Genomic DNA, 60948 nt, shown 5'->3' with positions numbered 1-60948 from the left:
ATTTGACTTGTCTTAAGTTAGAAAAACTAACTAAGCTGGAAGTTTTGCTTCTCAGGGCAGAAGGATGAAAGATGTGTTTTGAAAATGCCACGTCGGACTTGGGGAGAGCAGGAAAAAGCATAAGGGAAACACGAGTGCGTGTCTCCCCGCCCCCCAAGCGAGGGCCGTGGCCACTGAGTTCGTGAGGGGATCGAACTGGCGGTGCCCTGTACCAGGGGCTTCCGCCACATGTCATAGGCCAAACGGCCGGCCGAGAGAAGGCTTGAAAAAAAGGCCATTTATCTTTTCTTCTTCAGCCAGCTTTTTTTCTCATCGTTTTTACAAAGTACACATTAAGCTTCTCAGTCCGCATGTTCACGGTGCCAGCATTTGTTATGGAATATGTTGAGCAAACCTGGAGAAGCGTCAGCTCAAGATATTATTGTCATTGCTGTGGATCTTTACCTGATACACTGACTTGGTGAGTAAATGTTTACTCTTATTCAAACTGATTTTGTGGCTTCTCTTAGTTTAGCACCGGGATTATAATCTTGCTAGCTAGTTAGTGTTAGCCTAGCGTTGCTGCTGCCGCTGGGCTCATGTTACTTCAAAATTAACACCACAGCCTTAAAAACCTTACATAAAACTATGTCTGTGAAATTTTCTGTTGATTGTTTGAAATAAAAAAGTGAGATAAGAGCCCAGACAAAATTCTTCGGGAGGTGAAGGAGACGTCCATTTGTTGTTCATGCTTTGTGGCAGCTTTTGAACATCTGTGGCATCTATTAATGTCAAATCTAGCCTTTATTTAACAACACAAGCAATCTCTATGTTACAATGATTGCACAGCCATTAAGGATCAAATCAGTTTCTGAAAACTGTTCTGCTTTTTCTCCCTCTGCTTGCTTCTTACTGTCTTTGAGGCTCGGGACCAGCACTCCTGTTGTTGGACAGAAAGACATCAGTAAGTATTTTGCTTTTCCAATATATTAGCAACTGTCAGTGACATTTATATTAATGAGGCTGAACTTTAATCATACTTTAGAACAGCCTGTTTTACTTATTGTTTTATTTGTGCTTTGGTTTGGGGAAGTTGTTTGGAGAAGTAGTGGATGCCCTCCTCCTCTGGCACAATGATAACTCACAAAAGCTCCTTGGAGTAAGGAGATCAGGCTCAGAAGTGGTTCTTTCTAAGAACGTATATCTGTATTCATAAATGACATACTAAGGATGAGTAATGCTTAAATAATGAGGAAAGTAAGCAGTGACCAATGACACATTTAACAATGTGTCATTTGTATCCACTATTCTATGTTTGTTTATGAGTACAAGATCCTTTTTTCTATCAAATAACCTAAAAATGACTGACTTCACCTTTAAAAATACTAACTTAAATAAACCAAGATAACCCAGCAGTCCATAGGAAATAATGTGTGCACTATGTCACTAAAGTTATTGTCACTGCAAATGTAAAAGTAAACATAAATGAACCACAGAGGAAGTGACGTGACTTTGAGGACAGATGTGATCAGGTGGAAAGTGCAGAAAGCTGACTGATGTCCATCTGTGGCTGCATTAACTGTTGGCCTGTCCTGTATTAGGCATTCAGGGTTTTCTTTGATGGCCATTTAGCTGTTATGGCATGAACGTGCTCGGTGCATTATTATTGGCTTTTCTACAGCCTGATATTTGTTTAATAATTGATTGATACAGTGTATTAAATAAGTTGATAAATAAGATGTTAAAAACGTCATCATCATATCAAACATGATCGATTTGGGGGGAGTTTGTTTGGCACATGCTGACTGCATTCTAATTGTAACTGTAATTGTAATATTATTGACTATAACATATAGTCAATAATATTAAAAAGCTGCTGTTACTGAGTGAAACAAAGATTTCAGGTGTGGATTTAGCCCCAGCGTTTTAAGATCCCAGCAGCGCTCGTATTTATGGCCACATTTTTCAAAGAGATGAGCTTTCTGGGTGCTGACTCAGAGGCACCACTTTAGTTCACTGAAGCTTTAATGCCAGTTTAAGACAATAAACTGGACACGTTTGAATCAAATTGATAATAACAGAGCGATGCTGGACATAAGCAGCTGTGTTAGTGTGACGCCCTGCATATTTGAAGGAATAAACTTCTGTTCTTACTGAATCTGTAACATTGCCTTGATCTGCCTGCATCATTTTTTTAATAGTTTATGTTGTTAAATGAGTTTTGTGTCACTGTGCACAGAGAAAAACTCACCTGATGTAGTGGTAAAGCAATGTTCACCACTAGATGGAGCCAACCTGGCACAGGTATTTTCTCTACACGCTAAATTTCACACTGAAAAGCCTTGGTGGAAATTTTTGTTTACATAGAAGGTAAAGGAAAAATGTCTTGAGGTCTTTCCAGTGTTTTCAAAATTGTGCTTTTCAGATATTATTAAATTCCGTTCTTTTGAATTTCTTTGGCGACAGAGAAAGACTGGACTCAGAGTGGTCAAGCTCAAAAAATGATCTTTATTTTTGCAAAATGGAGACCCGCCACACGAACACACAAGCTCAGGGCTGAATTCTTTGCCAGCTAAATCCGTATATATATTTCTGCACTGCGTCACAGCGACACACAGTTTACTTAGTTCTGCTTTTTGTCTGGTTTCCTGTATTTTATTAATACGCCTGTGCAGCTCTGCACTAAAACTTCCTGTTCTCTGCAAAAGCAGTTTCCTGTCAGTACTCTGTGACATTGTGCTCAAACTGGCGTTCTCCTAGTCTGGCCTCTATAAAACAAAAATTAAGAATATATATTTATTTCATAACAATACACATCGAAACTTCACACAGACAAACACACACACAAAACAACAAAACATGTCAAATTACATCACGTCTCATTCGTTTTTGGAGAATTTCACCACTTTTAGTTTTCATGGAAAATAACTTGTGTTATTCATGACATGATATCATTTAAAATAACTTTGTCAGGCCAGTGAATAGCTGCCACATAAGTCTAAATCTAAATCATACATGTGGGTAGGGGTGCATAGTCAGTAAGTCGCCAAGACTCTGCAGAGCTCCAAACCTCCTCTGCCACAGACAGAAGCATCAAAAATGTGCGCTGGGAGCTTCATGGCAGGATTTCTACAGCCAAGTATATCTATATGTATGTGGCCAAGAACCTTGTAGGGCATCTTAGCACAGTTTACTTGTGTCAGCTAGGTCAGCTAGTGGGAGGGCAGAGAGGGCAGCCTTTACATTATTTGATTGTAGAGTGACAGGAAGTGCCTATGAGCTTCTGATCAGGCAGAAATATTGACAGAAAAATACACTGATGAAAATCAAAGAAGAGAAAATGTATGTGATGTTCCATTTTCCTGAGAGCTGATTGGCTGTGATGACTCCTTCAAGTACTACATGCTACTTTGTCCTGTTAAGCCTGCTGTCTGTTCTCAGGCCTCCTCCTGTTTCACTGCCATAAATCCATCACCAGAGGGCTCCACTGACCTGCCTGCTGACATCAGACCACACCCCTGTGTCATGTGACCTGGCAAAGCTGGACTCAGACCTGGCCCAGGCAAGTTCAAAGGCAGAGAGCAGAGTATAGTAGAGCACTGGAAGGATGAGGTGGAAACAGGAAGCGTGTAGATTCAGTGGATTTGGATCCTCCATCTGTCTCCATGCTCTCTTTACTGGCCTTCTAAAAATCACTTCTAAAAACTGTAGCTGTGATTTTTTTGTTGAAATGTTTAGGATTTAGAATTCCACTTTACTGTCATGCATGTCTAAATACAGGGTAACAAAATACAGTTTGCATCTTATCAGTAAGTGCAATAAGAGCAAATATACAGATGCACTGATATATACAGATAAGGGTAGTATAAATGGTGAAATAGTTATGAACAGAGAGACCAAACATACAGCTGAACTACAGACAAATGTACAGCATACAGATGTTCAATATTGCTGTACAGGTGGGCAGATATACAGGTGTACTGTGAACAAATATACAGATGTGCTACATATATACAGATGTAGCGGTGTGAGGTAAACAGATCTACAGAGTGCTATGAATATATCTACAGCAGTGGAAGCGTAGCTCTCTGAACAGACTATAATAGTCACTATAACAGAGACTCTGTCAGTGTCCTAAAACTACAGCAGTAACCGATGTGAGCATGTGGTGAATGTTGAGAATGATCATGGTCACTGGGAGGAGGAGTGTAGAAGGGTTCAGTGAGTGTGGATGGAAAGGCTCAGCGGGGGCTGAGTTCAGTAGGGTGACAGCTGTGGGGGAGGAGCTCTTCCTAAACCTGCTGGCTTTAGTCTGAAGGCTCCTGTAGCACCTTCTGGAGGAGACAAGAGTTTATTGGCAGGATGAGAGGAGTCCCCGGGAATGATGCGTGCTCGGCATAGACATCTCTTCCTGTGGACATCCTCAATGGCAGGAAGCGGAGTCCCCGTGATGCGTTGGGCGGCTTTCACCACCCGCTGCTGTGCCTTGCGGTCAGCAGCAGAGCAGTTCCCACACCAGACTGTGACACAGTTGGTCAGGATGCTCTCTATCACATAGTGGTAGAAGTTAACCAGTATGTCAGCAGACAGGTGGTTCTTCTTCAGGGTCCTAAAGAAAAAGAGGCGCTGATGGGCCTTCTTGACCAGGCTGGAGGTGTTAGTTGACCAGGACAGATTCTCAGAGATGTGGGTCCCCAAGAACTTGAAGTTGGAGACCCGTTCAACAGCTGTGCCATTTATGTAGATGGGGACATGGGGGTCTCTGTTCTCCCTCCTGAAGTCCACATTGAGCTCTTTGGTTTTGCTGGCACTCAGGAGCAGGTTATTGTCAGACCACACAGCTAGGTGCTTTACCTGTAGCAGACTCATCGTTGTCTCTGATGAGACGGTCACCGTGGTGTCATCTGCAGACTGGATGATGGAGTTGGATCCATACCCAGGTCTGCAGTCATAGAGGAACTCAGCACACAGCCTGTGGAGTGCAGTGTTGAGTGTGATGGTGGTAGAGCAGTTATGGCCTGACCTAACATGCTGGGGTCTGTTGGTCAGAAAGTCCATGATCCAGATGGAGTTGCTGAGTCTAAGAGCCACAAGTTTGGTGATCAGCTTGGAGGGAATGACTGTACTGAATGCTGAGCTGAAGTCAACAAACAGCATTCTTACATAAGTATTGCAGAAATATCTGAGTACACGTTGCAAGAAACTACATTCCCAGATCACATCCAGTGTGTGCTGGAAAATTTGCAACGATTCTACAAAAATGTTCCACGTGGTTGTTTTTTCTTCTTCCTACTGGTGATGATCCAGTGGGGCTCCAGTCACTACAGGCTCCCTTTTGGTGCCACAAAACAAACAAACTCGTGCGTCCATGACTGATCCTGCTGCTTCTAGGGCTGGGCCATATCATACCGTTCACGGTAATACCGGTATAATGTTGGGCAACGATAAGAAAATGAGATATGGTGATAGAATATGGGTAAAACGTGCATGCGCAGTGCCTTTGTTTTCATACGCACACGGCGGAAAAAGCATGGCAGCGACGGAGAATGAGAAGAGCGAAAGCAGATCGTTGAATGAAACAGATGAACCGGAACTGGTTTGTAAAAATGCTGCAGCTTCACTGGTGTGGAACTGGTTTGGCTTTCGTCCGTCAGATACACAACAAAGCACTATTTTTGGTAGAGCATGCTAGCGGGCCGTCGTTATTACCGTGTTGTTTGGAAAATACGGCACACTTAAAATCAATCCTTTGATTTTTCTGAAAGTCGACAGAGCCCCTTATAATCCCGTGTGCCTTATGTATGAACTCTGGTTGTGTTTACTGACCTCGAGACGATTTTATGTGCACGGCGCTCGAAAATCTGTCAAATGTTTCAGGACGACTTTGCTAAGCTACGAAGCCGCACCGCTTGATGGATTGTTGGAGCATTACGGCGATCGTAGGCGGAGCCTCGCGGAGTGATACGTACTGTGCTTCAACATAATATTACCGTATTGTGTGTGTTTAACCTCTTTTTAAGTTTTGTGGATATTATACATGGTTATGCTGAGGATATGTGGGCCAGTTTCCACTGGAAATGCCTTTTGGTTAAACTGTCAGCGAGGAATTTGCACTGTTACATGATTATGTAACTTTAATGCAGATAAAAACAGCTGCTTGTTGAAGTGAAAATACATTGATGGTTTTTTACACTAATAAAGTTGTGGAGTTGTAAAGTATTTTGTCTCATGTCAGTTATATCGTTATCACAAATTTTCAAATGTATATCATGATAAATACTTTTGGTCACCCTGCTCTAGCTGCTTCCACTGCACTTCACTTCTGTATGAATTGATCTTTTCATGACTGTTCACTTTGGACAAGCAGGAAACAGAGGTGACGCTGACTTGTGGCTTCGCAGGATGATTCCCTTTAACAACAGGAGCACACAGTTTGTTTAGGCCACCATGAACAGCTCACATTGTAAATGACAAAGAGCCAGTATCTGATACTGCAGCTTCCACTCACTGTGACAGGATGGCTCGTAGGAGGTGATCACACTCTGCTTCATTGGGTTCCAGTTCAGATTAAGGGACAACACATGGAAAGACAGAAACTGGGAACAAATGTTTGACAAATATTTACTGTTAGAAAACATTCAGTGAAAACATCGATTTTTCTGTTTGGCTTCAAATCTGAGTCTCCAAAAGCCAGTCAGACAGTAGAGTTGGTATAAACAGAGAGAGGAGATGAAGCTTCTTTTAGACAGAGGAAGGGAAAGATTTAGATTCACTTAAAAGGATAATTCTCTATTTTTAGCACTTTCCACTTTTGCTTTCTTGCCATTAAGCTCTAATTAGCTTTAATTTCACTTCAAATACACGAACACAGAAAAGTAAGAGTGCGATTCTGCCAAAGGTAAAAACTAAAATGCAGCATTGTGAAAGGTCCCTGCTCACTCACCCCTCTGTCTCTTCACTGCTGTATATGTGCTGGATTATTTGGACTACATTGCATTGTACAGTTAGACTATGATTGTATCTGTGGGGCTTAAAACAATGACATGTGTTCACTCACAGTGGATTCATTTTCACGTCTTTAGGGCTGGTCTGGAGACATTAACTGGCTCTAGGTGACAGAAAGCGCTGCAAGGACTGAGAAAAAACAGGATTAATCCCTTTTTGGTGCACATTATGACAGCTGGGATTTGTGTATATTATGTGTTGAGGTTTTCTCTTTGTGACTGAGGTCCTTCCTGGCGGTGAGATTTGTATTGAGCGTGCAGTGCAGAGTGATCAGACACATATGTGCTGTTCCACAAACAGGATGTTTTTATTGTAGTCACTGCAGCAAGTGAGATCAGTGAGAATAAACCAGAGAGGTGGAAGGAAAAGATCAAACAACAGATCTTAAGTCCATGATACAATCTGAATGAGGAGAAAAGGCTCACTGTGTGGAAGGCTGAGATACTCTTCTGCAGACGAGCAGCAGAGACAGTTCAACAGGCCACAGAGTATTTTCCCAAAAGTCTCGGGGATCATGGAGATGCTTTCTGGCAGAACTGAGAGCAGCCTTTGTTCCTTTTGCTCAGCAGGGTTTCCATCTTACAGTGTGATTTAGCAGGTGGGGGAAGCTAAAATCAGCTGTAGTGGCTCTTTGTAGAAACTGAAATCAACAAGATGATAATCAGCAGGTATTTCATGAGCTGTCCTGGCTGATTTCCAGCCTCTACACTGACAGGACGCTGTTTACACCGTCTTTTTTCTACATTTAAGCTGAAATTCATATTCATCTCTGTTACTCTTGATGTAACAGACCACGAGCACCACAGCCATTGTGCGTCAGTCGCACACAGTTCTTTACTGTAAACTAACCTGATAATCCTGCACTAACCTGCAGAGGACTTTCATGTGCTCTTTAAGTAACACAGTTTGCTTTGCAGCGTGTTTCACAATATGAGAACATGAGGACTTCCATGGAAGCTTTCAGTTTCTATCAAATGCCACTGAGCAGTCCTTACCTTTAAATATAAGCTCTCCTCTTCCTGTCCTGTATTCTTTCTCCATCTCTGAGTGAAGTTATCTCAAACTCGTTTCTGTCCCTGTGAAATACAACAGCTGGACCTTTAGCTGCAACACACTGTGAGACAAACTGCACAACAACAGCTTGTGTGTTTGCTGTTGTTTGTTGGGCTGATAGAAACGTTGCAGTTGAAATTACCTGCAACAACATGTTACTCCCTTTATGCTCGATCGTCTTCTGTAGGGCTCATTAGATGCTGAAGTACCGCGGCCACAACTTATGGACACCTGCAGTCGTTCCAGAGCTGTGCCAAAGAAACCAAACCACACAGCGGCCCACTTGGACCTGTTACTGTGGCACACGTCATCTCTTTGTATGTGACGTCCCCTGGTGATTATTTCAAAGAGGGCTGTACGCTCAGAGTGACAGAAACAATAACTCTCTGCAAATTTGTTGAACCAAAAGTAACAAGAAAATGTAAGAAGTCCAAAGTACAGTTATTTGTTTAAAATGTAATGAGGAAAAGTAAAAAGTACTCCAGTAAAGCACAGATACCTGAAAGTTCTACTTTAGTATAGTAGAGTACAAAGTATTTGTACTTTGTTACTTCCCCTTTGTGATGAACCTTAACTGAGGCGAGTGAGTCGTGCAGCTCTTTGTTCTGGGCTGTTTGCTGACCTCTTGGATGCGTCGTGGCTGGATGCCTGGCCGCTCCGAGGAAGGTTCACCTCTGTTCCATGTTTTCCATTTGTGGATAATGACTCTCTCTGTGGTTTGGTGGAGTCCCATAGCTTTAGACATGGCTTTATAACCCTGTCCACACTGACAGATCTCAATTCATTCGTTTCTGAATCTCTTACGGTGTGTTCACACCGAACGCGATGGACGCGAATAGAGCGTCAGGTTTACATGTAAAGTCAATGGAAAAGCGCGATGACGCGCGATTGCGGGTCCCGCGAAAATTCGGAAGCAGATTTGCGTCGCGAAAACGCCAAAACGCGTGAAACGCGCGTCAGTGTAGCGCGTCTGGCGCGTTTGACTCGCGAATAAAACCACGCGCGTGAGTTTTTGTGTTGCATTTTGTGCATACGCGCGTTTCGCGTCTACCGCTCGAGTTGGAAAAATCTGAACTCCAGCGTCAAATCGCGCCGCGACAACCAATCAGGAGCCTGGTGACGTGGCTCTGACCTAGGTCAAAGGGGCAGATCCAGCCAAAGCCCTTCATTCTTCATTCAGTATGGAGGAAAAGCTAATCAGTGCCGTGGCTAATCACCCGGAGCTATACGATGCTAGCTACTACTTTTACCGAGACAGGAATAAAAAGGACCTAGCTTGGAGACACATAAGTGAGGAGATCGGGCAACCTGGTAAGTTCATTCCTTCTTCTTTTTAATTTTCAGACTGACCCGATGAACCCGCGCAAAAGCTAGCAAGCCCGCCTACTGTCCCGCTATTTTCCCACTGATGTACAAATACCTTTCCGCTAACAAGATAATGCGTTTATTCAGAGGACATCTGCAGGAGAAAGTGGAAGAGCCTCAGGGACACTTATAATAAGGAGAAGAAGGCAGAGAAGGAGAAGAGGAGTGGGTCTGCAGCAGGATCGGGGAGAAGATGGAAGTTCTTCGCGGTCATGGGGTTTCTGGACCCCTTCCTCACCCCGCGGGAGACTAGCGGTAATATGGTGCGGACCGTGGAGAACTTCTCCCCCGAGGACCAGGGACAGCCCGAAGAGGCAGCAGGGGAGTGTCAGTCAGAAGGTATGTTTACATAGAGTTAATGTAGGCAGTTAATTTATGCGTGTTGTCATACAGGAACATATTTTGTTTATTAATAAACAGTATACAGTAGTCCCGCTGTTCATCCGTCACTGCCTCGCCTTTTCGCTGATTTTTTTTTATTGCACCGTACAGCTTTCAACAATGCGCATTGCATTCTGCAGCCCAAATGACAAATCTCCTCCATGTCGTGTCTCCTGCGCTTGCCAAACTTATCATGTTTGGTTTTGATAACCATCACGTCCAATAGAAAAAAACAGCACAAAAACACTCATAACTATGAGCCTCATTCGGAAATACACACCTGCACCGGGAGCAAAAAAGGCGCACAAAAGTGGCGCCGCAGACGGAGAAAAAGCGCGGCATAATACTTTTACGTTTTAAAATCGACAAAGGTTTTCACTTTGAGAATCAACTTGTGAGAACTGTGACTACTGTTCATGTGCTGCAATAAATGAGAGACCACTGTATATAATAATAATAATAAGTATATAATAATATAATATTCTCTATGACTATTGTCTTCAACCTGTTAACATCTAATATTGTCTTGATAGAGTCAAGTAATCATGCAGCAGAGTCCTCAGCTGTCTCTTCTCCTGGCTCTCCAGTCCCTGGTCCCTCAGCTCCTGCTGCTGCACCCACAGGTATGAACATCAAGCACTGACAGCTTTTTACTTGCTTGAATTCCCTTGTGATCACCTTTACTAAATATCTACAACCAATCTGTTTATATCATGTTTTTTTTTTCAATTTTGAAAATGAAAATCTAGTAGCAGCCTTCTCATTACTTTGTGTTGTTTTGTGCTGTGTTTTACAGGCCCACAGAGGAGGACAGCTCGAAGGCGGGCGAGGGACGGGTCCCAGGACGGTCCATCGGCGGTGGAGCTGGCCATCCTGGAGTCCCTAAAGAGGCCACGCCCGTCTCCAACTGAACATTTCCTCCTCGGCCTTGTTCCTGCTCTGGAGAGCATGCCGCCTCAGACACGAGAATTCGTGAAATTTCAAATTTATAAATTAGTTTTTGAAAACAGCACAGCTGTGTTAAATTTGGAAACATTGGACCCTAATGATCAGTAGTTTTCTGATAAGGCAGCAGCTCTCCAGGGCAGAAACAATGTTCTTATTTTTCTCCTCCTTCTCCCTGAGGCTCTTCCACTCCAAGCTGGGTCCTTTTTATTCCTGTCTCTCTGTAAATAGTTACATTTCATATATTTATGATAAATGTTTTTGTTAATGAATTTATATTTTTTCAAATAAACATTTATAATGACAAAATGTCTCTGTTCTACTACACAGCAAATATTGGCACCCGACTTGACACAAGTAGAATTTATTTCATATTATACTAATGACAAAACATAATAATACAGTGGGATGCAAAAGTTTGGGCAACATTGTGAAAAGTAATTATTTTCTTGTACAAATCATTGGTTGTCACAATAAAAATAGTCAAATATATCATATAGGAGACACACACAGTGATATTTGAGAAGTGAAATGCAGTTTACAGAAAGTGTGCAATAACTGTTTAAATCAAGCAGGTGCATAAATTGGCAACACAAAAAAAGAGAAATGAAGCCTGGAAGTAAATATTTAGTGTATATCAATGTGTGTGTCTCCTATATGATATATGTAAGTGACATTTTTCATTGTAACAGTGATTCATACAGGAAAATAATGACTATTAATAAGGTTGCCCAAACTTTTGCACCACACTGTATATAGGAACATAGTGAAGACAAGTTATTTAAGAGAGTAAAAAGAGGTTAGTTTATTTTGGAGTAGAGCTCCATTTATTAAGAAAAATTTAAAAAGACAGGAACACTCTTTAGAGGTTTGTGGGTGGCTCTTAAAAGAGCCGTTGTGGGGAAGTCACTCGGACTTCAAACAGGCTACTCCTTTGGTTGCCAAGACACAGCTCCCTCCGCCGAGAAGTGAGCCATGAATTTCTCCCTCACCAGGACAGCCTCTCTGGAGGAGTTGTTTGCTGGCAAGGAACCTGGACAAAATTGTTTAAAATGAGTATTATGTGTACTGCAGTTACAAAATACATTATTGAAATTCCAAAATTACAAATTGCAAAACATAAATCTTACATAAAACCTTTTGTAATTATAAGGATAATTACATGATATATATTAGATATAATCTAAAACAGTCTGCGGTGATTATATACAAATATTCAACTATCCCAGAATTAAACCAGGTCTAAATAAAAAGGAGTGAGTATCACTACAAAGGTTAACTCAGTGGTCCTAATGCTACAGTTTGATATCAGCAAACACCGAGCGCATACATTGATATGACACCACAGACATGCTATCATTCAAACACTGATAACAGCATAAATCGAATTAAATCGGGACTTGATGAGACCTTCTGAGTATCACTAGAAATATTATAAACAGTCGTCTCCGTACCACAGTTTGCTATCAGTAAAAACCGAGAGCATTCACTGTTAGCATAGCACGTCCATGTTAGCAGTGTATAAATGGATGGTTTAGCATGTATTAGCACAGGTATCAATAAAGGACTACCGTATTAAATACTTTTACTAACCTCAGGCAGATGGACAGGCGCTCTGCAGGTGGGATTGAGCGCCTGTAATTGGTGTCTAGGCGGGCGATTCTGGGACCGACCCGGGGAAGCAGGTCCTCAAACTGGCCGAGTGAAAGACGGTGATGTCGCTGGAATCGGCCGTCATCCAGGCGCAGCTCCTGGAGCAAATGGTGAAACTCACCAAACTGCTCACGCCTCTGGAGGACCTGATGGACCCAGGTAGGGCGAGGGCGTCTTTTACGCCGCTGCTCTGCTCTCCACAGTACATAGAGAAGGGAGACTCTCTCTTCAAGCGCTAACTCGACAGCTGCCATCTTGCAAAGATACCGGTCTGGCACAACTTCCTCCCACATCCCTCCCACATTTCCGGTTCACGCGCGTCAAAATATCATATTTTGAAGCGCGATGGATTTTTCTTGGACACGCGTTGAGACGCGAATGTGCACGCGTCAAATTAGGGGCGTTTGGGGCGTTTTTGTTCGCGTCCATCGCGTTCGGTGTGAACACACCGTTAGGATGCTGGCATGATGTCTGGCTTTGGAGGATCTTCTGGTCTGTGACACAGTTAATTTATCTTAATAATAAACACTTTCATTTAGAAAGAGCATTTTGTGTTTACTTGTGTTGTTGTTGTTGTGTAATATTTAAATGTGATGATCTGAAACATTTAAGTGGGACACTTTTTCACACCACTGTATGTTATTTTATTTATTATATATTTCTTTCTTTTTCTGGAGCGATCGTGATCGGCCACCTAGACCAAAACTGCCAGGGCCGATTTCCTCCCAGCCCTGATTCCTCAGTCATTCTTGTGGGCTACATCTCTCAGACCATGAAGATTTAGACTCATTTTACATAGCGGGCCACATACAGCCCACTGTATGCCGGACCAGTGAAACTCCCCTTACTGTGTAAAGAAGTGACATATTTAACTCTACATGATAAAGAAAAAGCTGCTGTGACAAAGACAGAAATCTGTTGTTACGGCTCTTTGTGCTTAAATCGTAAGAAATAAATGTGTAAAATTACAGAAAAAAGCCCTGACAGCTCATTGCTCACACTGCAGTTTTTTCCTTTGGTTTTTTAAACTGTAGTCACAGAAATTTCTGTAGTAAAAACTTTTCTGTCATTTAATTGTCATTTGCTTGATGATTTTGTGTAGTGTTAAATATCAACACTTCACCCAGTTCCTTTGATTCCTCCGAGGCATCCGATGGAAGACAAAACACTGCTCAGTAGACCATTTAACTCTTTATTACTTCTAGGAGGGAGATGCGTCCTGCACGACACGTTGATCTCAAAATGCTGCTGCGCCCCTGACAGTTTTATTACAGAAGCTCTCTCACTCTAGTCTAAACAGTGTGTCAGTAACTTTCCACCAGAGATGGTCCCGTCTTATCTACTTTTTCCCAGGCAAGCGTGAGTGAGAGTCTGCAGCGTTTGACTTCCAGGGACACTTGGTCTAATGCCTTTATTTTTCAGGGCCGTGTCCAGTTAATACTACACTATATGGTTATATGGCAGAATTGAGGCACTTCAAATCATTTAATCCCAACAGTAGCATGAATTACAATAAAGGAGGTTTTTATCACTAGGAAAGCTGTAAAACTTATCTCGGGGGCCAAATATAATTGTATGAAACAGTTGTGGTTTGGAGCCTGTTTCTACCCAATAAACCATCACACAGACCCACTGAAAGCTTCACACATGTCTCAGGTTATCTGTGTGCAGTTACCTGGAGCGTCAGAAGCTTGAAACTTGCTCCACTCTGTCTTCATCGCTGTGCTCTGCACACTGGTTGCTCACCGCATCATGTGCATGTTCTCAGGTGCTTTTGGCTAGAATTCATAGGATAGACACAGACAGGGTTCATGAATGCCTGTATCATAAAATAATGGAACGGGCAGAATACATATATTCTCAAAATCATTCATATATTTCCTGCTTTTCAGGAATGGAGGTGGTAATTAGCCTTTGGCGCAGTTGTTGACCCATAACCAATGATGAGCAGCTTACATCACTGTCACTGGGACAGTGCTGCACTGATCCCTTCCTGAGAGCCATCTCAATGCAAGCACAGAGAGTTAAGTCAGGTGTTTTTTCATGCGCTTTCATTATTTCTTTTGACTAAGGGGGAGTGAGGTCAAATTTGACCTCAGGCATGTCATGAATACTGAAACCTGGGCTGACTGAACTGACCACAGCTTCTGACTTCAGCATCACTGTGTCCTTTACACAAGAGGCCGACTGGCCCACAGATATAGATTAAATAAGAGACACTTATTATATAAGAGACACTCACGGGCTTGTGCTCTGTCACCGTCTGCGTTCTTTATTTATACAAGAGAAATGAATACATTCGTTCAGTGACATGAGCATGTGCGTATGTGATTGTGTGTGTGTGTGTGTGTGTGCAAGGTCAGAACAGCTTGTTCAACTTCTCACTATCGCTGTAGAAAGATTCAGATACAAATATCCGAACACGTTTCATAAAGAACAATCAGTTCTAAACAAGAAAAAGGTCATCATGCAGTATTCTATCATCAATAAACTTATATCACTAAAAGCTTATACTGACTACTCAGTACAATTTTCTATTTGCTCCTGCTGAAGACAGCAGCAGCGCTGTGTGCATAAATCCAGCTTTTCACCTTCTGTATGTGTACTGTTGCAAGGATTTTTTGACCTAAACGCAAACGGACCTGGCAGGGAGGCAGGCAGGTGAAGTTCCACGATGAAGGGAGTGCAACCTGTTTGCACTCCCTTTACAAACAGATAACTGTTTGTAAAAAGTTCTTTCTGAAGGATTTTCAAAGTTGTCTTTTACAAGATGTCCAGTATGTTTGGATGATGAATAACAGGGGTGCACATAAGTGGTCCTCAGGTGCGCATAGGCTGTCAAAATGAGACGCGTGTTTGCGTACATAAGATTTTCTGGAGGAGGACAGACATTTGTTTAGAACTCTTAAAGATGTTGAAGAAGCTCCTTTAAGCAATTACTTTGGTGTTCCTCCACCTCCAAAGAAATGTCAGCAGGAACCGCAAAAGAAGCGCGTATTCTCGGAAAAGTGGTTGCAGGAGGTGAGCTGGCTTCAAACAAACGATGAACGCACAGAGATGTGGTGCAGAATATGCTGTGAAAATCCCACTCTAGTGGACAAAAACAGCCTTTTATATGGACGCAAACGCCTGTTGCAACTTCTTATCTGGTGCGCCTCTTTTATTTTGACAGCGAATGCGCACCTACGGACCACTTATGTGCACCCCTGTGAATAAACCATCTGTCAGCCTGGCTGTAGAACAGCAGAAACCCTGCTAAAGCAGTTTGCGCCTATTTATAAGGTCCATGTGTCCATGTGAGAGAGGTTTGGTCTCTTATTGTCTTTTAGTTTTTATTGATATTTGAAAGAGAATGACTTGTTTTGGTTTAAACTCTGGTTTACCGTTATGCTCTGTACAAATTACTCATGGGGACAAAAGGAACAAAAGTTAACAGAAAGAAATATCTAAAATTGGTCATTGTCCAGTTTCTGTCCTTCTGCACTTTGTGATTGTAAGTTCCTGGGTCTTCTCTGATTTACCAGTTAATGCTGGCAAAGAGATGAGCTGATCTGCTGGGACTGTGGCATGAGCTTGACTTTGAAGTCTGCATAAACCTGCATTATACTCAGTGTGAATAGAGTCGTGTATCATATGGAAAATCATTGTCAAAACAGCAGTTACTGGAGTTCAGGCTGAATAGTTCCTTAGCCAGAAAGTGGAAATTATAAAAGAGCACTTGAAGCTTCTTTTTTACCCTCACCTTTTATTTTATTTTTGGTCTTTCATGCAAACAGTAAAACAACAACAAAAAAATGGAGTTCAGCAAGAATTCTCAGTGTGGCCTCTAAAACCAGGAACAAAAGAAAGCATTTTAACTTTGTGCTGAAGTTTCAGGCTCAGGCAAATCTTTGGTGTTGATGTTAGGTTTGTACGCTGTCACATAGTGATTTTATCTTTACTTATATGCTTATATGCATCTATAAATCCTAGCAACCCTACTGATCTGTCCACACTGAAAAACCAACTTTTCTAACTTGACCTGACCAACAGCACACAGCTGGTTTCCTACCTTCCTTTTCTCTGTCAAACACTCAAGCTCTTTTCTCCACTTTGTGCTGTATCCAGTGACTTTTTTAATCAGCAAATCCAAACTTTAGAGACAGTCAAAGCTTTCTACCCTCTTATTTCCCTTATGTTGATTTTACTTTAATGATCACTTAAAGGCAAAAATCAGAACACAGCCCACCCACAATCAAATTAAAACAAAAAGGCAGCTAGAAAATCAAGATTGAGAAAATAAATGATACTACACCCTGGTAAAGAATCAATTACCTATAAAGCATTTTATGCTCCCAAAAAATGTTTTCTTAAAATCTCCTCCCATCCTTTCATTTTCCTGTCAAATGAATAAAAATATCTTCACCTAAAACAACTTGAGAAGTAGAAATGCTTCTTTGGTAGAAGGCATTACTGCTTGTGGATGTGTGGGACCTGTGACCACAGATGTGTTTGTATTTAGCAGGTCACAAGTCAAACAAGTAGTCAATAGCAAATCTAATACATTTGACAACCTACATGTGTCCAGGCCTCCTGGGAGGTCCTGAAGTGCTTTGCTTTTTGATGTTTGAGGAGTGTTAATGCACCACAAATATATTCATTTGGTTAAATATCAAAAACACACTTCCCTTCACCAAGTTACTAATAAAACAGTAAATATCAGGTGTAGAATCATAATCTGTCAGACAACAGTTTGGCCCTGCCCTCAAAATACTTCCACTAAAACAGCTTCTTTGTCCAGCTGTGGGAGACCACAAAATCTCACAGCAGCCAGCCTAACCTATCACACATCCAGGAATTGGTTTAGGACCAATCAAAAGTCAGGGATCATCATCGAGGTCGGCAGCCTGAAATCAGTCCGAGTCACCGTGGAAACCACCTGAGAAGATAAACCAGATCACACTGTGACTGCTGAAAAACACTCATGTCCTCACTGTCAAATCCCTTTGGTTTCTTATGAGTCTGCTCATCATCTGTATTTGAGGCCCCATCTTATCTTAATGACCTTGTAGTACCATATCACCCTATTAGAGCACTTGGCTCTCGCTCTGCAGGCCTACTTGTTGTTCCTAGAGTATTTAAAAGTAGAATGGGAGGCAGAGCCTTCAGTTTTCAGGCCCCTCTTCTGTGGAACCAGCTTCCAGTTTGGATTCAGGAGACAGACACTATCTCTACTTTCAAGATTAGGCTTCAAACTTTCCTTTTTGCTAAAGCATATAGTTAGGGCTGGACCAGGTGACCCTGAATCCTCCCTTAGTTATGCTGCAATAGACGTAGGCTGCCGGGGATTCCCATGATGCATTGAGTTTTTCCTTTCCAGTCACCTTTCTCACTCACTATGTGTTAACAGACCTCTCTGCATTGAATCATATCTGTTATTAACCTCTGTCTCTCTTCCACAGCATGTCTTTATCCTGTCTTCCTTCTCTCACCCCAACCAATCACAGCAGATGGCCCCGCCCCTCCCTGAGCCTGGTTCTGCCGGAGGTTTCTTCCTGTTAAAGGGAGTTTTTCCTTCCCACAGTCGCCAAAGTGTTTGCTCATAGGGGGTCCTTTGATTGTTGGGTTTTTCTCTGTATGTATTATTGTAGGATCTACTGTACAGTATACAGCGCCGTGAGGCGACTGTTGTTGTGATTTAGCGCTATATAAATAAAATTGAATTGAATTGAATTGACATGGACCTTCATCCTGATCCTGGACTGTCAGGCTACAGGGGACCAACTAGGACATTTTACTAACTCAGATCAAACTCATCAGATTGCAAGTTTATAGACTTAGCGGGAGTAATAAAAACATTAGATTTGCTTTTAGTCAGTGCAAGAACATGAACAGTATACCTGGAATCAGTAATATTTCTGTAGGTTTTCTTTCAGCCTCCATCGGTGAGGTTTGATGTGTTTCTATTAAATTGAGGCATTTCTTTGTCTTAATCATCTCGCTCATAAACACCACAAATTCTCAACACAGGTCTCAACATGATGTAATTGAAAACAGCAGAGTGTGTCTTACCTAATGAGTCCAGGCCATGCTGATGAAGGCTTCACCTTCATATTTGGACCTGGCAGATCTGCGTCTGCGAGCAGCTGCAGGACAAGTCTAAAGACAAAGAGAGACAAAGTCCAGACTTTAGAAGATCAACGCTGATCCTTTCATTCAGAATTGAATCTGCTGAGAGCCAGCATTTGAGCTTTTGTGTCAGAATCCTTTCATTTTAATGTTTTATTCTGCTTTTAAAAAAGAGCAAGAAGAATAAATGAAAAGAATGTTTAATAAACAGATAAGGGCTAAACCCAGTTATATTGGAGTGTGGTGAAACTAAGACATCCTACTTAAGTTATGGAATAATACATTAAAAGAGTCATGGTCTGTTGGTTTTTATTGGGTTATTTTGAGTTGTCTAGTTTTTATTGAGAGCTTTTAGTGTACTTTTCATTGTTATCTTAGAGCTTTAGTGTGTACTATTTTAAGTTGGGTTTTGTTTGTTCTAGTCTTCCTGTATTCTGAATTCTGTTAGGATTGTCATTTGGTTTTCCGTTTACTCGTGTTCTGGTATTTATTAGCGTAGCCTGTGTTTTCTTTTTGTCAAGTCTATGCACATCTAATGCGGTGTTAGAGGTTTTCCAGTTCAGTTACTTCCTGTTTTATTTTGTAATTTTCAGTATCCAGTGTTTTGTATTTAGATTTACTTTCTTTGTATCATTTGACTTAACTAGTTTCAGCTCTTCCTTGTTCCCCATGTTTCCTCTTCTCTTAATTGCCTTCAGTGTGTCCATATTTGTTTATATAGTTCCAGTTTCCATTTTTCCATTGTCAGTGCATCTGTTAGTCTGTGCCTTTAAGTTCTCTGTCACTCTGTATTCTGTATGTCCTTTGACAAAGAATTATTAAAGGAGCTCTTTATTTTGTGCCTTGCCTGCTTTCTAAGACTGCATTTGGGTCGTCATTTCAAACCTCATGACTAAAATCATTAATGCTGGGAAGAATTTTAGAGATTAAATTGAACCTGTGAGTACAAATACATTTTTTTAACTGGTATACATGTACATGTTTTTAATTAAGTAATGTAGGAGTAGTAGCATGCAAAGAGCAATGGTGTGATGAAGCCGTGTGAATGTGTTGAATCTTTCTGGCCAGTTGTTTGGAAAAAAGGGAGATCCACAAAGCCCCGTTCTCTGACACTGAATGAATTATTGGGAGATATTATGTAAAATGGTCCCAAACTGCTCATAATTTTTGCCTTTTTGGTGGCTCCATAATGTGCTTGCAATCTCCTGCTTGTGACAATCCTGAGAATCACCTCAGATCCAGATCATGCAAAACTGTAATTCCCACATCTTTTCAATAGCTTAAATCACATAATGAGGCAGCCACGTCATTTCAGACAACAGTGCCTTGTTTATCTTTGGTTACGTGACTTTCTGAAGAACAATACAAGCTTTGACATGGCATTAATTTGGACCCTCTGCTCAGCACAGACCTTGAGGTTTCAGTGTTAGACGTGACATCACTATTTGCGAAGAAAGGATGGGCAAGAGTGAAGCAACATCAAAAATAAAAATAACTAGAATGTGTATGTGAAGGTGTAAAGTTGGTCACATATTTTTGAAAAAAAAATTCAGTAGCAACAACAAAGTTTTCAGATGTAGTTTTGGTATTTTTAGTGAGAGCTAAGCACATGCAGCTCAGTTTGTGTGTGTTTGGTGTACCGGGAGGCAGCTGCTCTCCTGTTTGGGGCACAGGTGGAGTTTGCAGTGCAGGTAGACGTCACCAGAGCTCCCAGTAAACTGGAACATACTGAAGGAGAAGTAGTTGGAGGTTCCCAGTCCATTTTCCTCCACCTGCACAGTCTGGTCAGCAGGGTTGGCACAGCTGCTCACAGACAGGAAAACACACTTTGTTCAGGAGTCCATGAGAGAGATCAAAACCACATGACTGTCTGAGTCTGTCTCACCCGTTTATGATCAGGTCGTATCTCGGAGTGCTGTCGGGTGATGGCTGGTCAGTTGCCCAGCAGGAGCCGGTCACCACGACGACCACGTCTCCATCCAGCCCGTCAGTCTTCAGCTCCACCCAGATCTTCTGGTTCAGCTGCACTTCAGTGTTGGACTCCACAGCTTGTGTGCGGTCGACGTCAGTGAAGCTCTGCATGGTCAGAGTGTAATCCCAAACTCCAGATGTGATGTGCTGGATCACAGAGCTGCAGAACACAAACACACTTCAGCTTTCTCTGACTCACAAACCTCAGGAGAAGCTTCACATCTTAAAGTAACTCAAAGAAAACCAGCAGCCACCACACACCTGTCTCTGATCCTGAAGGTGGCAGTCTTGATGTCCGGCTGAGTTTGGACGCAGGAGAAGTCGATGGAGATTTGGTCGAGACGAGTGATGATGTCAGAGGAGCTGTTCTGGTTCATGATGGTGTTTTTGTAGATCACTTGGCTGTTGCTGGTCTGCAGAGTCACACAATCAGATGTGTGACAGTTTTTAGTAGGTGTTAAAAATGAGACATCTTGTGGGAGCAAACCGAAGTGTCATACATGGGGGCTTACCCAGGATAGAAAGTTTTAGAAAGTAAAAAACAAATAGTGATCTGTTATCTTCAGTTGCACATGCTGCCACTTTATTTTGTTTATTTACGTACACAAGGCATTAGTTTAATGAATTTAAATAAATGATTTGATACATTAATTTCACCTTTATTGCTCTTTAGGCTCTTAGAGCAGCCACTGTTAACTGGCTTTGTCAGAGAAGAAAATTAAACACAAAAGTAAGTATCTGAATTCACAGAGGCTTTTTTTTTTTGTAAAAGTGTGCTTGTAGTCTTTCAGACATTATTCAGTTTTTATTTTATTAAAATCATTTTTCACACACTGTGCTTGAAATGAGCTATATATCATTTCTAAGTAATTTTGCTTTATTGTTTTTCATTTAGTTTTAAACTGCTGTAACAAAGAGATTTCCCAGCGCTGGGATAAATAAAGTATCCATTCATCCATTCATTTTCTTCTGCTTATCTGGTGCCGGGTTGCTGGGGCAGCAGCCTAAGCAGAGAAACCTAGACCTCCCTCTTCCAGCCACCTCCTCCACCTTGTCTGGGGAAACACCAAGGCGTTCCCAGGCCAGCCAATGGATATAATCCCTCCAGCATGTCCTGGGTCTGCCCAGGGGCCTCCTCCCGGTGGTACATGGCCGGAAAACCTCACCCAGGAGGCATCCTAGTAAGATGCCTGAACCATGTCAACTGACTTTCAATGCGGAGGACCAGCGGCTCTAGTCTTAGCCCCTCCCTGATGGCCGAGCTCCTCACCATAATTTTCACCAGTGGATAAGTGGAAAAAGTTTGATATCTGGTTTAGTGGACAGTTCGTGGTCTAATAAAAAAAACCCATAAAAATCAGTCAACATGCTATGAAGAAAAACTTATTTAAAACAGGACATATTAGCTGCATTTAACCTTCAGTTACTCTTTATATAGTTAGGTAGGAGTCAGGCCATGTTTCTTTTTAGCTGAAAAACATTACACCCAGGTAACCTGCAGTGTTGAAAACGTGTTTTCCCACGATGTTTGCTACCCTACAATCCATCCTGCTCTCTAGTAAAATCAGCGATATTTGACCGTCCTGTTGCTCCCATTGAAATGTATACAGCCTATTTAAAATCTAAAACTAAGATTGTCCGTAGCCTACTGTTGTTCAGGGGGTCCTTTGTCCCTCTTTGGGGGGATACTCCCACTGGGTTTAAATCTGGGACTCTCCACCATTTGACCTTCGAACTGAAGAAGCTTCTCGGATGAAGGTGAAACGTCTTCAAGCAACTTAAAGAAGTCCAGACGCTTTTCTTTGCAAACTCCTTTGACTACGATGACCTGGATGACTGAGAACCTTCACAGACTTATGATTTAATAAAGAAATTTGCAGACTTGCACAGAGATGGTAAAATTATGATGACTGATAATAGAGATGAAGACAACAGATGATGAGAACAGGGAGGAACAGGGGTTTAAATGCACCAAAGAGACAGTCAGAGGGAGACATTTAGGGATGCAGGGACTGACAGAGACGGGGAAGAAGTCTCATTGTGACGAGTAAAGTTTACCTTGCCTGGATGGACAGCTTTCTGGGTGCTCAGCACCCCCAAAGCTCTGATCCTAGAATCGCCCCTGGGTACACTTAATAATATGCTTTAGTGGAATTACTACAGTATCTTGAAATTTGCCGTTTCCGTTCGTGCTTTTATTTTGAAGGCAGCCCATTGAAACGGAAATTGTTGCGCTGGGTCATGTGGCTAGCGTTTAGCGTTTCCTTTCCGTTAGCAAAGTTGCAGATTGCAAGAAGACGTTTTTGGCGAGTATACATTTGAGCACACCAGAACAAAGGGATTACACACATATAAAGCACGGTATGTACACCGATTGTTGTAAAGAAAACAAAACCAGGCTTGTAGGCTTGTGAAATGGGACGGTCTAGCCTCCCTCGCGCTGCCCAGGTTGCCTATCAACCATTATACTAAAAGCGGGAAACGTTTCATACAGCTTTGTTTGACAGAAATGGAGTAGAACATATTTTGTTCATTTGTTTCTACATGAGCTTTGTGTGATGTGATAAGTATCTGAGGCTGAGACCACAGGACTGTAAAACATGATTTTTGGGCTTCATTTTTGTACTGAACAGTCATTTTAAGATTAGCTAGTAAATAACAATTAGCTAATGTTGTTCATGAGACTAAAGTCATCTTACTTTGGTAATGTAAATATAATATGGCCAATATGATAGTTATTATATTAATCATTATTAGTTATCACAGCAGTGAGTTCGAACTCTGTGTCAAATACTGAGCTTCAGTAAAGATTCTATGGCGTTATTTTAGTGCCACTATGCTCAAATGTTTTTTATGTGCGCTCAGAATAGTGGCACAAAAATAACGTGCTGCTGCTACACAACAGCACAAGAGAAGGAGGATTTAGTGTTTGTGTTATTACGAGTGCTAAACAAGAAGAGTTCCCAGATGGTACAGTGGACACATGTGTGACTGCTGTGATTAAAGCATCTTTCTTTCAGCTTAACGAGTGAACCGTCAGCTCGTTCAAACACACGTTAAAGTCCGTTTGGCTCGACACCACCGAACAGAGGCAGCAATATAACATAGCTCACATTAACAGTGCAGTGAATCCTGCTTGTTGCGATCATGTTTAGGGGGTAGGAGGATGTGTTCATGACTTATGGCTGTTTGCACCAGTCGAGGTCCATCTGTGTGGATTTCATCTTTCCAAGATTCTGAGGCCCAGTACAACTCATTAACCTTTTTTCTTTGTTTTCTTTATTTTTACCTTTCCAGCTTTCCATTGCCATCGAAGCGTTACACCCCTTCTCCTGCACCAGGGTACAAACAGAGCCCCTTACATGGTAGGCTCCCAGGGAGCTCTTTACTGATCGGGCAGCAAGCTGCATGCTTGCGGCTGGCTCAGCTGAAAGCCCACCTTGCGTTGACACAGATAAATAACGCCATTGCTATTGGTGGCCGAACCAATACACGCGCCCCATTTATATCCACAACACCCCCCTTTCCTGACAGCTGCAGCCATCAGTCTACTAAACCTTCTGAAGGTTGCTAACACCATGTCCCATCCCTTATATAACCCCTATGCCGCTGGGAAACAAAGTTCAGCCCAGGGGCGCTATGGACAGTCGAGTATGCAGGCAGAGAGAGACTCTCATAAGACACCTCCTCATCTTGGGCCTGGGTCCAGCTTTAGCTCTTCTGGAGTTTCATCTGAGACTCCTGCAAAATCTGGAGGAACAATCCCATCACTGCTAACTATGGCAATGAGCTGCAGGCCAGAAGGGAGTAAGACTTCAATGGAAGAGGACATAAAGAGGTCCAAACCTGTGGGCTCTGGAGAGTCTACTTCAGAAACAGCTGTGAACATCCTTATGCAATTTGGACTTGAAAAAGAGGTCCTGGAACATCCGATCTCATACTCTGAAGATCAGATCACTCCTGACAACCTGCCTTTTACCTTACAAGTGACAGGAAATATTCCAGTGCTGGCCCAAATGCAAGACTACACTGCCACTTCACCTAGGGTCTTTCCGCATACCTGCTCTCTATGTAACAAGGAATGTAATCAGATGAAGGTAAGTTGAAGATTGTTCGATGTTTTTGCTTTCAGTCAGTTTTTATTTATTTGAAACGCAATGTTTTTTGTTTTGTTTTGGGGTTGTTTTTAATTATTTGACTTTGAATCCCATTATAGGATTTTGGTTTTGAAAAAGCTTCATGGATGCTACTTTAAAGTTTATTTGGTTTGTTTTATTCACTATTACTGCATAATGATGACTGTAGGAAGACTACCAACTTGGACTGCAAACATTTGGACAAATTTTCACATATTTCTGCAATTTAGTATTCTGTAACAGAATTTTTGAAGGATTACAGTCCAGACTAAACTGAACTATATGTCTACCACATGTTGTAATTTAAAAAACTACTTCAAAGAGACCTTCAGAAACTTCAGTGGTCTGTACTTGCAATTGATAGATTTAATGTCTTTTGACTTGATGTAAACCCATGCGAAGACATTCAAGGCATTTGCTAACAATGGAGCCAAGGCCTCAGATGACGTGATGAGGAAGAATCTGCAAGCATGAAGAACCTGTGCATCAGAAAATGTTGGAAGATGGCTGTTTTTTCATTTGTCTCTGTCCTTGGGCTACTGTTCCACAGTGCTCATTCAGCTTTGCTTTTCCTAGAACTTTTGCTGAATGTAAAAGTTCCCCTTTTTGTCTTTTGTCACTAGAGTGAAGAATAGTGTGTTTTGGCCGTTATTTCATATCAGTAGGCACCTTGTTTTTGTGTTATACTAGTTTTCTTTACTCATACTTTAAGTTAGTGTTTCGGTGTCACAAGACTTTTACTACCACAAACATAAGCACCCGCTGCGCCCAGTCATGAGCTACACAAGCACCAGCTTTAATTTGACTGATTGTTGAATCTCTCTTTATGGATGTGCCTTCCTTTGCTGCACCAAATTTCACATTTGGGCTCCTCGTCAAAGAAACAGCGCCTTCCTCTTCTGGCCTATTTCAACATCATCTTCCTGTCGCTACTCTAACTGTGATCAACATAGGTGGTGCATTTTGTCCTAATCCAAACTTGGCCTCTCCTGAGACGACCTTCTTGGAACCTCGGGAAATTTTGATGCCATAAGAAGAGCCTGAGAGTCCAGAATCCAGAGCCTAAGATGACCCTTTTGTTTTGGTTGTTTGTAATCAGATGTTTGACTTGTGTTTTCTATATATACTAAATAATTTCATCTTTAAAATTTTATCCCAGGAAAGGTATAATGTGTCATGCTTATTTGTTCCTGTTTTGTTTTTGGCCTATGAAGGTTTCTAAGTGCAATCCAGGCTCCTGGCTAATGTTATAATGCTTCTCCGTTCAGTGAAGGACTAACTGTTAATATTTTAAGATTTTTTTTAAGGCCACTGCAAAGTTTAGTGACCTTTTTATCAGCAAGTGATGTCAATGACAAACATTGCTCCTGATAATAATGAATCTTGTCTAAATGTTTGTTTTTTGTTGTGACCACTAGGATTGGGTCTCCCACCAGAAAACCAGCCTTCACATCGAGAACTGCAAACTTCTGCGAAAGCAGTCAGTCTTTCTTCTCTGTACTTCGTGATTATGAACCGATATCTTTGGGGCAGCACAACCATGGTTGTGCCAAAATGATGTCGGGGTTGTAATGCTAGGATAGCTTCCTAAGAACTGTTCATTTGTATTTTTTCATTTTTCTTTGTCATATTTGTAGCCCATTGGTTGCGTTCCTGTAAAGCACCTTAATGATTTATTGTTAAAAGGCTGAATACATTTCTAAGTTTTTGAATTAATGAACAATAATATATTTTTAAGGACATTCTACCTTGCAACATCTGACAAAAATGCACCTGTGTTTTTCCACAGATACCCAGAGTGGAACGGTGAAATAGCATCACCGCTAGGGTAAATATCTTCATTTGAAGTCATTTGGCGAATAAAAAAACATGCCAGCATTGGAGCCTTTCATTTTCTTTCATTTAACTGTGCTTTTCTTTTTAATGCACTTGTTAGTGCGTCAGGTGCCAAGCCCTCTCCCTCAACGTCTGCTGAGACTTCCCAGAAGAAAACCAGACATGAGAGTCGTTCCCGTTCCTGCAGCCCCCGCAGTCATCGTGACTCGGAGCAAAGCAGCGACAGGCGAAGAAGGCTTTCCCGCTCTCGCAGACCCCGCACTCATCGTGACTCGGAGCGTAGCAGGGACAGACGAAGCAGCCGTTCCCGCTCCGGCAGCCCACGTCGCCACCGTGACTTGCAGAATAGGAGGAACAGTCATTCCTGTTCTCAATCACGCAGCCGCCGAAGGGAGAGACACAGAAGCCAATCACGATCTCTGTACAGGTCCAGACGGAATCGCAGGTCTGTCCAACAACCATTTTGAGAACTAGGATCAATCAAGAAGATTTAGCTCTCCAGTGGATTGTTAAAGGGCGAAATATAACATATATATAAAAATATAAACTTAAAAAAACTTAATTGGTGGACAGCATTTACCTTTTGTATCCATGCTGGGTGTGTGCTTTGAGATGTTTATGAGTTATTAAGTTCTTTGATCCATACTTTTTTCAGGTCCCGGTCTCATTCTGACTCCTCGTGGTATGACCGTCCTTCCTCTTCACGATATCGATCACGCTCAAGGTGCCGCGAGAGACGATCCTCACCGAGAAGAAGAGATGAGAAACGTTCATCACCGAGGAAAAGCTGGGAGAGGCGATCGTCGACCGAGAGGTCATCTCCTAGGCGAAAGAAGTCGAGCAGCTCAAAGATCTTGGCAAAGAAACTGCTGGAAACATCAGGTTTGAAAATTGCTTCATGTTTTATTTTTTTGTATGTACTCATTAGTTTTTCTAAGATCAAAGTTATCCTCCCCCCTCACAACCTTAAATTTACTAATGTAAAGGATAAATAAAGACCAGTGCCACCAGAAATGTCAGTATAGTTTTTTCTACTATTATAAAACTTTCAGAAACAGTAGATGATTTTCGAGACTTGGCACCCACCAAAGTGTGAATCTCTTTTGCACCTGTGGTCTTTTAGCTCTCCAGTCCTTATCAAAACAGTCTGACCTGGAGACTGTCGTCAAAACTTTGGCTCCTGCCCTGCTGGCTGAGCTAGTCAAGATGAAGTCGTCCCCATCAACATCATCATCATCGTCCTCACGTTCTGCATCTCCAGAAACAACTAAAGGGACGCCTAGCACAGAGAAGACAAAGGTGACTTCATATTATGCCTTTTTTCATGAATGCACAGTTTTGGACAATTTATAATGTGATCAGTGACAGATGACGTGATTGTTGATGCCACACAACCAAGATTAAATCTTTCAACACAGATTTATACAAGCAGATAGTTTGAGTCAAGTTGTCATGATGAAATCTGCATTTGGTTTGTTCATATTTTTCTTCCCTGTTTCCACAGGCTGGTAAATCTTCCCCTCCGACCATGGTGAGGCTACAAGGGACTGTAAGTAGTCTCTGTCACAGTGATGTGATTTCTGCTATGGATAAAAAAATTTGTCAGTTGTTTTGTTTAGGTCAAAATTACAGGTATGTACACTGAAATTTGTTCACTGTTCAGGGGCAGATCTAGAGAAATTTTCTTAGGGTGGCAAAGAAATCAAATAGGGTGGCAAAATCGAAGCCTTTTTATTTTTCAAACACATATGCAGGTGCTTACATATGGTTAGAATCATTCAAATGCAGTAAGTATACACATTTTTCATATAAATATAGTCTAGAACTTAATTATTGTCTGTAGCCCACATAATTACACACTTTAGTTACATAAAACATGCGAGTTTCTGTATAGCCTGTATAATAAATAAATATGTAGCCCAACAAGTATGAAATCCAGAAAGCTACACAACATGGGGCGGTTCATTTACAAACACAAGTCTAACTTATGTTTCACACTGTTAGAAAACAATCACATTGTTACAGCTTAAATGACACAAAATGTCAGAAATCTGCACTGTCATGAACAAAAATTGAAACCTAATTTTTCATGATTTGTTGGATGAACCCACTGAGGTCTGAAATACAATCGGCCATTTTTGACTCCTTTTGAGTTTACGTTTGTATTTCACCCTCAGATTGTTTCATTTTATTTTTTTCCCCTTGCCTTGTTTGGTGTCTTTTCAGCTCAACTGAATTTAGTTGTTTTTTTCACTGACATACTGCATTAGTATTACTGATCTGAAATCACACAAAGAACTTAAAATCCTAGTAGTATTTTTTTACTGTAAAAAAAAAAACAGTATATTTTTATAACTTGAAATGCAAATATAAATTGTACATTTTGTAAACATATACAACTATTTATCTAAAAATGCAGCCAATACACCTGCCGGTTTTTTGTTTTGTTTTTTTTTTCATTTTGTATAAGAATTTAAAAATATTACTACAACTAAAATGAGAGAGCAATTAGGTGTCGCAATAAGATGCCCCACAAATGATGTGTGCCAGTAAAAAAAAGTTTGTCCACCAAAAGACAGAACAGCACAGGGATAAACCTGCAGGCCTGACAACAGCAGGTGTATCACTCCGCTGGTTTTCTACTTAGTGACAGTGTTTACATTGCAAATGTGCCTTTGTGACATTCATTAGTGCCCTCACTGACACACAAAACAAAACGACTACACAACAGAACAACTACACAACACACTAAGTAAACACTCCACACTAAAACGTGACGACAGTATTTAGAAAAAAGCGTGGCTTATATATATTATCATAACTCTGGATTTACTGGCCTGTAATTAAAATGTCAAAACTTTGAAGTCCGAATTTTCAATGTGGGCTGAAATAGAAACTCAGCATGGCTGCAGCTTGTTGCTGTGTCAGCTTACATCAGTCATGTGATTTGGAGGTGCAGCGTGTCCGTAGACCACAGAGGGTTAATAACACTCACCTTCCTTCCATTTCCAGAGTGTAACATCCACCCACCTGTGTAAAAAGCAAAATTCCCATGGTGTTGTTCAGAATGTGCTCTGGCACAATCATAAGCATCGCTTGCTACTGAAAACAAGAAAAAAGCCGGTCCTGCTATGGGCTGAACCATTTGTTAATGGTGGAGGGGGGTAACACTATGCAATATTTTCAGTTTTAGCATTTATATTCACTGTTGACTGTAACTACGCTCAAACTGTTAATGCTATCTTATTTTAATAAACAACACTGTCATATGCAAAACTGGGGTGGCACTTGGGGTGGCAAGGGATCATTTTAGGGTGGCACTTGCCACCCCATGCCACCCTTCTAGATCCGCCCCTGTCACTGTTATAGATGGATGAGTTCATTGACCTACTTGTGAATCTAGAGAAAGTTCCTCTCCTGTTTGTCTCCTGGTTTGCTTCTGCAATCTAAGATAGATATTTATGCACCGTAGCTACAATTCTCTATAAATATACTGTCCGTTCACGGTTGTAGTCCTGCATTCATTATGCGGTTTAAAGTCAGTTGGTTATCCTTACATTTCTTCTACAGTCTCGCACCCCTCAAATTCATAGTTACTTTGGATTATACTGAGCTTTTATATAGTCATCCCCATGTCAGAAAGTTTCCGCTCAAGTCTAATGCTATGAAAACATACACACTGTACTTTGTTTTTATTTTGCTGTGTTGCATTATGCATTTTTGAAATCTATATATACACATTGCACTGAAAACATCCTTGGAATCGCACTGGTTGCTTGCAAGTTGCCACAGTTGCTTGTAGTTTGCATGGAAGACTCCAACTTGTCTGTAAATACTTGTAAGCTCATGACAAGTGCTCATGTATGATTTTTAGTGTGAATGTAGTAACTTAACAGTTTTGGTAGTAATACAAACTAATGTATGTTCGTTGTGTGTGTGTTTGTAAGGAAGCTGCGGTGGCACCTAAAAATACAGCCAAGGCTACGGAGGCTGTTGAACCAATTAAAGGTGCTGCAGTTGACGGTGAGCCAAAAGTCTTGGCTTCCAAAGCAGAAACGGCCTCAACCACGCAGATTTGTATTTAGATCAGCTGGGTAATTTGCATCCTATCTAAACTACCACTATTGAACTTAACTACATTTCCTTTATTCCAAGACTCTGCAGAGACTGCAGAGAAGATCTCAAAGGATCAGCCGGTCGCTGTTACCCACCCAACATTTTGGGAGCGGATACAAGAGCAACTGTGTCCAGAAAGAATCCGTAAGAAATCCCCAAAGATCTGTATGAAAGATTTCTCAATGTGAAGATATTTTCTATTTTATAATTATTTTTTTGTTTTTCTTTTGCTCTGCACTTTACAGGTTGTCTCAAGACAGTCAAACTTCCCAAGTCAAAGGTAACATTAAAAAAACCACTTCAATTATACCTGTAAGAAAAACATGCTTTATCAAAGTGCTTAAGTTTTGATCTGAAATAGTTCAATTTGTTTTACAAGTTTGTAGTTGGGTTATATCTCATTGTCAGGTGACGCTCAAGTAGGTGTAAATGTAGAAAAATGTTAAAAATTCACTAGGGATGTCGCAATACCAGAGATTTTGTAGTCAGTATAGACACCAATAGAATTGCACCATTCTTGGTTACCAACTTAGTATTGTAATAAAACAATTATCTCATGTACTAACACATACTAAAACTCCTTTATTGAAAAGCTAGTTTAACATGTTCAAATTATATGCACAGTCATCCAGGACATGGTGGTTTTGAGTGCTTTTTCCTTCCCAAGCTTGACATGTGCAATAGTGCTGTTTACACATTGCCTTTTGTGAATCAGTTATCACTGTTTATGGATCCACCTTAAATGAAAAGTACTTTCATAGCTGACTCTTACTGCCTTTTTTGTCAGTGAGTCAAGGTAGAGCTGTACTACGTAAAACAAAGAAAGAAAAAAAGAAGTAAAGGAAAAGGAAAATTAGCATCAGAAACATTTTGTAATAGGTACCTGATTGTGTTCATAAGTTAATGTTTGCATTTTTCAGATTTCTGTCTGGAATTTCTTCCATTGCAATTGTAAACTGATCCTGAAATTCTTTTCGTTTGCACAGCTTGATTCGCTTGATTACAAGGTGCTGTTAATAAGCAACCTGCCAGAGTATCACGATGGCTGTTACGCAGAGGAGGACATCGCCGGTCTGCTCACTCGACACCGATTTGAGTATTACGACGACGCGATCTACGTTATACCACAGGCACGCATGGTAAGCACCAGTTTGCATTGGGCTGGGTTATGACCTTCATTTTAATGGCGCTCTAAATATCTTTTCTAAGACGACCTAACTAACATTTAGTTAGTTAATACATATTTTGTGAGTGCCTGTCTTCATGGTTATTCAGTAAAAATCAGTGTTTGGTTGTTTGTTTTTCCTTCAGGCTTTTGCCCTCATGCCGACAGCAGTGGCAGCTAAAAACATCGTGCTAGCATCAGAAAATCATGATTTTATTCTCAATGGGTCTAAACTTCGACTGCAGGTTGAGAAGGGCAACATTTTAATGACGCCGGTAAGCACTGTGTGTAGATAATGCTATCTACTGTTGTGACAGATGTTATTAAAATTATTTGAAAATATTTGTTTCTGCTTGTTTATTTAAAGTGTGATTATAAATGTAAAAAAATATTTCTTTTTGTAGAAAAAAATACCTTTAAGCTGAAATAAATCGAACCGAATCCGAAGTGATGTAATGATTTTTAACTGTTTTTTTTCTTTCAGCTTGAGTTTTATAAGTCTCTGATGAAACGGCTATGCTATGTAAGTAACGCACATATCTCAGAAACAAAGACTGCACTAGAATACCTTTAGATTTATTGGTCAGAGTATAAAGTCATAACTGGAAGCACTCGCATCCAAGTCAAAACACCTTGAAAAATGGGGACATACCCGTTTTTTCAGATATTCACACAGGGCTAGGAAAGGTTTGGAGAACTTCTTTCCTGGAATAAATTAAATCCTCATTTAAAAATGCATTTTGTATATTTTTTTTAAACATTTGTTTAACGATTTGAAACTTGTGCAAAAAATTACGAAATTGGGAACGAGCCAAATGCGTTTTTCACGGCACTGTGTGTACATTAGTTTAAATATTTTTTCAACCAGTGTTATCAAAAACAGCAAGAGCTGCAATTATAAATTGTTTGGAAAATGAAGATAGCTGCCAGGGTGCATACCTGCTGTGTGAATATAAGTGCAAACTTATGACCTTGATCTTGGAACTGTAGTATAAGAATGTTTGGAACGTCATACTGTTTGTGGGGTTGTTTTTTTTTCACGTTAACCCGGTTTTCTCGAAGCAGCAAGTGACTGACAATGGAGCACGATTAATCTACATCAGGAACATCTCGCCAGGCGAGTCCAGGGATCTCAGAGAAGCTTTGAAAAAAATGGATTGTGTAAGAAACTACCTGCCTCTTCTCAACAAGGTATAAACACACTCATAAATGCCAACAAGTGCATGTGTTAGAAGTCTGTGAAAGGCTGTATGAGATATGTGCTTGTGTAAGTGTAATCTTAACCATACAGAGAAATTGACAGATTAACCGCTTGCACACCAAACTAAAGGACATGCACCAACCTTCATAAATCCATCCTTAAAAAGAGATGATGTGTCTAGATTTGGATGCTACTTATCTTGAGGAAAGCACAACTGCAAAACTATAGCGATAGTAAAGAGAGACTGCCGATAAGCTGCTCGCTGAGCAATTCTTCATATGCTCATGCGCACTAGTATTTATCACATTACAGCATGTTGAGCGTGGCTCCAGTGCATCATTGAGCCAGGATTTCTGACTTTTGAATCCAGTGATCTCCACAATAAAGCTGTACTTAGTTCACTCTTTCCACGTGTGCTTAGCACTTATTTTCTAACATTTACAATGTGAAGGTAAAATGTTCAGAATACATTTTCTTTCTTGTGTTTCAGGTGTTTATCGAATTTCAGTCTCTTCGTGATGCTGATCGCCTTGGCGTTTGGTACAGCCTTCTAAAACGGGCCACCGGCCACAAATTGTCAAGGCTGAAAATACCACAGCGTGGATGTACCTCACTGCGTAAGTGTTTTTTAAATGGGATTTTAAACAAATATGATTTAAAGGAAAAAAAAAGATGGGTTAAGTTAATGGAAGGTCATCTGGTAAGACCTTTCTTTCGCTTTCTGTTTGTGAAACACTCATGAATAGATTTTTCAGTTCTCCCCTGGGCTGTGGATAAAGTGAAGACAAAACTGCTGATTTATTGTTGTTCACAATAAATCATTGTGACACATTCCCTCAACTTTTATCCACTAACACTGTGATTCTCGTTCCCACAAATCCTTTGATGCTCATTTGCCTTATTATCTCTCTGACCTCTTTTCTGGCCCCTCCAGAAATCTTTGCTCCATCAGTGGTCAATTTCCTTCTGCTTGTCTCTGCCCCAGACACATGAACCAGAGCCATTACTTAAACTGCACTTTTTCAGTCTGGCATTTGAGCTAACCCACTAATCATTGTTTTTCTGATGTCTATGATACCTTGGGTATCTGTAAAGGTGCTTAAAGTTCAAATAAAAGTCAAAACATTGATATTACTGGATCATTGTAAACATTAAAAACCTGTTTTGCACCACTCATTTTTCCTTTTCTTTCCCCCACAAAACTTTTAACAAAACGTATTTTTGCTTGTGCAGCACCAAGATTGCCAGACAAAGCTTTGCCAGACACCGAGGTTGCTGTTGATGGTGCAACTGTCCCAACAGAAGATATTACCATCCCACAACGCAGCACTTCACCATATTGGATCACAATGACAACTAGTCCCTTTGTGTTCCCCACTGTCTCTCCTTGGTTCACAATCCCAGGTGAGAGAAACAGCTGGAAACTAAAATTAACCTCCAGATATAAAGTGTTGACTGTTACTAACTGTGTTTGTTTTACACTTCTAGAGTATTTAACTGTCAGTGAACCTGATGACATTGAGGTGAGTGCATCTTCTAAACCCAGGTTTCATGTGTTAAACAGGAATCCTTGAGTAAATACCAAGAGGTGTCCATTTTTCCAAATACTCACCTCAAAAACCACATTTCTTTTTTTCTGCTAAACTTGGTTTCATTTTGTCTTCTCTATGTGGTCAGTAATAATAATATATATTTTTTAAAAAGTACCGCAAAGTTTCCCTTCAAATAAACTTTGGTTCTTGAACCTTGTGTCTTGTAGAAAGCCCAATCTCAAGGTTCTACGTTCTCCACGATCATGTTGACCGGTTTGCCAGAAGGAAACTACAGTCAGGAGGATGTCACCAAGCTGGTGTGGCGTTACGTCCCTGATCAGACTGTTCAGACTCTGTACTACAAAATAATCGTTTTATCACTGCAGAGGAGGGTGAGGAGTAGACCCAGCAGGCCGATACAGAGAAATTTGCATTTGCAAATTTAATTCAATTTAATGATTAATATTGAATGTTTCCTCTGCATCATTTTTCCCCTCCAGGCCTTTGTGTTTTTTAACAGCTGGGATGCGTGCTGCGATTTCGCCAGGGATTACCTTAAAAATCCAGTTACTGTTGGAGAGTGGACGCTCAGAATCCACATTGTTTTACAAGACATGCTTCCTGGTACAAGTGAGGTATGAAAATGGAGCAATCGGGGGCTGTTAAATCAGGGGCATGCTCCTGTTTCACTCAAACTATTCAGATCCCAATCAAAACAGATTTCTCCTCTAAGGAGTGAGCACAGCATCATCCTTCTCTGGGCTAATATTAATAGAATGAGACTCAGAATACTTTATTGATCCCTAGGGGGAATATATTGGTTACAGTACAAACAGTAACAAAGACAGATACAAGAAGTAAGGAATAGGACAATATATACAATATATACATACATATAAGTCACTTATTGATAAATATCTGAATAAGAAATGGAAAAACTAAAAATATGCATGAATTTCAAATCGACTATTTATTGTTACTTTGTCTGTATTTGTTCCTTCCTTTTTGCAACAGCAGCACAAAAGCTGCATGAACTTTATCCACTTTTCTGTTCATAGGCGACAACCCACGTCATTCCGCCACCACTTTAAATTTCCACAGAGCTCCTTGTGAAGTCAGCCCCGTGTAAACTTTAAAGACCCAGACATAGGTTATAGAGTGTTTTACTGACTATTAAGTAATGCCCTTACTTATTTTGAAACTTCAGTCGCTGCTAACCTTCTAGCTTCAGCGTTTCCCATCTCAAGTTTCCTTGTGGGCTAGCTATTCAGGAGCTTTCTGAGAACTCTCTCCACAGCTACATGTTAAGAGGAATCGAGGTCTGACAACTGTTGCGGAAAGTCACTGAGTGTTAAGGATGGTGAGTTAGTGAACCCAGACGCGGACCTCTCGTTAAAGTTGAACAGTGTCTTTATTTACAGTGAAGCCAATCCACAGTTATCCATAGTGCAAGTCCCTTCAGTGCTCCTCTCCCCGTCTCTCCTCGTGTGTCCACACAACTCCCGTGAATCAGTGACGTCTCTCCTTCCGTCTCGTTCGCTTCCTGGGAAAAGGCAAAGCAGCCACGATTAGCCTCCCTCCGCTATCAAACGCTTGCTTTACCCTTGCTGAGCTCGAGTCACTACCAGGCTTGGTGCAATACTCCAGCGCTGTCTGTCACTCAGCCACACCATTAAATAGCTCTGCCAACGACGGCGGATGATTGGCAGCAGCTGGCGAGGAATCAGTCGCAGGTGGGACAGCAGCTCAGAGCGGCAGCACTTCCGGGTCGGAGATCTCCCGTTGCTACGCGACCGCGTAACAATGGCAGCGGAGCAGGAGAGGAAAAAACAGAGCGAGAGAGAGGAGAACAAACACACACAGGTCGCCGGTCGGGGCACCGTCAGACCTGACACTGAGACTCAAATAGCATCAAATAGTTCCTGCAAAACCTTGGTTATATGTTGTGTCGTTACTATCCTGAAGTATGAATCCTTTGCCACAAAGATGCAAACCAGGATCGAGTCACTTCTCACTTACAGTGGAGTCCAATATTTATCTTATTAAATGTGGTCAATAGAACATTAAAAACACTCTAGCCAGGAGGAGAGTTCTTCAATATTTATTGTACAAACAGAGGATCAGTGATTGATGTAATCCCCTTTCATCTTCTACTCTTTTCACAGGAGAGCATGTATAGAAGCATGATGAAATGGAGCACCACTGTAAGTCAGCAGTCACATAAATCTGTCTTGTAAAAGCAGCAGGCTCGGGTCTCCCTGATCTTAACGCTGGTTGTTTTTCAGCATGTTCCAGAGTCGGAGTCTCTGGAGGACCGGCTGCTGAGTGTGGAGGTCTCCGAGGTGAATGTGGACCTTGTCGTGATGATCGTGGAAGTGGTGGCATCCATTGCTGCTTTTGTCAGATTCTTGCCGCTTGCCAACAGGGTACGATTTCATAAACACGTGCAACTTTTTTATGTGTTACAGAAGGCTGCAAGGCTTGTCATGGTGTCTGCTGTTCTTTTCATATTGACAAACATTTTAAATGAGTCTGAAGGAGACTTTGTGTTTTTTTTAACACTAGTTGAGCAAGTTTAAATATTCCCTGCGGCAGGCAATCTGAATTTGACATGCCTTTGCAAACACTGGTGAAGAAGGACTGCCTGAAATGCACCAAGTTCTCAACCAAGTAGTAATCTTATGACCTGTTCAGCCTTTTGTCCTGGCCCATCGAGCAGGGGAGATCCCTGCAGTTTGAGGCAGCGCTAAGTTATTCTTTTAGTGTTTCTTGCTCAGTGGTTTTATTGTTCAATCAAAAACTTTGCAAAAGTATAGAAATATGTTTGCACTTATTTCCCATTTGCAAGTTTAAAACCCCAAGATTTTTTTTCTTTGCCTTGTACTATCGTACAGGGCAGTAAAGAAACTCGCCAGGACAAATTCTTTATGGCCCTGTACAATACAAATCGTGCCTGTAGCACACCCATTGAGTACCACTGTGTTGCTCAAATATCCTTTCTGTTTTCTCAGATATGCATTGAGATGGCCGAACCTGGTGGATTAACACAGGTGATGGAGAGCAAAGTCACCAAGGACTATTTATCTGCTTGGTAAGTGTGTCCCACAATCAGAAGTGAGAAAAAGAGGAAATTTATTTTACACTGTGTTTTTTCATTTTCTTTAAAGTGTCTTCATGTCTGTCTGACCTTGTGCTTTTTTCTCTCCTCTTCATAGGAGTAAAGCTGGACGTATTGAGTCGTGAGTATCTTTCTTTTTCAGGTTTAGTGGCAGAGTCAAATATACCATACGCTCCTCAAGGTCGTCTATAGTAAACAGTTTCCAAAGATGCAAAAAGAGAAGAATGTGATTTAGATATAAGCAACTCTAGATTAGGAATTTGAAATGGAATTTCTTCTTTCACATGAACATTTTGTGACAACAAACCTCTTTTCATGGTAACCTACTGGCATCTTTGCTTTTAAATTCAGTTTGAAGAGCCTGAAACAGCGTCTGCAAGACTCTGGTGACAACAAAGTTAACCTCAAAATGAAAACCAAGAAGACTGCAGAATCGACTGATGCAGTGACCAAAGGTGACTGCCAGGCGGAGAGCCAGAGGACCGAGGAGGAAGCAGTGACCCAGCCCGATGCTGCAGCCGCCCCTGCTGGACAGCAGCCAGAGCCCAAGTGTCCTGACGACGAGACGCAGGAGGGAGAGGAGAATGATGGATGGAGCATGGCCGACATTAAAGGTACAAAGAGCTGCTTTAAATCAGCAAAATACACCGCTCTGACAGCCAAAACACAGTAAACTGAATATAAAAAGAAAAGTTGTGATATTTTATGGCTCTGATCTCATATTTGTGCTCCTCACTGTGCTACAGACATTCAGCCTGGTGGTACTAATATATTTTACATATGTGGTGTTTAAAAAATGCTCCGTTAGTGCGATGACTATATCCCACACCATCACCAGCCTGAAATTTTGATACAAGGCAGGATGGATCCAAGATTTCTGACCCTACCATCCTAATGTCACAGCAGAAACTGAGATTCAACAGACCAGGCAGCGTTTTTATTTTACAGCGTTGCTGAGCCTGTGTGAATTGTACCCTCAGCTTTGCGTTCTTAGCTTAGAGAAGTGGAACCCAGTGTGGTCTTCTGCTGCTGTAGCTCATCTGCTTCAGTGTTGGATGTGCTGTGCGTTCAGAGATACTCTTGTGCATTGTAATAAGTGGTTGTTTGGCTTGCTCTGGCCTTCCGCTCAGCGTGAAGCAGTTATTTCATTCTCCTCTAAACTCAAAAATGCATTTCCTCCAGGGAACTGCCACTCACTGGATATTTTCTGTTTCAGACGATTTGATGTAAACCCTAGAGATGCTTCTGTGGGAAAATCCCAGCAGATCAGCAGTTTTTGAAATGCTAAGATCAGCAAACATGCCACGTTTAAGTGACTTCAATTATTTTTCTTCTTCATTCTGATGCTCAGTTTGAATTTCAGCAGGTCATCTGACCATGTCTACATACCTAAATCACTAAGTTGCTGCCATGTGATTGGCTGATTAGAGAGTCACATTAATGAGCAGTCAAACAGGTGTACCTAATAAAGTGGCCGATGAACGTTTCAGCTTTTCAAGTAAATCGAAATCATTTGTTCAATTATTATTGAGTTATAATTGAATGTTTAAATATTTTATAAAGCCAGTGGCTCCTGTAGCAGATTTGTTGATGATTAACGTGTCGCTCTTTTCATTTTCAGTTGTGGGTAAACGCAGGAGGGAGCTTGTCGGACCTGAGGCAAAGCGATCTCGCTCTCAGTCTCCGTGTGTTGTAGCAGATTTCAGACTGCCTCAGTTCAACCCTAACAGCCCCATCGGTCAGACACACACACTCTAAATTCAAATTTGTTGTTAATACTTGTCTAATCCTCCTGTTTCTGCTTCTCTGCAGGTCAGGAGTTTGTGGTCCCTAAATCAGGATTTTTCTGTAACATCTGCTCTGTTTTCTGCCTGAATGAGAAGACCGCCAAGGAACTCCACTGCTGCAGCCAGAAACACTACGACAACCTGCAGGTACGCACGCACATACATATACACGATTCAGCACACAAAATCACACTGTTGGCCTAACGATGTTTGTTTTCTCGCTTTTCCCTTTGTTTAGAAATATTATGAGGAACGTCGACAGAGAGCTACAAAAACTTTGTCTCAGACGTCTCCAGGCTCCGTTTCTGACTGATGGACCTGATCTACTGTATTTTTAACACATAACTGTGGAGAGTGTATATATATGTATACGTGTGTGTATGTGTGTCCTGGATGACTGTGTATATGTTTGCGGTTTTGTGATTTGTTTCTTATTTCCTGTTTTACTTTGAAAGTTCATGTCTTATGTCAGTGTGTTCAGTTTTACCTCTCCCCTGTCTCGTTAGCCTAATTTCTCCCAGCTGTGTCTCCCTCCTGTTGCCCATTCCCTAATTACTCCCCTGTGTATTTAAGCCCTGTGTTTTCCTGTGCTCCCTGTCGCGTCGTACCCTCAACCTGCTGTGTGTTTGTAATGTCCAGTCCTCCAGCACCTCGGTTTAGTCTTGTTTTCCTTTTGTAAGTTTTATTTTCAATCGTTCGTCCAGCAATAAAGCTGCGTTTTCAGTTTATTCCCATCTCCAAGAGTCCTGCATTTTTGGGTCCACCGCTTCTGCTTGCCTGCCACACAGCCAACCATGACAATAGCAGAATCTAGTATAACATGGAAACACCTACCTGAAACACAGACTTTATGTATTTTAAGTACTTGAGTAAATGTTCCCACTACTATCTGCACTCACGTCTGAAGATATTTAGACTAGTGAGAGAACTCTGAGCTCCTCCGCTTCATGTGAGATTCACTTTCCACTCTTTCTTTTCTTTCTTTCTTTTTTTTAAATCCCTTTCCATTGCATTAATGTCTTGAAATACCAGGAAACCAAGCATCTGCCTCTGGAGACTTTTGACTCAAAAGGCAATAAAAACCAAAACAAATGTAAAAAAAAAAAAAAAATGAATACAGGAAAAATTACATTTTCACAAATGTCAAAACATTTTTTAATTAAAATTCCTCTTTTTTCCTATTAAAAAGTTGTAAAAGTGAGTCCAAGGCCATGATGCCAAAACAGAGGATGTACTTCCTGAGGGAGCTGAAGAAATTCAACCTGCCAACACGGATGATGATGCAATTCTACACTGCAATCATCGAGTCCATCCTCACCTCCTCCATCACCGTGTGGTACGCTGGAGCCACTATCAGGGACAGTGGCGGTCCTAGCCTGTTTGGCGCCACGGGCGAACACTCTCTCTGCCCAATGGTGTGCTTGGTTATCCTTTCATGAGTTATTTAACTTGCAGCAACAAAAACATAATATTCCAGAAACACGCTTTGCCGATCCGATCAGCTGTTCATAACATACATACATACACACATACATACACACATACATATATATATATATATATATATATATATATATATATATATATATATCAAAGAAAAAAAAAATATATATATATATATATATAATGTGTATAGACGTTCCCATGATAATTGCTGGTTTCACATAAACCTTTGCTGTAATACTCTGATCAAAGCATTATTAGACTTGGAGAGTTAACAGATCTATATGTCCACATTAGGCTGTTGGAGGATGGGATTGGTCAGAAGTTTGGCAGTCAGGAGATCAGAGCTGGTGTGGCAGAACTGAAAATGATTATGAATTACCAACTACCTGTTCTTTTTCATGGCTTTCTACATTTTACAGCTCTAATTTAAAAAACACCACCCGCCAACAATGAGAATATTTGGAGGTTAGCCACTAATTCATTTATGATTTTTATGTGACTGGTTTAGTAGCAGCATTTTATATAACATAATCCAATAATGCAGGAGATCCGTGTTTGATGTGTTGGAGCTGGACGTCTGTCTGTAAACTGTCCCGCAGGAACATTAAAGTTTTACTCTAATCCATTTGCATTTAATAGTATCTATATTGTAAAGTGTGCCAAAAGTTAAAGTTGCATGTTTGCATTTTGATATTAGTCCTTATTTTTAAACACCTTGCTATAAACTTTGAGGAATAGATGAGATATTTATTATTTCTGTTTGTCCCCCATTTTCATGACCCTTAAAACCCTTAACATCCTTGTTCCTTTAAATAGTGAGGAGGAGAAGAGATGTAATCATTTTACCTAAATCTAATCTGCTTCTAATCTGTTCTATTTAAGGGACTTGCTCATAGTCAGCTTAGTAACCACACTGTGACTGTACCCACAGATTTATGTCCCTTTTCCATAATAACCCACTCTGTTCTCACAGGGGTCAACAAGGAGAGTCACACATTATCCCACTTGCACATTAAGATGCATCAGTGTCATAAATCAGCTTAAATACCAACTGTCTGGAAATTTGACTTCACTTAATTAATCCTGACACCTACAAGCAAGAAGCAGAAAACAGAAAAGTATGTTTTGTTTTGTTGTTTTTATTCAAGATCTGTTCACATGTACTTAGCAAGAGTGAATACACAGCGTTAAAAAACTGTACTTAGTGTAGTGAGAAAGAAAGGCGAAAAGCAAAGAGAGCGAATGAAGGTAATATTGAAGTAGGCGCAGTTTTGAAGTGGTGAAAGGCAAAGGCATGAGTGTAAGCGTGATTGTGATTTTCTTCGGGTAATAAAAGGTAATAAGAGAGATGTAGAGCGGGCGGAGGACTTGGCGAGAGCAGGAAAAAGCAAAAAGGGAGCGCGAGTGCGTGTCTCCCCGCCCCCCAAGCGAGGGCCGTAGCCACTGAGTTCGTGAGGGGATCGAACTGGCGGTGCCCTGTACCAGGGGCTTCCGCCACATGTCATAGGCCAAACGGCCGGCCGAGAGAAGGCTTGAAAAAAAGGCCATTTATCTTTTCTTCTTCAGCCAGCTTTTTTTCTCATCGTTTTTACAAAGTACACATTAAGCTTCTCAGTCCGCATGTTCACGGTGCCAGCATTTGTTATGGAATATGTTGAGCAAACCTGGAGAAGCGTCAGCTCAAGATATTATTGTCAAAGTACACATTAAGCTTCTTCTGCAATATTCTTACACACTAATTACACATGGAAACCTACACTGTAAAATGAAATATTGTGTTTAATTAAAAATATTAAATAGGCTCAACTCAATTTTTAACAATTTGTTATTAGAACTCGATTTAAATAAGTTACCAGTACTTTTTATGCAGAAATGCTGATAAACTCCATTTATTTGACTTGTCTTAAGTTAGAAAAACTAACTAAGCTGGAAGTTTTGCTTCTCAGGGCAGAAGGATGAAAGATGTGTTTTGAAAATGCCACGTCGGACTTGGGGAGAGCAGGAAAAAGCATAAAGGAAACACGAGTGCGTGTTTCCCCGCCCCCCAAGCGAGGGCCGTGGCCACTGAGTTCGTGAGGGGATCGAACTGGCGGTGCCCTGTACCAGGGGCTTCCGCCACATGTCATAGGCCAAACGGCCGGCCGAGAGAAGGCTTGAAAAAAAGGCCATTTATCTTTTCTTCTTCAGCCAGCTTTTTTTCTCATCGTTTTTACAAAGTACACATTAAGCTTCTCAGTCCGCATGTTCACGGTGCCAGCATTTGTTATGGAATATGTTGAGCAAACCTGGAGAAGCGTCAGCTCAAGATATTATTGTCATTGCTGTGGATCTTTACCTGATACACTGACTTGGTGAGTAAATGTTTACTCTTATTCAAACTGATTTTGTGGCTTCTCTTAGTTTAGCACCGGGATTATAATCTTGCTAGCTAGTTAGTGTTAGCCTAGCGTTGCTGCTGCCGCTGGGCTCATGTTACTTCAAAATTAACACCACAGCCTTAAAAACCTTACATAAAACTATGTCTGTGAAATTTTCTGTTGATTGTTTGAAATAAAAAAGTGAGATAAGAGCCCAGACAAAATTCTTCGGGAGGTGCAGGAGACGTCCATTTGTTGTTCATGCTTTGTGGCAGCTTTTGAACATCTGTGGCATCTATTAATGTCAAATCTAGCCTTTATTTAACAACACAAGCAATCTCTATGTTACAATGATTGCACAGCCATTAAGGATCAAATCAGTTTCTGAAAACTGTTCTGCTTTTTCTCCCTCTGCTTGCTTCTTACTGTCTTTGAGGCTCGGGACCAGCACTCCTGTTGTTGGACAGAAAGACATCAGTAAGTATTTTGCTTTTCCAATATATTAGCAACTGTCAGTGACATTTATATTAATGAGGCTGAACTTTAATCATACTTTAGAACAGCCTGTTTTACTTATTGTTTTATTTGTGCTTTGGTTTGGGGAAGTTGTTTGGAGAAGTAGTGGATGCCCTCCTCCTCTGGCACAATGATAACTCACAAAAGCTCCTTGGAGTAAGGAGATCAGGCTCAGAAGTGGTTCTTTCTAAGAACGTATATCTGTATTCATAAAGGACATACTAAGGATGAGTAATGCTTAAATAATGAGGAAAGTAAGCAGTGACCAATGACACATTTAACAATGTGTCATTTGTATCCACTATTCTATGTTTGTTTATGAGTACAAGATCCTTTTTTCTATCAAATAACCTAAAAATGACTGACTTCACCTTTAAAAATACTAACTTAAATAAACCAAGATAACCCAGCAGTCCATAGGAAATAATGTGTGCACTATGTCACTAAAGTTATTGTCACTGCAAATGTAAAAGTAAACATAAATGAACCACAGAGGAAGTGACGTGACTTTGAGGACAGATGTGATCAGGTGGAAAGTGCAGAAAGCTGACTGATGTCCATCTGTGGCTGCATTAACTGTTGGCCTGTCCTGTATTAGGCATTCAGGGTTTTCTTTGATGGCCATTTAGCTGTTATGGCATGAACGTGCTCGGTGCATTATTATTGGCTTTTCTACAGCCTGATATTTGTTTAATAATTGATTGATACAGTGTATTAAATAAGTTGATAAATAAGATGTTAAAAACGTCATCATCATATCAAACATGATCGATTTGGGGGGAGTTTGTTTGGCACATGCTGACTGCATTCTAATTGTAACTGTAATTGTAATATTATTGACTATAACATATAGTCAATAATATTAAAAAGCTGCTGTTACTGAGTGAAACAAAGATTTCAGGTGTGGATTTAGCCCCAGCGTTTTAAGATCCCAGCAGCGCTCGTATTTATGGCCACATTTTTCAAAGAGACGAGCTTTCTGGGTGCTGACTCAGAGGCACCACTTTAGTTCACTGAAGCTTTAATGCCAGTTTAAGACAATAAACTGGACACGTTTGAATCAAATTGATAATAACAGAGCGATGCTGGACATAAGCAGCTGTGTTAGTGTGACGCCCTGCATATTTGAAGGAATAAACTTCTGTTCTTACTGAATCTGTAACATTGCCTTGATCTGCCTGCATCATTTTTTTAATAGTTTATGTTGTTAAATGAGTTTTGTGTCACTGTGCACAGAGAAAAACTCACCTGATGTAGTGGTAAAGCAATGTTCACCACTAGATGGAGCCAACCTGGCACAGGTATTTTCTCTACACGCTAAATTTCACACTGAAAAGCCTTGGTGGAAATTTTTGTTTACATAGAAGGTAAAGGAAAAATGTCTTGAGGTCTTTCCAGTGTTTTCAAAATTGTGCTTTTCAGATATTATTAAATTCCGTTCTTTTGAATTTCTTTGGCGACAGAGAAAGACTGGACTCAGAGTGGTCAAGCTCAAAAAATGATCTTTATTTTTGCAAAATGGAGACCCGCCACACGAACACACAAGCTCAGGGCTGAATTCTTTGCCAGCTAAATCCGTATATATATTTCTGCACTGCGTCACAGCGACACACAGTTTACTTAGTTCTGCTTTTTGTCTGGTTTCCTGTATTTTATTAATACGCCTGTGCAGCTCTGCACTAAAACTTCCTGTTCTCTGCAAAAGCAGTTTCCTGTCAGTACTCTGTGACATTGTGCTCAAACTGGCGTTCTCCTAGTCTGGCCTCTATAAAACAAAAATTAAGAATATATATTTATTTCATAACAATACACATCGAAACTTCACACAGACAAACACACACACAAAACAACAAAACATGTCAAATTACATCACGTCTCATTCGTTTTTGGAGAATTTCACCACTTTTAGTTTTCATGGAAAATAACTTGTGTTATTCATGACATGATATCATTTAAAATAACTTTGTCAGGCCAGTGAATAGCTGCCACATAAGTCTAAATCTAAATCATACATGTGGGTAGGGGTGCATAGTCAGTAAGTCGCCAAGACTCTGCAGAGCTCCAAACCTCCTCTGCCACAGACAGAAGCATCAAAAATGTGCGCTGGGAGCTTCATGGCAGGATTTCTACAGCCAAGTATATCTATATGTATGTGGCCAAGAACCTTGTAGGGCATCTTAGCACAGTTTACTTGTGTCAGCTAGGTCAGCTAGTGGGAGGGCAGAGAGGGCAGCCTTTACATTATTTGATTGTAGAGTGACAGGAAGTGCCTATGAGCTTCTGATCAGGCAGAAATATTGACAGAAAAATACACTGATGAAAATCAAAGAAGAGAAAATGTATGTGATGTTCCATTTTCCTGAGAGCTGACTGGCTGTGAGGACTCCTTCAAGTACTACATGCTACTTTGTCCTGTTAAGCCTGCTGTCTGTTCTCAGGCCTCCTCCTGTTTCACTGCCATAAATCCATCACCAGAGGGCTCCACTGACCTGCCTGCTGACATCAGACCACACCCCTGTGTCATGTGACCTGGCAAAGCTGGACTCAGACCTGGCCCAGGCAAGTTCAAAGGCAGAGAGCAGAGTATAGTAGAGCACTGGAAGGATGAGGTGGAAACAGGAAGCGTGTAGATTCAGTGGATTTGGATCCTCCATCTGTCTCCATGCTCTCTTTACTGGCCTTCTAAAAATCACTTCTAAAAACTGTAGCTGTGATTTTTTTGTTGAAATGTTTAGGATTTAGAATTCCACTTTACTGTCATGCATGTCTAAATACAGGGTAACAAAATACAGTTTGCATCTTATCAGTAAGTGCAATAAGAGCAAATATACAGATGCACTGATATATACAGATAAGGGTAGTATAAATGGTGAAATAGTTATGAACAGAGAGACCAAACATACAGCTGAACTACAGACAAATGTACAGCATACAGATGTTCAATATTGCTGTACAGGTGGGCAGATATACAGGTGTACTGTGAACAAATATACAGATGTGCTACATATATACAGATGTAGCGGTGTGAGGTAAACAGATCTACAGAGTGCTATGAATATATCTACAGCAGTGGAAGCGTAGCTCTCTGAACAGACTATAATAGTCACTATAACAGAGACTCTGTCAGTGTCCTAAAACTACAGCAGTAACCGATGTGAGCATGTGGTGAATGTTGAGAATGATCATGGTCACTGGGAGGAGGAGTGTAGAAGGGTTCAGTGAGTGTGGATGGAAAGGCTCAGCGGGGGCTGAGTTCAGTAGGGTGACAGCTGTGGGGGAGGAGCTCTTCCTAAACCTGCTGGCTTTAGTCTGAAGGCTCCTGTAGCACCTTCTGGAGGAGACAAGAGTTTATTGGCAGGATGAGAGGAGTCCCCGGGAATGATGCGTGCTCGGCATAGACATCTCTTCCTGTGGACATCCTCAATGGCAGGAAGCGGAGTCCCCGTGATGCGTTGGGCGGCTTTCACCACCCGCTGCTGTGCCTTGCGGTCAGCAGCAGAGCAGTTCCCACACCAGACTGTGACACAGTTGGTCAGGATGCTCTCTATCACATAGTGGTAGAAGTTAACCAGTATGTCAGCAGACAGGTGGTTCTTCTTCAGGGTCCTAAAGAAAAAGAGGCGCTGATGGGCCTTCTTGACCAGGCTGGAGGTGTTAGTTGACCAGGACAGATTCTCAGAGATGTGGGTCCCCAAGAACTTGAAGTTGGAGACCCGTTCAACAGCTGTGCCATTTATGTAGATGGGGACATGGGGGTCTCTGTTCTCCCTCCTGAAGTCCACATTGAGCTCTTTGGTTTTGCTGGCACTCAGGAGCAGGTTATTGTCAGACCACACAGCTAGGTGCTTTACCTGTAGCAGACTCATCGTTGTCTCTGATGAGACGGTCACCGTGGTGTCATCTGCAGACCTGATGATGGAGTTGGATCCATACCCAGGTCTGCAGTCATAGAGGAACTCAGCACACAGCCTGTGGAGTGCAGTGTTGAGTGTGATGGTGGTAGAGCAGTTATGGCCTGACCTAACATGCTGGGGTCTGTTGGTCAGAAAGTCCATGATCCAGATGGAGTTGCTGAGTCTAAGAGCCACAAGTTTGGTGATCAGCTTGGAGGGAATGACTGTACTGAATGCTGAGCTGAAGTCAACAAACAGCATTCTTACATAAGTATTGCAGAAATATCTGAGTACACGTTGCAAGAAACTACATTCCCAGATCACATCCAGTGTGTGCTGGAAAATTTGCAACGATTCTACAAAAATGTTCCACGTGGTTGTTTTTTCTTCTTCCTACTGGTGATGATCCAGTGGGGCTCCAGTCACTACAGGCTCCCTTTTGGTGCCACAAAACAAACAAACTCGTGCGTCCATGACTGATCCTGCTGCTTCTAGGGCTGGGCCATATCATACCGTTCACGGTAATACCGGTATAATGTTGGGCAACGATAAGAAAATGAGATATGGTGATAGAATATGGGTAAAACGTGCATGCGCAGTGCCTTTGTTTTCATACGCACACGGCGGAAAAAGCATGGCAGCGACGGAGAATGAGAAGAGCGAAAGCAGATCGTTGAATGAAACAGATGAACCGGAACTGGTTTGTAAAAATGCTGCAGCTTCACTGGTGTGGAACTGGTTTGGCTTTCGTCCGTCAGATACACAACAAAGCACTATTTTTGGTAGAGCATGCTAGCGGGCCGTCGTTATTACCGTGTTGTTTGGAAAATACGGCACACTTAAAATCAATCCTTTGATTTTTCTGAAAGTCGACAGAGCCCCTTATAATCCCGTGTGCCTTATGTATGAACTCTGGTTGTGTTTACTGACCTCGAGACGATTTTATGTGCACGGCGCTCGAAAATCTGTCAAATGTTTCAGGACGACTTTGCTAAGCTACGAAGCCGCACCGCTTGATGGATTGTTGGAGCATTACGGCGATCGTAGGCGGAGCCTCGCGGAGTGATACGTACTGTGCTTCAACATAATATTACCGTATTGTGTGTGTTTAACCTCTTTTTAAGTTTTGTGGATATTATACATGGTTATGCTGAGGATATGTGGGCCAGTTTCCACTGGAAATGCCTTTTGGTTAAACTGTCAGCGAGGAATTTGCACTGTTACATGATTATGTAACTTTAATGCAGATAAAAACAGCTGCTTGTTGAAGTGAAAATACATTGATGGTTTTTTACACTAATAAAGTTGTGGAGTTGTAAAGTATTTTGTCTCATGTCAGTTATATCGTTATCACAAATTTTCAAATGTATATCATGATAAATACTTTTGGTCACCCTGCTCTAGCTGCTTCCACTGCACTTCACTTCTGTATGAATTGATCTTTTCATGACTGTTCACTTTGGACAAGCAGGAAACAGAGGTGACGCTGACTTGTGGCTTCGCAGGATGATTCCCTTTAACAACAGGAGCACACAGTTTGTTTAGGCCACCATGAACAGCTCACATTGTAAATGACAAAGAGCCAGTATCTGATACTGCAGCTTCCACTCACTGTGACAGGATGGCTCGTAGGAGGTGATCACACTCTGCTTCATTGGGTTCCAGTTCAGATTAAGGGACAACACATGGAAAGACAGAAACTGGGAACAAATGTTTGACAAATATTTACTGTTAGAAAACATTCAGTGAAAACATCGATTTTTCTGTTTGGCTTCAAATCTGAGTCTCCAAAAGCCAGTCAGACAGTAGAGTTGGTATAAACAGAGAGAGGAGATGAAGCTTCTTTTAGACAGAGGAAGGGAAAGATTTAGATTCACTTAAAAGGATAATTCTCTATTTTTAGCACTTTCCACTTTTGCTTTCTTGCCATTAAGCTCTAATTAGCTTTAATTTCACTTCAAATACACGAACACAGAAAAGTAAGAGTGCGATTCTGCCAAAGGTAAAAACTAAAATGCAGCATTGTGAAAGGTCCCTGCTCACTCACCCCTCTGTCTCTTCACTGCTGTATATGTGCTGGATTATTTGGACTACATTGCATTGTACAGTTAGACTATGATTGTATCTGTGGGGCTTAAAACAATGACATGTGTTCACTCACAGTGGATTCATTTTCACGTCTTTAGGGCTGGTCTGGAGACATTAACTGGCTCTAGGTGACAGAAAGCGCTGCAAGGACTGAGAAAAAACAGGATTAATCCCTTTTTGGTGCACATTATGACAGCTGGGATTTGTGTATATTATGTGTTGAGGTTTTCTCTTTGTGACTGAGGTCCTTCCTGGCGGTGAGATTTGTATTGAGCGTGCAGTGCAGAGTGATCAGACACATATGTGCTGTTCCACAAACAGGATGTTTTTATTGTAGTCACTGCAGCAAGTGAGATCAGTGAGAATAAACCAGAGAGGTGGAAGGAAAAGATCAAACAACAGATCTTAAGTCCATGATACAATCTGAATGAGGAGAAAAGGCTCACTGTGTGGAAGGCTGAGATACTCTTCTGCAGACGAGCAGCAGAGACAGTTCAACAGGCCACAGAGTATTTTCCCAAAAGTCTCGGGGATCATGGAGATGCTTTCTGGCAGAACTGAGAGCAGCCTTTGTTCCTTTTGCTCAGCAGGGTTTCCATCTTACAGTGTGATTTAGCAGGTGGGGGAAGCTAAAATCAGCTGTAGTGGCTCTTTGTAGAAACTGAAATCAACAAGATGATAATCAGCAGGTATTTCATGAGCTGTCCTGGCTGATTTCCAGCCTCTACACTGACAGGACGCTGTTTACACCGTCTTTTTTCTACATTTAAGCTGAAATTCATATTCATCTCTGTTACTCTTGATGTAACAGACCACGAGCACCACAGCCATTGTGCGTCAGTCGCACACAGTTCTTTACTGTAAACTAACCTGATAATCCTGCACTAACCTGCAGAGGACTTTCATGTGCTCTTTAAGTAACACAGTTTGCTTTGCAGCGTGTTTCACAATATGAGAACATGAGGACTTCCATGGAAGCTTTCAGTTTCTATCAAATGCCACTGAGCAGTCCTTACCTTTAAATATAAGCTCTCCTCTTCCTGTCCTGTATTCTTTCTCCATCTCTGAGTGAAGTTATCTCAAACTCGTTTCTGTCCCTGTGAAATACAACAGCTGGACCTTTAGCTGCAACACACTGTGAGACAAACTGCACAACAACAGCTTGTGTGTTTGCTGTTGTTTGTTGGGCTGATAGAAACGTTGCAGTTGAAATTACCTGCCACAACATGTTACTCCCTTTATGCTCGATCGTCTTCTGTAGGGCTCATTAGATGCTGAAGTACCGCGGCCACAACTTATGGACACCTGCAGTCGTTCCAGAGCTGTGCCAAAGAAACCAAACCACACAGCGGCCCACTTGGACCTGTTACTGTGGCACACGTCATCTCTTTGTATGTGACGTCCCCTGGTGATTATTTCAAAGAGGGCTGTTCTGCCTTTTATAACTTAAATGGGATATTAGAGTTGTAAACTACCCTAGAGCTCCCTCTAGTGGCTGCTTTGTGATATGGGTTCGGTTACTTTGGGAAAGGAAAAATGAGAACGTGAAGAAGAAATAAAAGATGGCGGAAAGTGATACCGTAAGGTTATTGTTTTAAGCTAATACGGACCTTAAAATGTTGTTGCCTTGGACAAGATATGTCTGTAAGTATGAGTGTCGATAAAATAATTATTATCTTTTGTTTTGTGTAAAAATGGTTCGATAATTTGTACATTTGAAAGTTTTATCTTGTTAGCTTGTTGTAAGAGTGTAACAAGCTAGTTTTCAATGTTAGTTAGCTAATACAGTATTTTGTACTTTCAGTTTTACGATGGTCAAAGAGAAGGCAATGGTCAGAGGCCATTCTTCAATAAATCAGCACAAAAAGGAAATAAGTCTGGTTATTGGAGCATCGTTATCTCGCTGTCTAGCTGGTGAAACTAAGAGACTCAGGGCGAGGACAGCATAAGGGCTGTACGCTCAGAGTGACAGAAACAATAACTCTCTGCAAATTTGTTGAACCAAAAGTAACAAGAAAATGTAAGAAGTCCAAAGTACAGTTATTTGTTTAAAATGTAATGAGGAAAAGTAAAAAGTACTCCAGTAAAGCACAGATACCTGAAAGTTCTACTTTAGTATAGTAGAGTACAAAGTATTTGTACTTTGTTACTTCCCCTTTGTGATGAACCTTAACTGAGGCGAGTGAGTCGTGCAGCTCTTTGTTCTGGGCTGTTTGCTGACCTCTTGGATGCGTCGTGGCTGGATGCCCGGCCGCTCCGAGGAAGGTTCACCTCTGTTCCATGTTTTCCATTTGTGGATAATGACTCTCTCTGTGGTTTGGTGGAGTCCCATAGCTTTAGACATGGCTTTATAACCCTGTCCACACTGACAGATCTCAATTCATTCGTTTCTGAATCTCTTAGGATGCTGGCATGATGTCTGGCTTTGGAGGATCTTCTGGTCTGTGACACGCCACAGTTAATTTATCTTAATAATAAACACTTTCATTTAGAAAGAGCATTTTGTGTTGACTTGTGTTGTTGTTGTTGTGTAATATTTAAATGTGATGATCTGAAACATTTAAGTGGGACACTTTTTCACACCACTGTATGTTATTTTATTTATTATATATTTCTTTCTTTTTCTGGAGCGATCGTGATCGGCCACCTAGACCAAAACTGCCAGGGCCGATTTCCTCCCAGCCCTGATTCCTCAGTCATTCTTGTGGGCTACATCTCTCAGACCATGAAGATTTAGACTCATTTTACATAGCGGGCCACATACAGCCCACTGTATGCCGGACCAGTGAAACTCCCCTTACTGTGTAAAGAAGTGACATATTTAACTCTACATGATAAAGAAAAAGCTGCTGTGACAAAGACAGAAATCTGTTGTTACGGCTCTTTGTGCTTAAATCGTAAGAAATAAATGTGTAAAATTACAGAAAAAAGCCCTGACAGCTCATTGCTCACACTGCAGTTTTTTCCTTTGGTTTTTTAAACTGTAGTCACAGAAATTTCTGTAGTAAAAACTTTTCTGTCATTTAATTGTCATTTGCTTGATGATTTTGTGTAGTGTTAAATATCAACACTTCACCGAGTTCCTTTGATTCCTCCGAGGCATCCGATGGAAGACAAAACACTGCTCAGTAGACCATTTAACTCTTTATTACTTCTAGGAGGGAGATGCGTCCTGCACGACACGTTGATCTCAAAATGCTGCTGCGCCCCTGACAGTTTTATTACAGAAGCTCTCTCACTCTAGTCTAAACAGTGTGTCAGTAACTTTCCACCAGAGATGGTCCCGTCTTATCTACTTTTTCCCAGGCAAGCGTGAGTGAGAGTCTGCAGCGTTTGACTTCCAGGGACACTTGGTCTAATGCCTTTATTTTTCAGGGCCGTGTCCAGTTAATACTACACTATATGGTTATATGGCAGAATTGAGGCACTTCAAATCATTTAATCCCAACAGTAGCATGAATTACAATAAAGGAGGTTTTTATCACTAGGAAAGCTGTAAAACTTATCTCGGGGGCCAAATATAATTGTATGAAACAGTTGTGGTTTGGAGCCTGTTTCTACCCAATAAACCATCACACAGACCCACTGAAAGCTTCACACATGTCTCAGGTTATCTGTGTGCAGTTACCTGGAGCGTCAGAAGCTTGAAACTTGCTCCACTCTGTCTTCATCGCTGTGCTCTGCACACTGGTTGCTCACCGCATCATGTGCATGTTCTCAGGTGCTTTTGGCTAGAATTCATAGGATAGACACAGACAGGGTTCATGAATGCCTGTATCATAAAATAATGGAACGGGCAGAATACATATATTCTCAAAATCATTCATATATTTCCTGCTTTTCAGGAATGGAGGTGGTAATTAGCCTTTGGCGCAGTTGTTGACCCATAACCAATGATGAGCAGCTTACATCACTGTCACTGGGACAGTGCTGCACTGATCCCTTCCTGAGAGCCATCTCAATGCAAGCACAGAGAGTTAAGTCAGGTGTTTTTTCATGCGCTTTCATTATTTCTTTTGACTAAGGGGGAGTGAGGTCAAATTTGACCTCAGGCATGTCATGAATACTGAAACCTGGGCTGACTGAACTGACCACAGCTTCTGACTTCAGCATCACTGTGTCCTTTACACAAGAGGCCGACTGGCCCACAGATATAGATTAAATAAGAGACACTTATTATATAAGAGACACTCACGGGCTTGTGCTCTGTCACCGTCTGCGTTCTTTATTTATACAAGAGAAATGAATACATTCGTTCAGTGACATGAGCATGTGCGTATGTGATTGTGTGTGTGTGTGTGTGTGTGCAAGGTCAGAACAGCTTGTTCAACTTCTCACTATCGCTGTAGAAAGATTCAGATACAAATATCCGAACACGTTTCATAAAGAACAATCAGTTCTAAACAAGAAAAAGGTCATCATGCAGTATTCTATCATCAATAAACTTATATCACTAAAAGCTTATACTGACTACTCAGTACAATTTTCTATTTGCTCCTGCTGAAGACAGCAGCAGCGCTGTGTGCATAAATCCAGCTTTTCACCTTCTGTATGTGTACTGTTGCAAGGATTTTTTGACCTAAACGCAAACGGACCTGGCAGGGAGGCAGGCAGGTGAAGTTCCACGATGAAGGGAGTGCAACCTGTTTGCACTCCCTTTACAAACAGATATCTGTTTGTAAAAAGTTCTTTCTGAAGGATTTTCAAAGTTGTCTTTTACAAGATGTCCAGTATGTTTGGATGATGAATAACAGGGGTGCACATAAGTGGTCCTCAGGTGCGCATAGGCTGTCAAAATGAGACGCGTGTTTGCGTACATAAGATTTTCTGGAGGAGGACAGACATTTGTTTAGAACTCTTAAAGATGTTGAAGAAGCTCCTTTAAGCAATTACTTTGGTGTTCCTCCACCTCCAAAGAAATGTCAGCAGGAACCGCAAAAGAAGCGCGTATTCTCGGAAAAGTGGTTGCAGGAGGTGAGCTGGCTTCAAACAAACGATGAACGCACAGAGATGTGGTGCAGAATATGCTGTGAAAATCCCACTCTAGTGGACAAAAACAGCCTTTTATATGGACGCAAACGCCTGTTGCAACTTCTTATCTGGTGCGCCTCTTTTATTTTGACAGCGAATGCGCACCTACGGACCACTTATGTGCACCCCTGTGAATAAACCATCTGTCAGCCTGGCTGTAGAACAGCAGAAACCCTGCTAAAGCAGTTTGCGCCTATTTATAAGGTCCATGTGTCCATGTGAGAGAGGTTTGGTCTCTTATTGTCTTTTAGTTTTTATTGATATTTGAAAGAGAATGACATGTTTTGGTTTAAACTCTGGTTTACCGTTATGCTCTGTACAAATTACTCATGGGGACAAAAGGAACAAAAGTTAACAGAAAGAAATATCTAAAATTGGTCATTGTCCAGTTTCTGTCCTTCTGCACTTTGTGATTGTAAGTTCCTGGGTCTTCTCTGATTTACCAGTTAATGCTGGCAAAGAGATGAGCTGATCTGCTGGGACTGTGGCATGAGCTTGACTTTGAAGTCTGCATAAACCTGCATTATACTCAGTGTGAATAGAGTCGTGTATCATATGGAAAATCATTGTCAAAACAGCAGTTACTGGAGTTCAGGCTGAATAGTTCCTTAGCCAGAAAGTGGAAATTATAAAAGAGCACTTGAAGCTTCTTTTTTACCCTCACCTTTTATTTTATTTTTGGTCTTTCATGCAAACAGTAAAACAACAACAAAAAAATGGAGTTCAGCAAGAATTCTCAGTGTGGCCTCTAAAACCAGGAACAAAAGAAAGCATTTTAACTTTGTGCTGAAGTTTCAGGCTCAGGCAAATCTTTGGTGTTGATGTTAGGTTTGTACGCTGTCACATAGTGATTTTATCTTTACTTATATGCTTATATGCATCTATAAATCCTAGCAACCCTACTGATCTGTCCACACTGAAAAACCAACTTTTCTAACTTGACCTGACCAACAGCACACAGCTGGTTTCCTACCTTCCTTTTCTCTGTCAAACACTCAAGCTCTTTTCTCCACTTTGTGCTGTATCCAGTGACTTTTTTAATCAGCAAATCCAAACTTTAGAGACAGTCAAAGCTTTCTACCCTCTTATTTCCCTTATGTTGATTTTACTTTAATGATCACTTAAAGGCAAAAATCAGAACACAGCCCACCCACAATCAAATTAAAACAAAAAGGCAGCTAGAAAATCAAGATTGAGAAAATAAATGATACTACACCCTGGTAAAGAATCAATTACCTATAAAGCATTTTATGCTCCCAAAAAATGTTTTCTTAAAATCTCCTCCCATCCTTTCATTTTCCTGTCAAATGAATAAAAATATCTTCACCTAAAACAACTTGAGAAGTAGAAATGCTTCTTTGGTAGAAGGCATTACTGCTTGTGGATGTGTGGGACCTGTGACCACAGATGTGTTTGTATTTAGCAGGTCACAAGTCAAACAAGTAGTCAATAGCAAATCTAATACATTTGACAACCTACATGTGTCCAGGCCTCCTGGGAGGTCCTGAAGTGCTTTGCTTTTTGATGTTTGAGGAGTGTTAATGCACCACAAATATATTCATTTGGTTAAATATCAAAAACACACTTCCCTTCACCAAGTTACTAATAAAACAGTAAATATCAGGTGTAGAATCATAATCTGTCAGACAACAGTTTGGCCCTGCCCTCAAAATACTTCCACTAAAACAGCTTCTTTGTCCAGCTGTGGGAGACCACAAAATCTCACAGCAGCCAGCCTAACCTATCACACATCCAGGAATTGGTTTAGGACCAATCAAAAGTCAGGGATCATCATCGAGGTCGGCAGCCTGAAATCAGTCCGAGTCACCGTGGAAACCACCTGAGAAGATAAACCAGATCACACTGTGACTGCTGAAAAACACTCATGTCCTCACTGTCAAATCCCTTTGGTTTCTTATGAGTCTGCTCATCATCTGTATTTGAGGCCCCATCTTATCTTAATGACCTTGTAGTACCATATCACCCTATTAGAGCACTTGGCTCTCGCTCTGCAGGCCTACTTGTTGTTCCTAGAGTATTTAAAAGTAGAATGGGAGGCAGAGCCTTCAGTTTTCAGGCCCCTCTTCTGTGGAACCAGCTTCCAGTTTGGATTCAGGAGACAGACACTATCTCTACTTTCAAGATTAGGCTTCAAACTTTCCTTTTTGCTAAAGCATATAGTTAGGGCTGGACCAGGTGACCCTGAATCCTCCCTTAGTTATGCTGCAATAGACGTAGGCTGCCGGGGATTCCCATGATGCATTGAGTTTTTCCTTTCCAGTCACCTTTCTCACTCACTATGTGTTAACAGACCTCTCTGCATTGAATCATATCTGTTATTAACCTCTGTCTCTCTTCCACAGCATGTCTTTATCCTGTCTTCCTTCTCTCACCCCAACCAATCACAGCAGATGGCCCCGCCCCTCCCTGAGCCTGGTTCTGCCGGAGGTTTCTTCCTGTTAAAGGGAGTTTTTCCTTCCCACAGTCGCCAAAGTGTTTGCTCATAGGGGGTCCTTTGATTGTTGGGTTTTTCTCTGTATGTATTATTGTAGGATCTACTGTACAGTATACAGCGCCGTGAGGCGACTGTTGTTGTGATTTAGCGCTATATAAATAAAATTGAATTGAATTGAATTGACATGGACCTTCATCCTGATCCTGGACTGTCAGGCTACAGGGGACCAACTAGGACATTTTACTAACTCAGATCAAACTCATCAGATTGCAAGTTTATAGACTTAGCGGGAGTAATAAAAACATTAGATTTGCTTTTAGTCAGTGCAAGAACATGAACAGTATACCTGGAATCAGTAATATTTCTGTAGGTTTTCTTTCAGCCTCCATCGGTGAGGTTTGATGTGTTTCTATTAAATTGAGGCATTTCTTTGTCTTAATCATCTCGCTCATAAACACCACAAATTCTCAACACAGGTCTCAACATGATGTAATTGAAAACAGCAGAGTGTGTCTTACCTAATGAGTCCAGGCCATGCTGATGAAGGCTTCACCTTCATATTTGGACCTGGCAGATCTGCGTCTGCGAGCAGCTGCAGGACAAGTCTAAAGACAAAGAGAGACAAAGTCCAGACTTTAGAAGATCAACGCTGATCCTTTCATTCAGAATTGAATCTGCTGAGAGCCAGCATTTGAGCTTTTGTGTCAGAATCCTTTCATTTTAATGTTTTATTCTGCTTTTAAAAAAGAGCAAGAAGAATAAATGAAAAGAATGTTTAATAAACAGATAAGGGCTAAACCCAGTTATATTGGAGTGTGGTGAAACTAAGACATCCTACTTAAGTTATGGAATAATACATTAAAAGAGTCATGGTCTGTTGGTTTTTATTGGGTTATTTGGAGTTGTCTAGTTTTTATTGAGAGCTTTTAGTGTACTTTTCATTGTTATCTTAGAGCTTTAGTGTGTACTATTTTAAGTTGGGTTTTGTTTGTTCTAGTCTTCCTGTATTCTGAATTCTGTTAGGATTGTCATTTGGTTTTCCGTTTACTCGTGTTCTGGTATTTATTAGCGTAGCCTGTGTTTTCTTTTTGTCAAGTCTATGCACATCTAATGCGGTGTTAGAGGTTTTCCAGTTCAGTTACTTCCTGTTTTATTTTGTAATTTTCAGTATCCAGTGTTTTGTATTTAGATTTACTTTCTTTGTATCATTTGACTTAACTAGTTTCAGCTCTTCCTTGTTCCCCATGTTTCCTCTTCTCTTAATTGCCTTCAGTGTGTCCATATTTGTTTATATAGTTCCAGTTTCCATTTTTCCATTGTCAGTGCATCTGTTAGTCTGTGCCTTTAAGTTCTCTGTCACTCTGTATTCTGTATGTCCTTTGACAAAGAATTATTAAAGGAGCTCTTTATTTTGTGCCTTGCCTGCTTTCTAAGACTGCATTTGGGTCGTCATTTCAAACCTCATGACTAAAATCATTAATGCTGGGAAGAATTTTAGAGATTAAATTGAACCTGTGAGTACAAATACATTTTTTTAACTGGTATACATGTACATGTTTTTAATTAAGTAATGTAGGAGTAGTAGCATGCAAAGAGCAATGGTGTGATGAAGCCGTGTGAATGTGTTGAATCTTTCTGGCCAGTTGTTTGGAAAAAAGGGAGATCCACAAAGCCCCGTTCTCTGACACTGAATGAATTATTGGGAGATATTATGTAAAATGGTCCCAAACTGCTCATAATTTTTGCCTTTTTGGTGGCTCCATAATGTGCTTGCAATCTCCTGCTTGTGACAATCCTGAGAATCACCTCAGATCCAGATCATGCAAAACTGTAATTCCCACATCTTTTCAATAGCTTAAATCACATAATGAGGCAGCCACGTCATTTCAGACAACAGTGCCTTGTTTATCTTTGGTTACGTGACTTTCTGAAGAACAATACAAGCTTTGACATGGCATTAATTTGGACCCTCTGCTCAGCACAGACCTTGAGGTTTCAGTGTTAGACGTGACATCACTATTTGCGAAGAAAGGATGGGCAAGAGTGAAGCAACATCAAAAATAAAAATAACTAGAATGTGTATGTGAAGGTGTAAAGTTGGTCACATATTTTTGAAAAAAAAATTCAGTAGCAACAACAAAGTTTTCAGATGTAGTTTTGGTATTTTTAGTGAGAGCTAAGCACATGCAGCTCAGTTTGTGTGTGTTTGGTGTACCGGGAGGCAGCTGCTCTCCTGTTTGGGGCACAGGTGGAGTTTGCAGTGCAGGTAGACGTCACCAGAGCTCCCAGTAAACTGGAACATACTGAAGGAGAAGTAGTTGGAGGTTCCCAGTCCATTTTCCTCCACCTGCACAGTCTGGTCAGCAGGGTTGGCACAGCTGCTCACAGACAGGAAAACACACTTTGTTCAGGAGTCCATGAGAGAGATCAAAACCACATGACTGTCTGAGTCTGTCTCACCCGTTTATGATCAGGTCGTATCTCGGAGTGCTGTCGGGTGATGGCTGGTCAGTTGCCCAGCAGGAGCCGGTCACCACGACGACCACGTCTCCATCCAGCCCGTCAGTCTTCAGCTCCACCCAGATCTTCTGGTTCAGCTGCACTTCAGTGTTGGACTCCACAGCTTGTGTGCGGTCGACGTCAGTGAAGCTCTGCATGGTCAGAGTGTAATCCCAAACTCCAGATGTGATGTGCTGGATCACAGAGCTGCAGAACACAAACACACTTCAGCTTTCTCTGACTCACAAACCTCAGGAGAAGCTTCACATCTTAAAGTAACTCAAAGAAAACCAGCAGCCACCACACACCTGTCTCTGATCCTGAAGGTGGCAGTCTTGATGTCCGGCTGAGTTTGGACGCAGGAGAAGTCGATGGAGATTTGGTCGAGACGAGTGATGATGTCAGAGGAGCTGTTCTGGGTCATGATGGTGTTTTTGTAGATCACTTGGCTGTTGCTGGTCTGCAGAGTCACACAATCAGATGTGTGACAGTTTTTAGTAGGTGTTAAAAATGAGACATCTTGTGGGAGCAAACCGAAGTGTCATACATGGGGGCTTACCCAGGATAGAAAGTTTTAGAAAGTAAAAAACAAATAGTGATCTGTTATCTTCAGTTGCACATGCTGCCACTTTATTTTGTTTATTTACGTACACAAGGCATTAGTTTAATGAATTTAAATAAATGATTTGATACATTAATTTCACCTTTATTGCTCTTTAGGCTCTTAGAGCAGCCACTGTTAACTGGCTTTGTCAGAGAAGAAAATTAAACACAAAAGTAAGTATCTGAATTCACAGAGGCTTTTTTTTTTGTAAAAGTGTGCTTGTAGTCTTTCAGACATTATTCAGTTTTTATTTTATTAAAATCATTTTTCACACACTGTGCTTGAAATGAGCTATATATCATTTCTAAGTAATTTTGCTTTATTGTTTTTCATTTAGTTTTAAACTGCTGTAACAAAGAGATTTCCCAGCGCTGGGATAAATAAAGTATCCATTCATCCATTCATTTTCTTCTGCTTATCTGGTGCCGGGTTGCTGGGGCAGCAGCCTAAGCAGAGAAACCTAGACCTCCCTCTTCCAGCCACCTCCTCCACCTTGTCTGGGGAAACACCAAGGCGTTCCCAGGCCAGCCAATGGATATAATCCCTCCAGCATGTCCTGGGTCTGCCCAGGGGCCTCCTCCCGGTGGTACATGGCCGGAAAACCTCACCCAGGAGGCATCCTAGTAAGATGCCTGAACCATGTCAACTGACTTTCAATGCGGAGGACCAGCGGCTCTAGTCTTAGCCCCTCCCTGATGGCCGAGCTCC

General features: G+C 41.2%; 4 protein-coding genes and 3 long non-coding RNA genes across 11 annotated transcripts; 3 read left to right on the top strand and 4 right to left on the bottom strand.

Annotated features, from left to right (window-relative positions):
* The first annotated feature begins 8671 nt into the window (after window positions 1-8671).
* LOC146490358 (uncharacterized) lies at window positions 8672-11392 on the top strand. The gene is made up of 3 exons (XM_085153276.1): window positions 8672-9741; window positions 10317-10406; window positions 10580-11392. The coding sequence occupies exons 1-3, from the start codon at window positions 9615-9617 to the stop codon at window positions 10837-10839; spliced, it is 477 nt and encodes a 158-aa protein (XP_085009402.1). The 5' UTR covers window positions 8672-9614; the 3' UTR covers window positions 10840-11392.
* A 136-nt stretch (window positions 11393-11528) lies between these two features.
* On the bottom strand, window positions 11529-12460 carry LOC146490357 (uncharacterized). Its single transcript, XR_014872801.1, has 2 exons — window positions 12322-12460; window positions 11529-11761 (listed from the first exon to the last, which is right to left on the bottom strand). It is a non-coding gene; the product is annotated as an uncharacterized LOC146490357 (long non-coding RNA).
* A 3646-nt stretch (window positions 12461-16106) lies between these two features.
* Window positions 16107-21181, bottom strand: LOC146490356 (uromodulin-like). 2 transcript variants are annotated; one of them, XM_085153275.1, is made up of 5 exons: window positions 20722-21181; window positions 20375-20620; window positions 20130-20292; window positions 18433-18519; window positions 16107-18323 (listed from the first exon to the last, which is right to left on the bottom strand). In XM_085153275.1, the coding sequence occupies exons 1-4, from the start codon at window positions 20835-20837 to the stop codon at window positions 18433-18435; spliced, it is 612 nt and encodes a 203-aa protein (XP_085009401.1). In that variant the 5' UTR covers window positions 20838-21181; the 3' UTR covers window positions 16107-18323. The 2 variants fall into 2 exon arrangements, with proteins under 2 accessions (XP_085009401.1, XP_085009400.1); XM_085153274.1 differs by having other exon boundaries at window positions 16107-17299; window positions 20722-21173.
* Window positions 21182-22675: 1494 nt separating this feature from the next.
* Window positions 22676-40079, top strand: LOC146490354 (uncharacterized). Of its 3 annotated transcripts, XM_085153270.1 has the most exons (28): window positions 22676-22821; window positions 23758-24557; window positions 26015-26076; window positions 26386-26424; window positions 26533-26877; window positions 27088-27314; window positions 27556-27731; window positions 27937-27981; window positions 30380-30455; window positions 30588-30692; window positions 30794-30828; window positions 31535-31687; window positions 31860-31988; window positions 32198-32236; window positions 32779-32904; window positions 33405-33531; window positions 34148-34318; window positions 34403-34437; window positions 34674-34838; window positions 34947-35081; window positions 36612-36650; window positions 36732-36872; window positions 37458-37537; window positions 37662-37685; window positions 37916-38178; window positions 39186-39302; window positions 39377-39498; window positions 39590-40079. In XM_085153270.1, exons 2-28 carry the CDS (start codon window positions 24039-24041, stop codon window positions 39662-39664), a joined length of 3570 nt encoding a protein of 1189 aa, XP_085009396.1. In that variant the 5' UTR covers window positions 22676-22821; window positions 23758-24038; the 3' UTR covers window positions 39665-40079. The 3 variants fall into 3 exon arrangements, with proteins under 3 accessions (XP_085009396.1, XP_085009399.1, XP_085009397.1); XM_085153273.1 differs by lacking the exon at window positions 31860-31988 and having other exon boundaries at window positions 22677-22821; XM_085153271.1 differs by lacking the exon at window positions 22676-22821 and having other exon boundaries at window positions 23230-24557.
* LOC146490355 (uncharacterized) lies at window positions 24644-27121 on the bottom strand. The gene is made up of 2 exons (XR_014872802.1): window positions 27013-27121; window positions 24644-26879 (listed from the first exon to the last, which is right to left on the bottom strand). It is a non-coding gene; the product is annotated as an uncharacterized LOC146490355 (long non-coding RNA).
* Window positions 40080-41182: 1103 nt separating the features above from the next.
* Window positions 41183-46220, top strand: LOC146490353 (uncharacterized). Its single transcript, XR_014872803.1, has 3 exons — window positions 41183-43148; window positions 43591-43631; window positions 46109-46220. It is a non-coding gene; the product is annotated as an uncharacterized LOC146490353 (long non-coding RNA).
* Window positions 46221-55329: 9109 nt separating this feature from the next.
* Window positions 55330-60681, bottom strand: LOC146490352 (pancreatic secretory granule membrane major glycoprotein GP2-like). 2 transcript variants are annotated; one of them, XM_085153281.1, is made up of 5 exons: window positions 59945-60681; window positions 59598-59843; window positions 59353-59515; window positions 57656-57742; window positions 55330-57546 (listed from the first exon to the last, which is right to left on the bottom strand). In XM_085153281.1, the coding sequence occupies exons 1-4, from the start codon at window positions 60058-60060 to the stop codon at window positions 57656-57658; spliced, it is 612 nt and encodes a 203-aa protein (XP_085009407.1). In that variant the 5' UTR covers window positions 60061-60681; the 3' UTR covers window positions 55330-57546. The 2 variants fall into 2 exon arrangements, with proteins under 2 accessions (XP_085009407.1, XP_085009406.1); XM_085153280.1 differs by having other exon boundaries at window positions 55330-56522; window positions 59945-60675.
* Window positions 60682-60948: the final 267 nt, after the last annotated feature.

Source organism: Neolamprologus multifasciatus, unplaced genomic scaffold, assembly GCF_963576455.1.
Source record: "Neolamprologus multifasciatus unplaced genomic scaffold, fNeoMul1.2 scaffold_10, whole genome shotgun sequence".
NCBI classification, from domain to species: domain Eukaryota; kingdom Metazoa; phylum Chordata; class Actinopteri; order Cichliformes; family Cichlidae; genus Neolamprologus; species Neolamprologus multifasciatus.
Note: the sequence above shows the minus strand (reverse complement) of the source record. Positions and strands in the feature narration are given on the sequence as shown.

What these genes read in the sequence shown, in the direction of transcription:
- LOC146490354 (XM_085153270.1), top strand. Translation starts at nt 24,039, where the DNA reads ATGTCCCATCCCTTATATAACCCCTATGCCGCTGGGAAACAAAGTTCA. An exon ending in GCAACATTTTAATGACGCCG is followed by an intron (nt 31,989 to 32,197) that starts GTAAGCACTGTG and finishes TTTTTCTTTCAG; the next exon opens with CTTGAGTTTTATAAGTCTCT. An exon ending in GTGAACCTGATGACATTGAG is followed by an intron (nt 34,438 to 34,673) that starts GTGAGTGCATCT and finishes TGTGTCTTGTAG; the next exon opens with AAAGCCCAATCTCAAGGTTC.
- LOC146490352 (XM_085153281.1), bottom strand. Translation starts at nt 60,060, where the DNA reads ATGACCCAGAACAGCTCCTCTGACATCATCACTCGTCTCGACCAAATC. An exon ending in TACGACCTGATCATAAACGG is followed by an intron (nt 59,516 to 59,597) that starts GTGAGACAGACT and finishes GTCTGTGAGCAG; the next exon opens with CTGTGCCAACCCTGCTGACC. An exon ending in AGGAGAGCAGCTGCCTCCCG is followed by an intron (nt 57,743 to 59,352) that starts GTACACCAAACA and finishes CTTTGTCTTTAG; the next exon opens with ACTTGTCCTGCAGCTGCTCG.
- LOC146490358 (XM_085153276.1), top strand. Translation starts at nt 9,615, where the DNA reads ATGGGGTTTCTGGACCCCTTCCTCACCCCGCGGGAGACTAGCGGTAAT. An exon ending in AGGGGAGTGTCAGTCAGAAG is followed by an intron (nt 9,742 to 10,316) that starts GTATGTTTACAT and finishes TTGTCTTGATAG; the next exon opens with AGTCAAGTAATCATGCAGCA. An exon ending in TCCTGCTGCTGCACCCACAG is followed by an intron (nt 10,407 to 10,579) that starts GTATGAACATCA and finishes TGTGTTTTACAG; the next exon opens with GCCCACAGAGGAGGACAGCT.
- LOC146490356 (XM_085153275.1), bottom strand. Translation starts at nt 20,837, where the DNA reads ATGAACCAGAACAGCTCCTCTGACATCATCACTCGTCTCGACCAAATC. An exon ending in TACGACCTGATCATAAACGG is followed by an intron (nt 20,293 to 20,374) that starts GTGAGACAGACT and finishes GTCTGTGAGCAG; the next exon opens with CTGTGCCAACCCTGCTGACC. An exon ending in AGGAGAGCAGCTGCCTCCCG is followed by an intron (nt 18,520 to 20,129) that starts GTACACCAAACA and finishes CTTTGTCTTTAG; the next exon opens with ACTTGTCCTGCAGCTGCTCG.